At 37.6% G+C, this 64,122-nt stretch overlaps 3 protein-coding genes across 4 annotated transcripts; 1 reads left to right on the top strand and 2 right to left on the bottom strand.

Annotated features, from left to right (window-relative positions):
* Positions 1-906: 906 nt before the first annotated feature.
* On the top strand, positions 907-6,949 carry LOC104909277 (T-cell receptor-associated transmembrane adapter 1; the record flags this gene model as incomplete). The annotated part of the gene is made up of 3 exons (XM_019619743.2): positions 907-1,003; positions 1,983-2,041; positions 3,109-6,949. Coding segments are annotated over 3 exons (420 nt in total), but the record flags the coding sequence as incomplete, so codon positions are not given.
* An 82-nt stretch (positions 6,950-7,031) lies between these two features.
* HJURP (Holliday junction recognition protein) lies at positions 7,032-23,869 on the bottom strand. Of its 2 annotated transcripts, none has more exons than XM_010721126.3 (11): positions 23,703-23,869; positions 22,188-22,254; positions 20,902-20,954; positions 19,942-19,969; positions 15,227-15,300; positions 14,063-14,161; positions 13,289-13,337; positions 11,031-12,616; positions 10,449-10,512; positions 9,117-9,204; positions 7,032-7,680 (listed from the first exon to the last, which is right to left on the bottom strand). In XM_010721126.3, exons 1-11 carry the CDS (start codon positions 23,778-23,780, stop codon positions 7,554-7,556), a joined length of 2,313 nt encoding a protein of 770 aa, XP_010719428.2. In that variant the 5' UTR covers positions 23,781-23,869; the 3' UTR covers positions 7,032-7,553. The 2 variants fall into 2 exon arrangements, with proteins under 2 accessions (XP_010719428.2, XP_019475274.1); XM_019619729.2 differs by having other exon boundaries at positions 23,684-23,770.
* A 15,423-nt stretch (positions 23,870-39,292) lies between these two features.
* GUCA1C (guanylate cyclase activator 1C) lies at positions 39,293-61,030 on the bottom strand. Its single transcript, XM_010721364.1, has 4 exons — positions 60,836-61,030; positions 46,481-46,630; positions 43,752-43,839; positions 39,293-41,385 (listed from the first exon to the last, which is right to left on the bottom strand). Exons 1-4 carry the CDS (start codon positions 61,028-61,030, stop codon positions 41,255-41,257), a joined length of 564 nt encoding a protein of 187 aa, XP_010719666.1. The 3' UTR covers positions 39,293-41,254.
* Positions 61,031-64,122: the final 3,092 nt, after the last annotated feature.

Genomic DNA, 64,122 nt, shown 5'->3' on the forward strand with positions numbered 1-64,122 from the left:
AAAGAAAAAAAAAGAGAGAGAGAAGGTAGGGGAAAAATTTTCATGTAAGAGATGCCCTCCAGACATTTCATCAAGAATAAAAAACTGCATGCCAATATGGTAACCTTAAAGACTGAAGGAAGCATGATATACTGTGTTAAGGCAGTATTTACTGCTTGGAATCAATTAATCTATAGTAAAGAGAACACTGAGAAAACAACGAGGAATTATGATCTGTTATTTCATTCTTGTGGAACAATAATTTGTATTTATATTTCTTTTACACATTACATTCCAAAGCAATAAAGCAGTTTGTTTGCGTTGATTCCAGCTGCTGGACAGCTCCCCATCTGTCACCAATTTTGTTGAATTTACTCCATATTAAAGAGGAAAACAGAGACGGAAGGAATTTCATCTCAACTCAAATATATTAAGCCCTTGAATGTGCTGCTGCTGCCTCTCCTCCAAAAATCAATCCTCATTAACATACTCCCTGGAAACTGGGAAGTCCCTCTGCTTTATTTGTTATTGCCTGCTCAGCTGAGAAATACCATTGAAATAAAGTAGCATATTTCATTAGTTTATCCTCTACAAGGCACAGGACAGGGATGCAGCAGGATCAGACAGTGAAGCTCTCTAACAATCCTCATTTTTACAAACATGTTAGAAAACATCTTCAAACAACACCAGGTAGCAAAACACAGAATGCCATTAAATACTCAAAGTCAAACTTTGCTTTGATCTTGTCTAGGTGCATCGACATAAGAATTTTAGTTCAGTTTTAGTTCAGAATATGGGAAGTGTCCTTTCTTCTTTCTGTGAAGCTGGTGTTACCATCTCCTTGTTTTTTAGGTCACATACAGTGTTCTGCTATGTGTATGTGAAATGGTAAGAGTAGAATAGTGGGGTCCTAAATAAAGTTTATGAAACGATTTAAAATTATCTTTCTATCCCTATTCTAGCTATAATGACTGTTACACAGGAGATGACCCAGTTTATGGCAATCTCAGTCAAGATATTTTAGGTAAGTTTCATTTTAAGAACACTTGTCTATTCAGTGTCTATAAGAAATTCAGAATTAAAAGCAGACTGGCCAACATATTCTGTGTTTCTCAGCAGCCTTGAGAATCTTTCCCTTTTTAAAAATGCTTTACTCATACCTACTTAGGGCCCACATCGAATTACCATACTGCACTATTTGTAAGATGAGGTCATGTATAGAATTTGACTTTTTTTTAAACAACCCAAACAGTACTGTTCAGTCAAATACGTCAAAACCAACAGCTTTTCTATATGTAAAGCTGCACCCATTTAAAATAACACACTTAGCACACACACTTCCAAGCAATCTAAGACACAAACTGCCTTCTGCCCAAAGTCAGTGACCCCAGACAAGCTAGCAAAAAGTAGCACGTTCCTGCTCTCAGTGCTGTCCATTCACAAATGAAACATGTTAACAGAAATGCTGAAGCACAGCCCACTGTGGCTGGAGAGTGGGCAGAGTGCTTCACTGGGCCAAAGCGAAGAATCTTCTGCAGCAGCAATCCATACCATATTAGAGACAGTAAAATCATATAACAGCAGCTGGATATAGACAGGTCGATGGTACGTCACTCAAAGCCTACTAGTCTCTGCATAGCTCTGAAGCTGAAAAGTTGTTTGTACTGACAAATACATAGGTATGTCAAGTTACTCTTAATCGAAGATGTTCTAACAGCTCCAAATAACTTCCAGTTAGGGAATGAGAAACTTCCCATCCACCCACATGGACAGAACATTTTTTGCTTCAGTGTTGTGTCAGAATTTCTTAGCTAATTGCCTCTCTATAAGCAGAGGAAGACAGAAGAAGTACCTGTCACTACCAAACAAGTTAAACTTCTAATGTAGTAAACTGGTGCGGGTGAGGGGGTACTTCTGTAACAGGGGATTTGTTAATTGGATCTTTTAATTCTGAGTAGCGTGTCTTAGTAATGGAAATACTTTTCTGCTTTGGTAAATTACAGAGGAATGTTGTTACGAGCAGATGAAGTCCCAGCCTCAAAGGCCAGTTAACGAACTACAGGTATCTTTACTTTTAATTTTGGATTTCTGAATCAGTGTGATGTGGTCTGTCACAGAGTTCTTGCATTTATTCCATGACAGTAAGTATCAAAAATATTCCTGCTGCACATCACAAAAATTACCATACTTCAGTGTCTCAGATTATCAGGGAATTTAAGCATATTTGAATTTTTTTCAATCTGGGTCATTAGTAAGGGAGGAGAAAGATTACAAACAGATCATTTCCATCCATGTGGCATAATAATGCTCAGTCACAAGCATGCAAATCAGGCTCAATTAGACATGCATCACATGATAATCACAAATTTGAATGATTCTCTCCTGCCCAGTATAAAAATCTATATTCCTTAACTTGTTAAAGACAACCGATTTTCTATTGATTTGTATTTTGTTGTTACTTGAAAATCTAAAAGCATACAAGTTTCAACTGAAATCTGTCTATAATTGAAGCATTCCCAAAATCAATTTTGGAGTTGCTTTCTAGGTATTTCATAAGGAATTATTCCCAGTCTCTCCCTTTTTATTTAAAGATTTGTTTTCATAAACTTCACAGAAACAGAATCATCTATGAAAATTCCAGTGTCAACAGTGCTCAAAAGAGTCACCCGTTACTACTTCTTTCTGCACAAAGTCTGTGGAAAGTGTTGTTACTAATAATGGGATTCCAATAAATCAATTTGAGTGAAGAAAAACAGATCAAACAGTGCCCTGCACCTCAAAGACCTTGGAACGATTACATAAACTGCTCTTATTTCCCACAGAGAATCTTTGAAATGATACCTGGAAGAGGGCTTCCTCTCTACCACAATTATAAGGATATGAGCCTTACAATATATACAAATATATCTTTACAATTGTAAGGATATAACATAACTTAATTATCATTAAGTTACGTTAGTCTGTTTTCTGTGCTGCTGTAACTTAATCATTTGTGCTTTTAATAACGTAATTTACAGCTAGTTCAAGTAAACCTCAGCCCCTACTATGATTACCATGTAGACGTGTTAGATATAATTTTAAAGCAAACATAACTACTGAATGTTAATTATAAAGTAAACTTCCTTCCAGGTGGAATCAGTTGATCAGATGTGTTACGCCTCACTTGATCACAGCACCAAGGGAAAACGCAGAAAACCAAGGAGGAAGAAAGACCCTCCATTAGAGGATGAAGAAGAAAGATTATCTAAATCTACCATTACAGCTTCCAAAGCTTGCATTTACCTTAACAGTGAGCAACTGGCTGCTGAAAATACAGCAAACGTAGAAGCCATTCATGACGATCCCATAAGATTAATGGGTTTGATTCATAGGACAAATGGAGAGAACATCTGAAGTGGCTTCATGAACCAAGTACGAAATCAAAGCAAGATCTGCTTTATTCATTCTGGAGGAACAGTGAATGATTAGAGACAATACCCCACCAAACTTAAATTACAAACAATGGTGTGAAGCAGCTAAGTAAAATATTCCAAACCATCTTCAAAACACATCTATGGATTAAGCAAAAAATAGCTGTAGGCTCATACTGCCCTTTTAAAGAGACTTTCCTTCTGAATACATTTTGAAAGGGAGCTGTGAACAGAGATACCAGCTTCTACCTGGTAAAGTAAAAATTAATCCTTTGTTTAAAAATAACCATCAGCCTTCATACAGTCCTAGAAGATCCACTAAGTTGCCCAGAGAACTCTCACAGAGTATGACTACTCTTCTACATAGGTTTTAACAGTACTTTTGAAAAGAAATGGTGTTTCACACATGCACGCTTAAGGGTTCAGATGGTTTCCCAATTAAAAATAGGTCTGCATTCAAGATTGTGTATTTTCCTATGGTGAATAGTGTACAGCATGGGTGTCCAACCTTTCAGCTGGCCTGGGCTGCACTAAGTATAAGAAACTGTCTTGGGCCAATGTTTTCGTTGCTGCTGAATGATGGGGTGTGCTAAGGACCAGCTTGGACTGCTTGGTTGGGAAGAGCCACTGCCATGATGTGATGGGGTGGGGAGTGAGGCTAACTACTAGCTGTCTTGGGCTTCACGCAGCCTGTTAGATATCCTCACTTTCCTTTTGTGAGCAATATTGGCATACATCTCGAATCTTCACTCCTCTACTAACGTAACACTTTTTTGTATAACACGACTTTTTTTGTACTCAAGAATAAGTAACGATACTGGCAAATAATTTCTAACCATCAGCCTTTGCCAGAGAATTTTTCTAATATTCTATTTTATATTTAAATTCCTAGTGCCTTTGTCAATAAACTTCTTCACAAAAGTAGAAAGAACTACTTATTTCCCCATGTAATTTACATTCTATGTACACATTCATCTTTAGACTTTCAACTCATCAGACGGTAAGCTCTTATAGAGTAGGGATTTACTTTTATGTGGTACATTCTGGGAGTCAGTAAGTAGCAGAAGAAAAACAGTTACACATGTTGATGTGCTATGCCTACTCTCTAGGTTTTGGACAGTTCTGTCTTTAAAAAAAGAAAGCAAAACAAAAAAAACCCCAACAGCATGTAAATACACCCATGCACAGCATGGTGCCAAGGAGCTTGAAATGCTAGAGGGCATTCAGAGTGCCAGTGTCTAAGGTTCTAAGGAGACAGTAGCTCTAAATCAGTTACAAAAACCAAACCACCTATAGTACAAAGAGCCAGTCCCTAGATGTAACGTATCTATGAAGGGGAAAAAAAAAAAAAAGTTAAATAAGTCTGGTCCATGTTTATTTTAGTTAACAAACCTCTTTAAACAAGCTATGTCTTAACTCCTCTTCTAGATCAAAAGGAAAAGCAAATCGCTGCAGACCACACTGCTCAGTAGTACTATTAGCTGTCTTGAGCTGAAATCAAATCAATACGCATAGGTCAATCCAAAATAATGCCTCCTACTTATTTCCATGGAAATTACAACAGACACAAAGAGCACAATAATGCTGTTTGATAGAGCAAATTCTCAGCTACAAAAGTTTTCTGGTATAACAACCACCATCAGCCATATATTTTCACCAGCAACAAACAAGAGCCTGCATGTTGCCCTCATAAAAATCTGCACCAGTAGAGCTGATCAACTGCTGCTGTCATCGCTGCTGAAACACACCACTCACAGCCTCACTGTGTTCACATCCGCTGTTTGGTTCCAGGAGCATTCAGTAAGAGTTGATGAAAGTCAACAGGAGCAATGTCTTTCACATAGAGGAACTGAATTACACGCCTTTACTTCATATGGACTTCCATGTCACATGCCATTTTGTCAGATGGCCCCTCTGCCGCCACCTGTAGCATGACAACAAAATATAAGAGAATATTGGCAGGATACCTGTATTGCCCTACCACCACCATCTGCCTCTCACATGATAAAATAGGAAGTACTACTTTCAGAGCTACCCTCATAATTATAACAAAATAAGGAAAGGAGACATTAGGTGTAGTCTCAGTAACAAAACCTGCTTTTTATAGCATTATATATAATTTTGAAGCAGAGGGAAGCAGTTAAAACTTTCTAGCAGAAAGCTTAGCACTTAAAAGTATGTTGGAGAAGCATATTATACAGTAGCAGAAGCAGAAGACTTTGAACGGAAGAACAGAGATAATAGCAGAGTATTAAGTAGCACCATTGAATTTTCATAGGCCTATACCAGATATCCTCCAGCAATCATGACAGACTCTTGGTGATATCATACTTTCTAGAATACAGATAAATTGGATGTTGGTGGATCAAACTCCAAAAATAATTACATAACTCTCTCTTATTTACCACTACTGACACACACAAAAAATAATGGAACTGGGATAAGCTTATCTTCCAACACCTAAGGTTTTTCAAGAACTACATTATGATTCCAAATAATTTCCATAGATGAATGAACTATTTCTGTTTTTTAAATAAATTTGCTTTCATACCTGGATAAGCTTGTATTCTCTTGCTGTTCAAAAGACATATCCAGATACATCCAAAAAGCTAATTACAATTTACATTTAGAATAGATAACATGGAATTTCATACTAATTACTTTCTCAAGAAATAAAAGGAAATAATTACCTTAACAAATCCAAGAAGAGTGTAGTTCATAAAGTATGTTTCCTATTGTTCATCTATACCTGGAGCCAGAATAAAAGTGAGCTACTAAAGCATTTCTAAAAGACAATCTTAAATTGTTGAAGAAAACATAACACTGGAATGATGTAAGACACACTGTGTGTGCGTGCATATTGCGGAAATCACTCACTGAAGACTGTCATCTTATGCTAGTGTAGGCCTTACTGAAGCTGTTTCCTTATTCCATTCAACAGCACTCAAAGTCACCAAAATCTTAATTATAAGTGCTGCAACAGTGTAAAAGCAGAAACAAACCAAAAAACCAACATCAAAACCAAACCAAAGAGCATGTACCCCAACATTAAGTTCAGTCAAATAAATTATCTCCTTTTCTGAAGTTTAGAAAGTTGACATGGGGCAACGCAGTTAAAACACAGTATACTTGATTTGATACCACTAGAACTGTCTCCTTGCTAAGAAAGAACACAATAAGAAAAACCCTTGAGATCCTGCCAAATCTTTCTTATGTATTTGTTGTAGATAGATAAACCTTTCCTGAGAATTTATTCCAGAAATAAAATTTTTAAAGCAGTGTAATGCAATAGAAAGCAGAACAGCAAGGTCCCAGGCTGCAGCAAGGGAGGACTTGCACAAATGCAACAGCTGTGGGCACAGAAATAAACAACAACAACAACAACAAAACAAACAAAAAAAAACAAAAAAACTGCTTACCTTCAGAAGGCCTCAGGGACACAAGCATCTCTGGATAAGACAACCTTTCCTCCACTGCCAATCCCTAAAAGAGGTCTGGGAAGGGGTGGAGCCAGGAGCCACCCCTTCTGGCTACATGGGTACACTACATGCACCTGAGCTTCCCTGGCTTTGCCCTGCTTTCCTTCCAGGTGCTCCATCACTGTTTTAAGCCACGACTCAGCATTTCCAGTACAAGCAGGTATTTCTTCAGGACATGTATTTATTGAGAATATACAGTATGTCAGGTAAAATTTTGATAGGACATAGAGGAACATAACAACCTAGTTTATTTTGTATTGACATGTCTGCACAACAGAAATAGAGCAGAATTCAGCAGACGCTGAGTTTGTTAAGGTCTTAGTACTAGTAAATTAAGAATCAAGATTAAAATCAAAATTGAATCATAAAAGTTTATCAGCAGATAAAAAGATAATACAAATCACGTTCTAATATTAAAATACTGCTAAATATATAATTCAAATAAATTTGTAGAAAGGAAACCTGGTTCCTTGCAACACCTGACAAAGCCCAAGAATTATGAAGAGCACTGTAAGAAGGTGGCTGGAGTTAGTTCCTGAAGATTTATGTTACAGGGAAGAATAAATCAACATTAATTGTATATAACAGTAACGTTCCTATCTATTAAGGATTTCTTCCTTAAAATACTTAAGTGGTATTAATACATCTGTGATTTTTGAGAAAACAAACGAACCACAAATAAAAACTATAAAACAATGTTGTTTTCTCTGTATGCCATAAAGGCTCCTTGGTGACTTTTGATCAGGACGTTGTCTAAAGGATTGCCAGGATTTCGGTCCTTTCCATCGGTGTAGCTTAGTTTTCTGGATACCCTATATAAAATAATTGTTTAGAACAAAGAAAGTTACACAAAAATACTGTATTTGCTGACTACTTAATGAACAAAATGAAACAAACAAATCACTAAAGCGAGATATCTGAACACCTTGACTGTGAACAGCAGTGGGACTCCTTGCAGCCTTCATATGTGTGTTCAGCTGAAGGAGTAACTTTTTAATATCTATTTTAAATGAATTTGGTTTACACTGATGTGTAGCAATGTAGTTATAGGAAAACATTCACATTTTCTTTTCAGAAATGTCTTTTTCATAATCAGTTTCTAGATAAAGGCAGTCCTTTCCCTTCCACAACTGGCTACAAAGCCATTAAAGAGTTTCACTCCTGGGATGTTTGTTACCAGTACAGAAGGCTAAGAGTCTCACACCACAGGCCTAGGGAATCTTGCTACTTTACAGTTCGTTTAGCTACAAATCAGCAAATGTGCAGTTGCACAATTAATGAATGAAAAAATAGATTCTAATGCAGATGGCTCTGCAAGAAAGCACTCTGACATTCTCATTTCCTATGCTTTCTGAAACTTCTCTATTTGCGTGCAATAAGAAAAGAAAAACCTTTTCCTTCTGAACAATTACTAATTGCTAAATAATGAACTGTCTTTCTGATTATGTTTTCCATACAAAGAGCTTAATAGTACATTCAGGCTTCCTTTGAAATTTGAATTTGCATATTGTCAGAAAAATGTTATATCAGCGATTGGATCATCTCAAGCACAGTGAAAGTATTTACTGGCTTTGAGACCAGAAAGGTAGCAAATTTTGTGGTGCCAAATGGGACCTTCTGGCAAAAGATTTAAAAATTATTTTATAAAATGAAGCAAAACTATTAGAGAACTTCTAATGCTTTTTAATTCTGTGCCTATTAAATTGGCCTATAATTAAAAACCCAGGAGATCAGAAACTTGAGGAGCCTTCATATTTTCTATGAAAAATAGATGTCATAAGCCAGTAACCAGGGCTCTGAAAGAAGTTTTCTTGTTCCAGAGAAAACTGTTATCGCTAATAGTGACAGTCTATTTGAATGATAATACACTGAACTTTCCAGAAGTTAAGGATCTGAGAAGACTTGTCAGCTCAAGTACATAGCCTGAGTCAAAAATATTCTACAGTTAATCATGGCTGAAATAAGAAGTACCCCCTATAATGAACACAAAATGAGCTACTAGAGTAGCTGTTCAATCAGGCAATCTTGTTTTCATTAACTCTCTGTGTTGGCTTCTGGCTAGTTTTGTCCACAGACACTTGTCTCCTCATGTTCAAATCTACAGGTTCGATTAGTTTGAGCTCTCTCAAGAATCCATGGCCATTTTCATTTTAGAAGTACTAATTTAAGCAACAACAACCTCCATACCGTTAACATAAAAGTAGAACAGCAAGAATTTCTGACATTTCTTTTCTCCAAAGGAACTTACTTTTGGCGGCGTTTCAGTGCATTTCCAGGTCTACTGTAATTTGGCACTGTCCTAGGCCAACTTGAGTGGACATCTGCATTCTCCAATTCTGGTGATGAAAATAATATTATGAAAAGGATAAGAACTATGCAGAGTAACACAAACACTGTAGTATATGGTTAAAATACTGGTCTGGTAGTAATATATATATACTTCAATAAGCAAATTTCCATATGGAAATATTCTAATGAAAAAGGTTGTGGCAAATTCCAGTTGCAAAAACATGCTATACCTGATACTTGTAAGTCTCAAATACACTCAAGAATAAGCATTCTGAAAAACTAGCTTATCAAGACCATTAGAAATAAAAGCAGAAGAAAGAGATGATTCCGGCGGGGGGGAGGGGGGAAGGAGGAATGAATGGATAAAGAGTGAGTTAAAATTTGAGGAAAGTAAAATAAGACAGATGGGAATATTCAAAATCTTTGTAAAGCTTATGAATCAGTAATGAAAATGCAAACAAAACCAAACAAAACAATGCAAACAAAAACAAAAAACAACAACCCCAAAACTGATGCAAACAAATTCATTTCTTTTACCATTTTCTCTTTGTTTTGTAGTTGACAATATTTCATGAAATCTTCCACAACATTTTCCCTTACACTTTGATTAGTTATTTGATGACCAGAGATCAATAAAAACAAAGTACAGAAAATAAATACTGGTGATTTTTACTAAGCTAGGAAAAAAAGTTCAGGTTATGTTATAAACATGCTTTAACCAAAATCAGATTATTAGAAGAAAACTATAAAATTAGTATCTAGAATCTTAAACTAATACAGCTTTTCAGTCTAGAGTTTGAATAAAATTCTATTGTTCTGAATCACCAACAGTTGCCTTCTTCAGATCAGTAATTAAATTCAATTACACAAGTAACAACAGCCATGCAACAATGCAAGTGCAGATTTTTTGCACAGCTGAAGAATCCAATCAAAAGCATTTGGTTATTCAAGTGCTTATTAATAAACTATCAATTTTCTGCTGAACATTTACACATAGGAAGTAAAAACCACCACCAGTATAGAAAAAGAGAAAACCACTAAATAATAAGCAATACTTCAGTAGAAAAACCCCTACAAAAAAGCTTCTTAAACTGCTATTAACATGCAATTCAGAAAACCCTGATTTCTACTTAGATTCCTTACTTACTGAAGTAAAACTTAAGCATATCTAATTATTACTGAGGAAGAAGAGCTGTCACCTAGAAATATGTGTTTACAGAGGAAATCCATAGATATACTCTTTAAAGAAGCAATTGCTAAATCAGTAATTCATATAGCCTCTGAAACTAACCTTTCACTGAAGCATCAGGAATAACAAGAAAAGTTTTATCTGAAGAAGCGTGAAACCCAGAGTCCTGAAAAGAAAGCATCAACCTACTATGTCAGTGGAAAAAAACTGAAGTTATTTTTTCACTATTTGCCTTAGAGAGGCAACAAGGAGCTTGCCAATAAGGTCTTGATTTAAAACAAGTTTGGTAATTCCAGCAGAGCTCAAAAAAACTTAATTTCATTTTATCCATGTATGTAGTAAATAAAATACAATCATTTCAGAAGGACAATATGTTAATCAGCAAGGTCAGTCTGAAATGATCTTAACCAGTGACATGGTGTACTAAAAACATGAGAAAATCTTTTAGTGAGGATTTTAAAACAACTTTCAAAGTTACTAAGCAGTGAGGTTCCCCACAGGAGGCTTAACACAACTTACTAATATTTGTTTAGCAAACAAATCTCCTCAAGTTCACAAAATTACCAAACAAATAGTGCTGGAAGTATGCTGTCAATAGCCTGAAGTCCTTTCAACACTGGTCAATTTTTTAAGTGTTTCTTCAAGTATAGGCAAAACAATCATTTTCACAAGATCTTTAAATACCTGATGATGACAGCTGTGACTGTTAAAAAATCTGGTGTTACTGCCATTGTGTAGGCTAGCAGAATCCATGTCAACTGTCTGAAGATCACCATATCTCTTGTGAGAAGTCTGCTGACATTTTGTTGAAAAAAAATGTTCAGGTATATTTTTCAGTCGCTTTACTGGTGAAGAAAGAAGATCATTTTGAAAATTTCCTAGTCTCTTAACTCTGGGAATTGTATATAAAGATCGAACAGGTGAGTTAACAAGAGCATTTACAGTTTCTGACATCTGTATTCCTTCATATTTCCTTAAATTTGAAGCCCTTTGGAAACCAGGAATTTTAGGAACCACCTCACTAGACAACTGCTGATAAATCTTCTCAAATGCAATGTCATACTGTGTATTGGATCTCACAGAATCACCGAATGTATTCTTCATTATTCCTCCTTTCTCTTCAAGCTTCTGTGAGTTTGAAAGTGGTTTTGTCAATGTCAAAGGCTTTTGGCTTCCTCTGGAAAGCAGTTTGTAGTAGAGTTTCTCAAAGGCATCTTCGTATTTTTGGGGTGTCTCTGAAGGACTCTGCTTCATAGACAATGAGGAAAATGAGTGTCTGCGTTGGAAAGAATTCTGCCTCTCAGAAATTTTTAGTTCAGGATTTATAAGCGATGTACCTGATGCACGATAATAGTCTTTGATAGGTGTAAAAGTATTACTATTGTTAACAATACTACACGTAGATGAGCAAAAACCTGATGTATCGTCAGAAGGAAAGTCATTTTTTTGAGTTTTTTTGGCCAGATGAAGTGCCACCGATCCTGTACTGGTAGAAGATGTTCTAAAAGGTGGTTCCAAAGAATGTTTGTAAGTCAAGTTCCCACTTTTCTTATATTTTGAACTTTTCAATGAGCTAGTAGTCTGTAATTGATCTTCTGCTAGAAAAGTCTCTCCCATTCTAGCCAAAGCATTAGCATTCTGTTCAGAAAGTTTTTGGTCCTTTCTAAATACCAAATGATAATCTAAACTTGAATCAGAGCAGTCCATTTCCATTTCCATTTCATTTGTGTCACTGTATGAAAGTGGTACCAGACCAGATGAGTTATTAATAAAACACTGATCATCACAAGGTCCAGTATTCTCATTTATATTATTTCCAAAAGTTTGATTCTGGATGTCTGTACTACTGCTGCATATGCTGAGTAGTGCTTTCTTCAATTTGAGTGGTCTGAATTTTCTTATTTTTTCTACAGTGATACTGAGCTTTGGTCTTCTAGCATGCCCTCTTTTGTTCTTATAGTGTCCAAACATGTATTTAAATGCTTTTTTCTGAGTTTCCCTTGTAATACGCTTTGTCAGCACCTCTACCATTTTAGGATACAAGTCTGCAAGTGTTACATTACTCCAGGAACAACTTTCATCTGCAGACTGACATTCTTCCAATGTACTATTATAGCAAGTTTCATTCATTTCTTGAAAATATTGATGCCTGGGTACAGTTATTGTATCTGGTAACATAGGAACACCAGAAAATTGTAACTGGTAGGGGCTGGAAGAAGAACATTCGTTTGCCAACTCTACTTTCTTTCTGCAAACACTGCTTTGGTTGCCTATTCAAAATAGGAAAAAAAACAATTAAGACATTTCAGTAACATGACTTAAAATATTGCATGTGGTACAGATATTATCTTATATCATTGAGCTTCTTTGCCAAGTTAAATGAATTATTAACATACCATTGGTTAGGAGAAATTAAAAGATTTTGCTTAATGACATTGACTTAACAGATTATAGAAGACAGAAATGAAATGCATTGGGAAAAGAAAAAAAACTCACCAAACAACTTTAAAGTAGCTTAATATATAGATAGTAAATACATTTGTTGTAGAGGCAGACTGCTTCACTCTCTAATTTCTGACCAGGAGGCACAGCCTCATCCTACAGATTTTAACATGTTTCTGTATTTCTTGAAATCTTTGTGTTTAACCAGTACCAGTGCAGCTGCCCTTGAGGTAAAGCACGATAAGAATCGTGCTTTTTGTAGTCTTCAGGCTTGAAACATTTATATCAAAATTCTATGTAAAGTTTCCAGGATCAAGTCTGGACATGGTACTAGTGAAAAATACTGCTTTGACTTCCAGCACATCCAAAGCCAATCCTTGAATCAAATATATGCAGTAACAAAATAGTCACGCTTTCATTAAATTGAACATACTACTGTTGAAGTTCGTAATATTTAATAACCAACATATTTGACCCACACCTAGATGATATAGTTGTACCTTTCAGTTCTCTTAATGGTGAAGTGAAATGACTTGATGAAGGCTCTAGCTGAAAAATGAACAAAGTAAAAAAGACACATGAATCCTAAATTTATCCTGGATTTTTTGCATGTTAAAAGTAACACCAACATTTTATTTATGACTCCTTCTGCTCTCCCCTCAGTATTCTAGGTCCTATACACTGAAATTATAAAACGAGGAAAAAGTCTAGTTTAAGACTTCAGAAAGATTTCTTAAGAGTTCGGGAAGTTATTATAATCTTTGCAGCTTCTACATCACACAGTATATTTCAATCTTTTTTCCCAGATTCGAAAATTTATATGTGGATATATATATATCCATATGTTAACACACACACACGTCCCCATATAAATTCTGAAGTTATATACATTTATATGGATAATCTATGTATCTCTGGCATGTATCGTAAGAAATGGATGCTAGAGCATGTACTGTAAATAAATTAAATTCAAAATCTTAGTTCTTTTTCCCCTAAAAACCTCAAACTGAGGCGTTTCATAAGATCTACTGAAGTGAAAACCAATTCATACATCAGAGTAAAAAGAAGCAGGAATAGAATTCAAAGAAGTATTTGGATATTGTCTGCTAAGTTTCTTATAATCATTGCCATCAAAGATTTGAGATACTGTGGTTTACACAGGCAGCAAGCCGCAGAGAAGTTATATTAAGATTCACTGTGCTACAGATAGCTACGGAATCACTGTATTTTTCTAATAGCAAATAACTTTTAACAGAGCAGGAGAAATACGTTACCATAATCCATTTGGGAATTCTTCTTGCATCATCTTGTACTATCACATCTACTTGAACCAGTACTTTCTCTTGTGTTTTCACATCATCTACATTCAGATTCTTAGGGGAAAAAAAAGAATAATGATTTAAATACAAAGAAGTCACTGACACAGGAAAGCACAAATTTATTGCTTAGTTTTATTTCCAACTCCAATTCGGATGAGGATTTCTAATGATCATGAAAGTTATTTTTTTAATGTATGTTTTAATGTATGTTTTACTTATTAAAAAAAAGTTTCAAGAAGGAACTGTATGTCAAAACAGAGATAAGTAGCTAGTTTTTTGATCCAAGGAACCCACTGACTGAAAAAAAAACAACTCAACCCCCACCCAACAACAAAACAAAAAACAACAAAAACCAAACCAACCAACCAATTTCCTAAAAGCTCCATAAAAACCAGCAAAACAATTCCAGTGATAAGTTACAGAGCGATTTGGTGATAAATGACAGGTGTTTTTTAAATAGTGAAAATACAAGTCAATGTCTAGAACTTTTGCTAAACAAAATAGAAAAGTAAATAATTTTCTGGCAATTGTTTCTGAGCAAGCAGAACACAGGATTCGAATGGCTTCACACACAAGAAGTACTGCACTTTATTGTACTTTAGTACAATACTTTTTAGTATTGTACTTTACTTCATAACTAGTTTGGGTAGACCTGATACTCGTAGCATAGCTTTGGCAAAAAACAACCTTAGATTCTATTCTGCATTTGTTACATTAGTCATTATTTCAGGTTTACTTTTTTAAAATCCTGTTCCCACTTTATATTAGACTGTCTGAAAAGAACAATCATATTTAAAAGGCGTTTTTACTTTGTGATTCGTCTGGTTATTCCTTTTGCATACCTACAACAGCTTTTATCAGATTTGCCTGTTCTGTGCAGCATATTGTTTTCTCTGGTGTACTAATACTCAAACATCATAATTATTTCAATAAATAATGTCATGGAGAACAATACAAACTTCTAATTTGCTCTACTGACTATAAACAAGCATTAAGATGCACAATGCAGAGAGTCTTCTGTTGACAGTGCATTAACTCTTCAGGCAAATACAAGCTATAGAAGTAATTCAATTTCTACTAAACACAAAATTATTTTATTATGTTAGCAGAAATTTTTACCTGGAAGTGAATGTCTTCAAATCTTCTTCTCACTGACACTATCTCAGCATCACTTTCTTCACTTGCAGTTTTATCTTAAACAGTAAATGAAACTTAGTTTTGCTCAGAAACAAAAAACAAATTTCATGGAAATATTTTGTGTGTAATAACACTGACTAAAGATGTTTCATTGCAGAAAATTGTTTCCTACAATAAAGCTTTCCACGTGTATTACATTTCCATTTCAAGTCCAATTGAAAAACGTGATTTATAGGCTTATAAATAACTTTTGAGGAAAACAGAGAAGAGTGAATATAACTTGTCTGCCGCCAGTTCTTCAAGACATACGCTAAAAATTTCAGAAGGTAGAATATTTTCAAAGCATTGCTCTGATAGCATATTCATACACCATTCCCACTTCCTTCCTGCTACATTTCTAGTTATCCCAGCAAACACAGTAAGGAAACAAATATTGTCGCTTTCTTGTGGCACGCTTTTCTCTCTTCTTACTATTAAGACAAGTTTGAGAATTGCCAAGTGAGACTTGAGAATATTAAAAAACAAATGCAAATTTTCCAACTCAATTTTTGGATATTCTACAAGTAATTCTCCAAATGGTTTTGCTAGAGGTAGCCAGATAGTTCAAATCATCACTAGCTAAAGCCTCAGTCTTTCATGATAAATAAAACACTTGACTGCATTGTAAGCCCCAATTTATTGGCTTCTTTGACTGTTATATATTTGTTCCATTATCACCTTTAATCCTGGCAGAGGAGAAAATCCCTGAAAGGGAAAGTGAGTGAAAAAATTCTTGGTTATGAAACTGACCAAACCATAGTGCTTTAACAGAATCATAGAATCAAGTTCCAACCCCCCTGCAACAGGCAGGGCCACCAACCTCCAGATCTGATATTAGACCAGGCTGCCCAGGGCCTTCATCCAGCCTACTCTTAAACACCTCCAGGGATGGAACATCCACAGCCTCTTTGGGCAGCCTCCAGCGAGGTTCCAGCACCTCACTGCTCTCTCTGTGAAGAACTTCCCCCTGACATCTTTCATACTATTCTTAAATCACTAAATCGGAATGAAAACTTTTCCCAGATAACACCACATTCCTTTTTTGTTCCCTGTTATTGCAGTCGTCACCTAAAGCTCTGTGGGCTGCTGCTATCATAGAGTTAGGATAAAGAATAATATGACCAGAAGCACTTTTTTTTTTAGAGGAGACCACAAAATTTTGCATCCTCTTGTGATCAATCAGAGGGTTGGCTTCTGCAATCTATCCAACTTGAGTACAACTATTTTATTAGAATTGAAATGTATACCAGCCAGATTATCAAAGTTTCTTGAAACAAGACTGCAAATCCCTGGAAAATTAATTATTAGTATAGAAGTGTGGCACGGCACAGAATGGAAGAAAACAAAGCATCCATCTTCTTCAGAAGATGTTTTTAAGAGCCAACATGGAAATAAAATTAACACTTTTGTTCCTCGAATAGGTAAAGAACAATGAAAATTCATTTGCCATAAGAAACCAAAGAAAGTAGGTCCTAATTATTTTCCCTATTAACTATAGAACAATACTTGTAAGTGCAGGTGAGAATTGTTTTTCTATACCATCCTTCATATACTTTTAGAACAAAAATAGTGTCTAATAACTGGAAGAAACAACTGCCTTGACTGAGAAGGGTGAAGCATCCTGTATGAATACTACAGATGGACAAAAAGAAAAACCAACCAAAAAAAGGTTTAGCTAAAGCAACTAAAGATGCCCTTTTTCCTTAACAGTCATCCTGACCCATTGCTGATCTTCTATATATTAAAAAACAACCACACAAAAAACAACAAAACAAATTCAACTTTTAACCAAGGAATCCAAATCCCCCACTTCTAAGAAGCTGATTTCGACTCACTGAGGTTGCTATAAGCCTTTCCAGTCTTTTTCTAGTACACCCATAGGAGAAAGAGTAGATAATCACATTCTATGAAGATACCAGAGTCTTAACTACACTCATTTATCCCATGAGTGCAAAAGACAAAGGAAATTTCAGAGAATCAAGGCTACAAAATCCTCCGAAACTTCTTTCCTATATTTTATTGCATAAGTTGAGAAAAAAAAGAAATCACATTTTCCAAATTTGCAGACAAAGTCTGTTTTACCATTCAATATATAACTTATATTCTGCTCAAGTAATAGGAGGGCAAATTTCAGTGTTGTTTTTATATGAAAAAACTAATGTACACCAATGTATTTAAAAAAACATTAATGATATTGATGCAACTACTGTTTCAATCATTAAATGCTACGTATTAAACAGTCATAGTTTAATTCATGCAAAACTGTAAGTTTTATATCAAGAAGAATCAAAAAGATCTTGTGTAATGCAAAATTAAAGTAGTATGGCTTCTCCAAAAGTAATGCCTCCTTTGTTATTACATTAGCCCACAACTTCAGAGGCAGGTGGTGGTATGGCAGAAGATTGAGCCTTCTGCTACATGTTGTTGCCATGTGACAGATGGCAGCAGTGGGGCAGTCTGACACAATGGCATCTGACATGGGAATGCGTATGAAGCAAAGGTGTGGAACTGAATTCCATCATGCAGAACAAATGTCAGCTATTTGTGACATTCACTGATGTTTGCTGAAGACCAAACAGTGTATGTGAGCACACTGAGGTGCTGGGTGGTACATTTCTGTGATGGTGACAGTCGGTCACCTCTGCTTGTGCATATGTTTAATGCTTTAATAGTACTAGCAGTACCTCCCAAGCTGCCAGAGTTCAAGAACTGTACGGACAGTGCTCACAGACACTGGGCTTCAATTTTGGATGGTCCTGCGTGGAGCTGGGAGTTGGAGACAGTGATCCTTAAGGTTCCTTTTCAGCTGGGGATATTCTGCAATTCCATGAAAACTCTACAGCGTGTTCATAATGTTTCTTTTTTTGTTGTTTTGTTTTTCTTGCAAGGAAACCTTCCAGAACTGCCATGCCTGCCTTCATTTACAGATAGGTCCATTAGCAATCTTTTATTTTATTATTTTCCCCCATTTTTTTCATAAGTAGTAGAAAAAATATAGAGTATAAGATACTCCATATTTCAGTAAAACTCATGAAGCAGGATTTCCTCTTTTCACATTTCAATTTCTGTATTATTCTATATTAACTACTAGAACACTAGCATTGAACTGACCAATTTAAATAAAATCCACACTTAGGGGAGCAGTTATCTTCACACAAATCTTACTTCTCCATAAGCTTATTTCATAATTAGCCTCTAAGCCAGATACTGTCGTTAATAAAATTACTGAAAACTGCTTGACACAGCTGTAAAAAAAAAAAAACAACCCACACATTAAATCTCTTGTCATCTCATTAGATTTGAAAAAGTATCCACAAGCTACAATGAAGTTTGTATATCGTAAATATAAAAATTATTGCCTAATGTTCTTACTGCGCAAGTAACAGAAACGTGATCTTTCCTAAAAGAGAGGATCTTTATCTTCAAATAAAGACAATGCTGATACTAAGACTATAGCAGGACTTCTCACGACTGGGTGGATGAGACAGACTCACTCAGACTTAAAGACTGAAAATGACATATGCACTTAGCAAACATGCTTACCCTACTCAAGACGGAGATTAAAGAAGCTTCTGCTTGGTGCAGAATTTACTGCTCTTGCTTTTTCTGTATTTGTTTCCAGATAAACTGATGTCAAATATCATGAGGGATTTCTATTTTATTACATCTCACATCTAACTGAAGCACACAGACATTACTGACTCCTGTAAATACTCTGAAGTATTCAAATTATACCATAATTAACCTTGCTTCCCAGATCAACATTTTAATTTTGTAGAATGATTCAAGGTACATGAACCTGAACTTTGTACAGACACATTTTTCGTAGAATTATGAGGAGAGAAAGAGGGACATTGGGTTTTGTTTTCTCTTCACATATCCAGCATAGAAGTTTCTGTACTATATACACCATAACATCCCCCTGTCATTTACCCCTGTAAAAAAAAACTTTTACTTTATTGGAACATACAGCTCCTTTTAAGAACAAATGTGAAGGGAGAAGTAGAACACCAGAAGACTAAGTAGCAACAGAACATGTGCAATCTTGATTTAAATTCCTTTGTGGTACTTAATCGTTTTGATGTTGTGATGAGGTGAGACGTGGGTTAGTGAGAACTACTGGTGATGGGTGGATGGTTGGACTGGGTGATCTTGTGGATCTTTTCCAACCTTGGTGATTCTATGATTCTGTGATTGATCCATAAAGAAATATCTACATTTTCAGCAGGCAGCCTAATTCATTCAAAGAATAATCTGCTAAATTTTGGATTACTCATCATGCAACTTGGTGAGTTTCTTTTAACGTATTTTTGACTATGTCTACTTGTATCGTTCCTTTCAAAAAGTTAGCAAACTCCAAATTCCTCCACACGGACACCAAACTCAGGGTAGGATTTGTAGATTCAGTGAACATCTGACAAGGCTAAACAATACAACAAAAGCCTGTCTATATAACTGATAAGAGGACATTATTTTAATCAAGTTGTGATGATAGCAATGTCAATCAGAATTTATTTACTCATTTTAAATGTTTCATCTGGGTTTCAGAATCCTTATGAACATAAGCATTAGTATGGGTTTTTGGTCAACAGGCCAACTTATCCAAAAGAGTCTTGACTTTGTAGAATTTAACAGGGTTTGTATTTTAAGCACTTTACCTGCAGTCCTTTGACTTCTTACATGACGCTGCAATTAGAAACAGGAAAAAGAAATGTCAGAAGAATCTTAGAATACTGAAGTAGCTTCAACTGAAGTCCTCATTTTCTTTCAAGTAGGCACTTCCTAAATAACCATTCAGTTTCCTTCAGCTTCTGCAAGGCCTTTCCAGCAAAGCCACAAATACACAGTAAAAAATGTCTGATCTTTCATACTTTTACTGTTAAAATCACTGTAAGAACATATACCACAGTTACCTTGGCACACATGAGGAGCCAAAATAGAATTCTTCTTACAGCTCTTAATGGATTAAGTCTGAAAAGTTGTGCAGACACTGCCTTGTTGCAATGTTTAGTAGGTGATACACATAAAAGAGAAATACAGCCACATTTCTTTTTCCATTAAATCTACTCTTAAGCTCCAAGACTGAATTTCACCCTCATCTCCTTGCACTATGGGGCTCAGAACAGCTTCTGTGTCAGGTAGTAAGGCACACTACACAGCTTTGCTTTGCTTTTCTTTTTTTCTTTTTTAAAAACAGACAACATAGAAAGCATGGCAGCAAGGCAGCTCTTTATATTTAGTGAGAAACGCTGAGTTTTTGACAAAGCTCTTTTATGCTCTTATGGAGCAGTTCAGGAAACAGAATAAGAAGTGACTGTATGCATAACATCTCTACTTAGAATAAAAATAGAATTCTACTTAGAATAAAACAGAAAACATGCCCACAACACTATAAATAGAAAACACTTTTCCAGCTTTACTAATATATATAGTCACCTACTTCCATCCATCTCGTGTGATATTCTTAACCAATCCATCCTAAAAATCTATTTTAAAGTAGTTATTGATGTCACTGATTGTTGCCTCTTGTATGTATTAAGTGGCACAACAAAATTAGAATCTATTCCTATAGATACATAGGAAAGAGAGACAGAAATATTGACTATATTATTAGGTACCTTAAATAGTTTTCTAAGCTCCTTGCTTGATAGATCTCCCCATTGTTTTGGTCCTAGAAATCACAAAAAACATTAATACAAACACAGCATTTCTTATAAAACTATTTATCTGTATTGAGTGGTAGTAACAAAATGATCAAATCTGAACAATCTTCAACACAATGGTTGAAACAAAATTTTATAGGAAAACAAAACAAGTGAACAACGTAATTTCAAGTTAAAATTGAGAAGTTGGTTTTAAAAAAAAACCAAAAAGCCCCATCCCACTAGTCTAACAACACTAAGCTAAAAGCAACGAGCATTAACAAACCATCTACTATGAAGCATGCAATGAAAAAGCACATTAGTTTGTTTCAGTAAATAAGTTTTATTTAGTTCATGCAGACTACATGGTATTTGAGGATTTTTAGAGCCATACTAAAGGCTTTATGTACTGAAATCCATAATCACAGACCATGTGCATAGAAGCTACTGAATTAAAACTATAACCAAATTGAAGACTGAATATTACAGTGCTGTATGTATACGCAGTCTTCACTCTGCCCCCAGCTTTGGTGAGCACTCAGTGCATCCATTACAGTGAGCTTGAAGCCGTGGTAGCACTTCATGCCTACGTTGTTCTCTACAAGAACTGACATGTCAATTACACATTATAATCCACAATTTAGTACGGATAAAATCCTGCAGTGCTTCACCCCTCAGTAACCATGCTACTAAATTACAGGTCTTTCCCCTCTCTGTAAGTATTAGCCATTCTATAACAGATTAACAGTTATAATGAAACAATGCAACATATGACATGGCATAACATGATATAGATTTATGCTAAGTACACAAACATTCAGTGAAAATGACACTACTTATCTGTTCTACCCTGACAACTGACACGCTAGAAATGTGTAACTTAGAGCAGCCTTAAGAATACTAAGCAAAGCTGAAACTACAGAACCCAATCATGCTTATCAACTTCCTGCTACTGCCTCTACTACTTTGTTTTAGCCTTCAGCATTTTGATTCTGGCATTACAAGTCATTCAAATATTAATTGCTGTTTTCCTGTTGTCCAAAACAGAGTATGCAAGGAACTGAAAAAGTGCATGTAAGCCACTCCTCCCGATACTACTACACTCATAGCAAAGTTCACAGGCGAAATGAAGTTCCTGAATAGACAAAAACCAGAATTTGTTGAAATCTCTTCCATTATGTAACTGCCAACAGCTGCATACTTCATTATGTGTAAATGCACAGCATGTAAATAAAAATATTGAAGCTGAAAGAAATTCTTACCATCAGGTGTGTCGTAAGTGAGGGTTTCCATGGAAATAACGAAGTCATCCTCAAAAGGATAATTATACTAAATAAAAACATAATTAAATATTAGAATAAAACACAGAATCATAAAGTGACTTGGGTTGGAAGGGACATCAAAGATCATCTAACTCCAATCCCACTGCCACAGGCAGGGACCATTAGATCAATCACCAGACCAGGCTGCCCAGGGCCCCATCCAAATTGACCTCAAACACCTAAAGGGATAGGGCATCCTCAGCCTCTCTGAGGAATCTGTTCCAGCACCTCACCACTCTGAGAGTGGAACATTTCCCCCTAACATCTAACCTAAATCTCCCTTCCTTTAGGTTAAAACCATTTTCCTTTGTCCTATCATAATCTACTCATGTAAAAAAGTTGACTTCCCTCCTGTTTATAATCTCCCTCTAAATACTGGAAGGCCTTGATGATATTTCCCCAGAGCCTTCTCTTCTTTAAGCTAAACAACTCCAGTTGTCTCAGCATTTCTTCATAGGAGAGGTGCTTCAGCCCTCTGATCAGCTTAGTGCTCTGGACTGTCTCCATCACCTCCAAATCTTTTTTGTGCTGGGGGCCCCAGGCCTGGACACAGTACTCCAGATGCGGCCTCACAAGGGCAAAGCGGGGGACGACGACAATCCCCTCCCTCTCCTTGCTGGCCACCGCTCTTCTGATGCAGCCCAGGATACTGTTGGCCTTCTGGACTACAAGAGCACAGTGCTGGCTCATGTCCAGCTTTTCACCTATCGAGACCCCCAAGTCATTCTCTGCAGGGCTGCTCTCAATGATTTCTTCTCCCCTAAATATAGATAAATGATTAAAAACAAATTTAGTTGGAATTTTATACATAGTTTACATAATTTTACATTATTTACGTAATTTTGCTTCGACTGAAACTCTCAGCGTGTTGTTTTACTGGTGGAAGTTAGAAGCCAGCATCTGGAAACACTATTCCAAGGAAAAAAAACACATATATTTTAAGCATGTACATGAGCCATTTAATTTCAAAATATAAACCTGAAACGGGAAAAGCAGGGATTCAAAGAGTTCTTAAAGCGGTAAACGCTACAAGGAGTCGCCTGGAATTAGCCAGCAAGCACAGATGTGCAGCTCACGACGAATGACAACACCCAGCCTGAGGCCAGATGAAGACAGCGGGGCACAAGCCGCCTCAACTTTAAGGCCAGCACCCAGCACTGTCCCCAGAACGTGACCCACAGCAGCTGCGTGACTGCTGGCCGCTCGGCGTAAACACACGCATGCCTGCACCCAAGCGCGCAGTCCCCGCATCTTTATCACAAAATGGCTGTGAGGTGAAGCCCCCTGAGGGAAGCTGCCAGAGCTCGTGACAGCGCAGCGACGTCCACGAGAAACCAGCCGCTGCCACCCGCCAGCAGCGCGGCCTGTGGGGCCTCACCACTGCCACTGGAACGCGGCCTGGCAGGCAGGCCGGTCGCCAGTCGGGACGCACATACCGCTCAGCGCGGTTCTCACCCGTTCCAAGATGCTGAGGATGGACGTCTGGAAGCGGGTTTTGCTCCGTCGCAAACATTCGTCCAGATCAAATGCCATGACGCGGAGCAGCGCAGCCCCTCACGCCCCGCTGCCGCTGCCACCGCCGCCGGCCTCCGCCCCTCCCACACCGATTCAAACTGCGCGCGTCCCTCCCCGCTTCCAACCTTCCATTGCATGCCGCTCACGTCAGTCCAGACGTCGCAGCCATTCACAGTGCGCTGTGCACGGCTCTTTTCTCTCTGATTGGTTACTCAGGCAGTCAGTCCGTCTCAAAACCCTCCCATTGGACACGGGGCTGGCGCCGGGCCGGCGGCTGAGAGCTGCGAGAAAACAGCGTTTTTCATAGCGGCTATCCCATAGCGCGAGCTCCCGTTGGCCACGGGGGCAGCAGTTTCCGTGTCGTTCCGTACGCCGCTTGTTTGTGGACGGATTGAATTCGCTATCTTCTTGTGTCCATAGTCAAATCTTGTACCCCTAACGGTGGAGATGCAATTATGGTGTTCAGGTGAACAGGAGCAAGAGTGACCTCCATAAGCTTGTTGATATGTATTCCTATCACAGAATCACACAGAATCATAGAATGGCTTGGGTTGGAAGGGACCTCAAGGATCATGAATCTCCAACCCCCCCCCCCGCTACCAGGCAGGGCCACAAACCTCCGCATTTAATACTAGACAAGGTTGCCCAGGGCCCCATCCAACCTGGCCTCAAACACCTAAAGGGATAGGGCATCCACAACCTCTCTGGGCAGCCTGTTCCAGCACCCTCACAACTCTCATAGTAAAAAACTGCCCTCTAATATCCAACCTAAGTCTTCCCTCTTTTAGTTAAAAACCATCCCCCTTTGCTCTATCATTATCAGATAATGTAAAAAGTCAGTTTCCACCTTGCTTATAAGCTCCCTTGAAGTGCTGGAAGGCTACAAAGAGGTCTCTCCTGAATCTTCTATTTTCCAGGCTGAACAAGCCCAGCCCCCTCCGCCTGTTTTCACAGGAGAGGTGCTCCAGCCCTCTGATCATCTTTGTGGCCCTCCTCTGGATCCACTTAAATAGCTCTACATCTTTCTTGTCCTGTGGGTACCAGATCTGGACGCAGTACTCCAGATGGGGCCTCACAAGGGCTGAGCAGAGGGGGACAATCTCCTCCCTCACTCTGCTGGCCACCCCTCTTTCGATGCAGTTGGACCTCTGGGCCACAAGCACATGCTGCTGGCCCATGTCCAGCTTTTTTGTTAACCAGAACCAAGTCTTTCTCCGAGGGGCTGCTCTCCATGAGTTCCTCTCCAATTCTCTTCTACACTGCCCTAAGGGAGGTGCAGCACCCTGCATACTTTGATCTGTTGAACCTCCTTAGGTTCAAATGGGCCCACATTGGTAGCTTGTCCAATTCCCTTTGGATGACATTCCCCTTCCTTTAACAACCACTTAGTTTGGTGAATGCCCGTTACCATTGCCCTGGGAGCCTGTTCCAGGGCCGGACCATCCTCTGATGCAGAACCTGTCCCTAACTCCCAGCTGCCCCTCCCCTGACGCAGCTCCATGCCATTCCCTTGGGCCCTGTTGCTGTCACACTGAGCAGAGCTCAGCGCTGCCCCTCCACTCCCCTCCTGAGGGGCTACAAGCCACCATGAGATGTCCCCTCAGCTCCTCTGCTCTGGTCTGAACTAACCCAGGGACCTCAGGTGTTCCTCATATTTAAACATGTTAAGTGCCATTTCTTGTAAAAGAAGATTTTTTTGTTCAGCCAGCTTTTTTCAGGGCTCCCCAGGGCAGCAGTGCCTCTAAGGGAACAGGGCAGGAAGGGGTTGTAGAGAAAGCCACACAGAATATTCACCTTTCTGCTTGATTCAGCAGCAACAGCCACAGAACTGAATTCTGGAGAACTGGTTGCTAAAAGCCCACTGCAAATCCTGTTGTTGCCAGCCTTTCTCCAGCCAGTCCATAGGGTCGTGGCCCTTAGGTCACAGAGGAGGGGTTGTCACTGGCATCACTGAAAGTGTAAACTTCCTACCATTATGGAGTTGTTGGATGCCATCCCACTCCTGTCCAGTACTCTTCAAGCAGCCATTTATTTTCTATAAATAAAGATTAAAAATAAAAATGTACTCTCAGCACATCAAGTGCCCTGGAACTGTCCTTTAAAAAATGTTTGCCATTTTGCCAACGCCAAGACATAGATGCATCTTTCATAATGGCTTATAATCTACAGTTGATTTATATTTATCTACTTACTATTTGTGAGCTCCGTTGCAATAAATTTATTTTTGAAATGCCAGAACGACAGAAACATCAATTTTCTGCATTATTACTGTTTCATGGTGGAGAAGTTTCCACAGCTCACAAGTTCTGCAGTAAAGCTTTGCCCTTTTTCTGGAGTCAGCAAGATGCAATTTTTCTGTCATCACTGCACGAACCTCTGTGCTCAGTGGTTAAACCATCTGTGTGGTGAGTAATCCAGTCAGAAGAGTGGTGAAACACTGACTGGGGGCAGCAAGAAGAGAAAGGACAAGTATGGTGATTTGAAGCTAACAAGCAAGATTGCTCCCCAACACTTATCACTACTACTCAGAATCATTCTGGAGATCACCTAACTATATTTATTTGCCAGATACCCCCCTAGGGGTGGATTTGTTGCTATTTCCTTTGACTGAAAGTACGATTTGACTGTGTAAAAGCTTATATAAACTTTGTTAGATTTTTTTTTTAAAGCATCTACTAGGAATAAACCCAAATCTATGCATCTCAAATTAAGTTGCCAAAACCACAGGACACTCAATAATTTGTCTCAAGTCATTCTAATCTTTCCTTCCCCCTGGGTAAAAGAGGAGTAATATTATTACTTTTACTGACCTGGATACTGGAAAAGTAAATTCTATAATATTTCCAGCATAGTCATATATTTGGTTAAGTCAGAATATTACTAGGAAGTTTATAAATAGAAAGATAAGTCTCCCTCTCTCCATATATATGTGTGTACTCAGGACAAGCTTTATATGACTTGTCATATAGTAAATAAGACCTCAAGTCTCCCTTAGCCACTTGAGCTTATGTTCAGCCAATAATCCCAAGTCCCTTTCCTTTGCAAAGTCTTCCCATGCTGCCCCCAAAGTGCAGGACTTGGCACTTGTTCTTACTGAAATTCATCCCATTTGTCTCAGTCCAGTGATCCAGCCTGTCCAAATTCCACTGTAGGGCCTTCCTACTCTCAGACAGATTGACAGTTCCTCCCAGTTTGATTGAGTTCATTATTATCCATGTGGAAAAATAAAGCATATCTTAAAGTCATTGGTTCTTCACTTTAGAGTCTAGGGTTGTCATGGCATTCATTGTGAGGTTTTGTGCTGCCATTGCCATGCTTTGATAATTAAAGGTTGAAATACAGTACATACAAAGGATGAGATTAATTAGTTTCTTCTGAAATTTTCTTGGGAGCCACTGATTTTAGAGTTCTCATGTCTTGTAATTCATTAATACATAATTTTATACTAAAAAATAATAAAAATAGCCCCAATTTATCGAGGTAACCTAAGAAAATAAGAGAAAGTTTTTTTATTTCAGTTGCTGATAGAAGATTAGTCATTCAGCCAGTTCTATCCAGAGGTTGATTTCTTTGAATCCGTGTGACACTGCAAGAAAGACAAAAATACTCAATGGCAAAGAACTTTTTTTTACCATTCAGGTCAGAAAATGTGAGCGGGCATTCAGCAGTTGAATGCAAAATGTTGTAACTGATCTATTTGATAAGATGGTAGCAAAAAAATGACCTTAAGAATCGAAGCTGACAAATATTAGGTAATGCTTTTGCCCGAAGGAGGTGTTTAAACAGACTGCAAAGCAAGATAGTGTATTAAACCGCAAACAAGCAAAAGAAAAGCAATAATGCTAAAACTTTGTGTGTTAAGACTTCTATAAGAGATAGAGCAGCTGTCCAGGAAATGGAAAATGTTTTCTTAATGCTCCTCTGTATTTTCTTATGTCTTCTGCTTGTTATGCCTTGCTTAATTACTGAGATTATCAATTAATAGGGACTACCTATTTGTCTTTCATTTACACAGCACTTAGCATAACAACATCCTTGTCTTAAGTTCTATTCCAGTAAGGATGCTGAACACATCGTTATAAAATCATGAATATTGGGAAATGGCTTGCAGTATACATTTGAGTGGGGGAGTCTGGACCGTAAAGTTTTAATTGTGCTATGTGCCATGAGGAGGCATGGATCTTGAACAGTACTGGCACAGACGTGAAAATGTCCTGTCCTGCAGTCGCAGTATGCACCCAGACTTCTGAGGCTTTGCTGTTATAAATAGGTTCTCACTCTTTCTCTGCTACAGGTAAAAGGCATGCTGGTATCAGCAGGAAATTTCCTACAGTATAAAGACTGCCAGCATCCATTTAATCTTGTGATTAAATAAACATTGCTGTCCTTTTTATTTTTCTTGCTATAAAAGAGAATATTGCTGTTTAATATGTTGCAGAAAGCCAAGCATTTCATGAAAAAATATATTTGGTTTCTGTGAAGTGCTAGAAGCTCATCCTGTTTTGTGTCCAAACTCAACCTCTTCTGCAATTCTATTGAGTAGGTCTGCACAGAAATGGTTGACAGATGATTTAACCTCAACTCCCCTTTAATTTGTTTGAATTATAGAAGAATAATTTGTAGGACTGTTTCAAATGTGTCATTGCTTACCCTGTGGTGCGCTGCCATATGTAATTGTTTTATTCATGGTGTTTACATCAGTGATATATATTTCTGAAGGGCTGTGTTCTCACTAGCTCATCAGTTAGCTCAGCTTCAAGCTGTATTTTATCCTTTTAATCTTTTTCTCTCTCTTTTATTTTAATAAATCAAAACATTTGTGCTAAGTGATCATTTTTACTGTTCTGCTCTGAACTCTCTCCAGTCAGTCAATATCTTTTACTATTTAGGCATCTGGAGTAGTATATCATTTTCTGAAAGCAACCTCTGAAGAACTATAGTAAAAGCTATTTACACATCTATTCTCTGTAAGCATTGATCTTTAGATACAGCCAAAACAGCACATTGACTATTTAAAGGGTAAACTCTTCTCTCTCTACTATATTTCTTTAGGATAATGTGCTGCTCTCTTTGTACAGAGAAATATGAAGACATAAAATAACTGTTCTTTTCCAAAAAGCCTTGCAGAGCTCAGCTTGTGTGAAGTCAGCGAATATAATCAGGCATTCAGAGGCTGTGGAAAACCACAGAGTGGTGGAGCCAGGAATAGCTGTAGGCATGGAAAAGAGCTGTTTGCCAGCACGAGAGGCACCATGAGCATCCTAGGAAATCACAGCGTACCTCTGTCTGCAGAGGGCAGGTGCAGTGCCCTGTGAGGAGCCATGCTCTCTCAGAGGTAAGACAAACACAGTATTTTAATCCCCCTTACTCACAACTCTATCCAAAATAAACCATGGCAATTGACTGTCAGAAAGCCATCAAAAATTTTGTCCATTGAAACAAAAACCACTTTGCTTCCCACAGTACTGGGTGGAGGCTCCTCCAAAATGCACACAGGCCTGCTGGATGAGAATTGAGGATCTATGCCTGCCCTCGCTGTTTTGCTCATTCTCTGAAGGCTGTGTACTGCCTTCTGTCGTTTGAGAATATGTTTATTTCTGTGGGGGAGTAATTTATTTTGCTTCAGCCTAATCACTCTGGCTGTTCTGGCTCTAGCAGCTTCTGACTATTTTCATCTCTTTCCTGATGTGCTGGGTCTGTCTGGGATAGAGTTCACCTTCCTCATAGAAGCCTCCACAGTGCTAGATTCTGGATTTGTGACTAAAACAGTGTTGGCAAGACATTAATAGTTTGGCTATGGTTTGACAGTACTTGCATCGTGTCAAGGCTTTCTCTTTTTTCTCCACTCTGCCCCTCTAAAAAATGAGAGTAGACTGGGGGCAGGCAAGAATCTGGGAGGGAACACAGAGGGACAGGTGATCCAAATTGTCCGAATGGATATTCTATGTCATATAACATGATGTTGAGCAGTAAAAACTGGGGTAGAGGAAGAAGGTGAGGGCTTATCCAGAGTAGCCATTGTTTTGAGATTAGTGGGGTATCTCTTTGCTTGTGGGAGGAAGAGAGTTATTGTCTTTGCATCACTTTGAATCTCTTGTTTTGCTGGTGCCCACCCCCAACCCCAACCCTTTCCTTCACCTGCTCAACTGTCTTTATCTTGACTCCATGTTTCTTGCATTTTCCTTTCCTATATTCTCCCGTTTCTCCGAAATGAACAAGTGGCCCTGAAGGTGCTTGGCTGCTGGCAGGACTCAACTCACACTACCTGCTTACTTCTAAAGCCTTCTGATGGCTGAAATACTTGTGTCCGTAAACTCATTTATAAAGATAGGTCTGAAGTTCAACCACTGTCTAAGAGTAGAGCAACAAGCACTTACGAGGATAACGATTACCTTGAAATGGTCAGTCTTCTTTTCATCAAATGTGGAAATGGAGAAATGAGAACAAAAGTCACTTTTTATCACTGAAAAATCAGGGCACAAAGCTCAGGAATCAGACCTAATAAGATAGTACAATAAAATCCAAAAATGGGAATGTCCTTTAAGAGAGATGAGTGCTTCTTGCCCCTTTCACTACTTTACTCAATTTCTCCAAACTCTTCACTATCCAGCATCTTATAGAAGTAGCTCCTGCCTGAGTTGGCAAAGATCTGAGTGTCACCAATGTTCTGAATTAATGCCACCATTCAACAGTCACATTACACATCTACTGCATAGATTTCAAGTTATTTCACAACATATAGTAAGAATTATTATCCTTGCTTAATAGACAAAAAACCTGAGTCAAAGAGCTAAGTTATTTGCCCATGGTTATGCATGTGGCGCTGGCAGATCAGTCAGTAGGCTGCAGGCACACTCTGTTCTAGTCTAGCATCTAAATACTTGTGTAGGTAGTTCTCTTGAGTTCTTTCACACCTAACAGCATAGAAGTCTTTGGGTTTGTCTCCACTATGCCAGCCCTCCTGAAGAATGCATGACTATCTGTTGCATCCCTTTGAATCTTCCTTTGAAGGAAAGGAAATGACAATTTTGCATGACCCAATTGGAACTGGCTTTCAGAGATGAATGATCACACTCAGATGCATTGAAGGTGATATCAGAACATACTCATCTGTGGGAAAGATCAGTAAAATACAACCAGCTTGGCTACCTACTCTCTGTCCTGCATGAGCAGATTGAATTGTTTGAAAATGTTTGAACACAGTACTCATTGTCATCAATGTCACTGTGTTGATCACATCAGCAGGAATGAAAAATAAAGCCACATTTGCTGAAAACCAAATATTGGCAGTGCTTCAGAAACAGGCCAAGGGCTTATTGAAAAGAATATTGATTGAGCCAAGAAAACACCAAGCAGTTATAAAAGTTTAATCATATTCTCATTCAAGCCTGTCTTCAGTGCCAGGAATTAAAATTCTCACATCTCTCGAGGATGGAAGATGTATTTCTATAATGTTCTGTAAGTTTCATTGCTCTGCATTTGTACCAAACAGTAGAATTATTCACTGCAAATGATTTAGCTGAGATACATAGCGTTTTCTACTGTGAGCTTACAAATTATGCATAAACAAGCTGTGATGTTTTTTGAATTTGTTTCTCATTTGCAATCATTCAACAAAGAGCTAGGCAACCCAATGTGAGCCAGCAAGGTATTTTTGGACTGGTCAAAAATAAATATTTGGTCTGCATGATTCAACAATATATGCCTAATCACTTATCAGATGAAATTATTGCTATTCCTCAGCTAGAAAAGATTAGTTTCACTAGAAGGAAGTGTCTGTGTCCTTCTTAAAAAATTGTTCATGAACATTTGCAGCTACCTGAGAGAATTACAGTATGCAGAGAGTGTAAGGTTGTTTTCAGAATGGCAAGTGCCATTGCAGTGCCTGGATATAGAGGCATTATGTGGTTTAAGAGCACAATGGGAGATATGAGCATAACAGAGGCAGCAGTAGTTCAGCAGCTTCAACAGCTGAAGCGGTAACACTAGCAAGGAAGGTAGTGATGGACAGGGCATTGAAACTCCCTCTACAGATCTTGGAGCCCTTGAGCATACTGCTGTGTTGTTAAGGGTTTTGATGCAGTGGCTAAGCTAGGTACCTTCTGTCACCTGGCTGGCAGTGCTGGATCTGATGCACCCACTTGTTTGTTGGCCCCTTTGGCTGCCAGGGCACACTGCTGACTCACTCAGCTTGCTATCAGCTGGAACCCCCAAATCCCTTTCCGTGGGGCTGCTCCCTTCCCAGATTAATTATATCCATAAACTTACTTAATACACCTTTAAGTCCTGCATCCAAGCCATTGATGCAAACATTAAAGAGAATTGGCCCTAAAATGGAGCCCTGGGGAACCCCATTAGTCACAGGCTACCATCTTGATGGCCACCCACTTACTTTTTGTCTGATCTGTCAGCCAGCCCCTAACAGAGAAGGTCAGTCTGACCCTCTCTATTTACAAGTACCAAATCTAGGAAGATGTCTTTACTGGTTGGCTCCATTACTACCTGCACCAGGAAGTTATCATCAAGGTCTTTTAGGAATTTCCTGGATCCATTTTTATTAGCTTTGTAGTATTCCCAGTTAACATCTGACAAGTGGACAAAAATGGATGTTCTAGAGGTATCTCTTAGTTCCTTAAAGGATCATTAACCTGTGTTGACTCACAAAACAACATGCAAGATCTGTACAGCCCAGCCCCTTCCTCACACGCAGCCGAGAATGAACCAGGCATACACCATCAAGGCACTTACCAAGCTACGTCTGCCTATGGGACACCTCAAGTCATCGAGAGAGACAAAGGTACTCATTCTACTGATGTGACGGTGTGTTGGACCCCTGTATTAGGGAAGGCTCACCCTCTAGTTGGCTTGATCTTTGGTTCACACGGTGAAGTAGTGAAGTGCATGGGAACTATTAAACTACAGCCTGAACCACTGTCTAATCACTTGGGAAAAGGACAGTCAGCCCTGGGAGTACATGTGAAGGCAATTCAGCTGTGTGATTGGAAGGGGTGGAGCCTGGCTGCTCCTCTCAGACCCCATTTAATGGCTGACTGCCACTGGAGAAGGCTCTCTGTTTGGAGGTTCCTCCCTTGGGGAGTTTTTCCCCACAAGCCTAGATCCTCAGAGATGGGCGTGCATTCCTTTCCTGTTTGTCCTTTTGCTATTCCATTCCTGTATTGCCTTTCCACTGCACTAATTTTTCTGACTGTAACAGGGTTCTTTAAGAAATGTTCATGTTCACTCAATCTTCTCTAACTTTGTGCTCTTTTCAGTATCACAGAAACATGTGGAGATAAATCTGTAGCCAAATACTAATCTCATAAACTCTGCAAATACTGACTAACACCATCTGTGGGAATTTTTACTGCAGATTATTCCAACATGTGAAGCACTGCTTTCAATCGGATAAGCAGAGCCCTGCTGCAGAAATACTGTCACAAGGTTTCCTTGCATTGCGGCTCACACTTTCAGACGTGTCTGTTTTAGATATGTATGAAAAGATACTTTATTATCTCTCGGCAGTAAACAGGCAAGTTCATTTTCTTAGGGTGCCTTGAACGTCAATGCAAAACAGAAATCAAAATAAGTAGCAGGAGTAGCAGATCTATGAGGAAATAGTTTCTTCTAGCACAGTGCTAATCCCCAGATGCTGGAAAGTCATTTTTATCTGTTCCCCTCCTCCTGTCTCTTTGGGTCTGGCACTTTTTGGGACAGGAGGCAGAGCAGATGAATGGACACAAACCTGTTTTCTAGAACAGTGAAAAAGCACCAGAAAATACCAAGTTAAGGTTTGCAATTGTGTTTTCCAGAGGCATTTACTAACTCTGGCAGATTAGTAAATAACTTTTTAGCTTTTTTTCTTTTTCTTTTTTTTTTTGGTGGAGCATTACACCCTTATTTTGTCCATTTATTCCTATCGACTTCATTTGACAGTAATTCTGATACACTTCTTTCCACTGGATGTCTTGGGAAGGTCAGTTTAAAACTTGGGACTCTCACCAGATTAGATACTTTGACAAAAAATGACTGATCATTGAAAATGTTGTTTTTTTTACGGGATTTGTTTTCCCTGTTCACTTTGTAGTCCTAGAGAAAAGCCTAAACTTCCTTGGTAAACCGAAGAAAAACTCTACTTAGAGTAATAGGTAGGTGGTTCTGGCTGTAAACTATGATTTGTGTTTTGTGAGCTGTTTGATATGTACTGTCAGAAGTTACTTCATTAATTAGAAGATCACTGAATTATTATGATTGTTACCAGAATCTAATTACTGTCTGGCATTGCTATTAGAGGCTGAGCTGGTGAACAGGACAGAGGGAACGTGGGCCTAATTAAAACTGGGTCAAGACCCTCTTTTGGTATAAGCACCTTTATTATAGTAAAGAAGCAAAGCAAAAACAAATATATATATATTAAAAAAAAAAAAAACACAAAAAACCTACTTACTTAATTACAAATGTTTGATTTCTTTTCCACTAAACATTAGTAGCTCTTTAAAGTGAATGTGCTTTAAATTTGAGGGGTTTTGAAATCCTGCAGAATAGAAACAGACTGTCAGAAATTTGTAATTTAAATAAAGAGGAAATTCACCAATCCTTCCCATATAGTCTGCAACCATTACAGCTGTGTGCCAGAGATACACTGTCAATGCACACACATGCACACAAAGAAGCCCCCAGACATAATTTTTATTGATTTGACTTGGAGACAGAGATGGAAGGAACAAGTAGACAAATGCTAAGACCAAAAAGTCATGCCTGAAGCTGAATGGCAGTTTAGTTTCTTTTGATGCACTCAAAACTATATCAGTCCTTTTCATGAATATTTCATTGTTTTTATTTTAAACGGGAAGATGATCATGGTGCTAATACGTTCCTTTTTTCAAATTCTTCTCAGAATATTTATTTCCTTGCAGGAAATACTGTGTAGCATAAAAGGCCAATAAGATTCTGAATAAATCAAGAGTTTAGTATATTCTTTAGATGTTAGTGTGAAGAAATTCTGTTCAGATTTGCAGTCAATGGGATTGTCAACTTGCATGGGACTGCAAAGAGTCCATAAGTTCACATTCATTTATCATTCAAGTGTGCTTAGTGTTTTCCAAGAAAGGTAAAGTTTAAGAGATCTGTAATTACTACATATATTCAAAAAGCTAGAAAACTAGAGCACATGGGATAGAAGAATGGAATACCAAACATTTTCTCCTTAGATGTGTTGCACAGTCACAGCTGTGAAAAGTAATGTTTACATATCGTTGCCATTCAGAGGGTGTTCAGTGACCTGAGAAAAGGAATTAATGTTTCCTAAATAAACAGTTTCTCAAAAAATGCAGAATTCTGTTCTGTCCTAAACTAATACACCTGCTGGCACACTGATAACTTGGACAACTAATTAAAATGATTTGGAGAGGAGTAAAAAAAGGTAAATTTGTTTTGCTGGACTTGTGGACCTCCTCTTTGAAGAAGCAGAAGACATCTTGAGTGGTTAATTGCCCTGGTATTTGAGAAATTAAGTGTAAATAATACTTAATTAATATAGCTTGGGTAGAAAAAACCGTGCATATCATAACTGTTTCAGTTCCATATTTGTGACATTACCATTTTGATTCTTTCTGAATAGTAGGCTATCTCAGAAGGCAATTTTGGTTTGCACTTTCGGCAGGAGATTGGTATGTATGGGGCAGCATATATAGCCTATTTTAGGCTCTTCTTTCAATGGTGCATTGATGGAAAAATTCTATTAGAGCAGCAAGGAATGCCAAATCTCAGACGAAATGCTATGTACCTTCTGTTTAAAGTTGCACTGAGCATAGTTTTACAGCCTTTTTCTCTTATCCTTTTTCATACTTTGACATTTGGCTTTTTCTCTGTAGCATGGGTGTCCAACCTTTTGCCTTGCCTGGGCCGTATGAGTGAAGAGGAATTGTCTTGGCTTGCATATAAAATATATAAAGTAGTTTATATATGTAAGTAACAAAACTTCTTTTTAAAAATAAATTTCTTATTAAAACACCAAAAAAAGAGGGCAACAAAAACATAAAAGTGGTGGGATATTTGGCCTTGTTTTGTGAAGCCAGTGCACAGATAAGTTGAAACACAGCACAGACGAGTTGATTTTTCACCTTGAAGATGCCTGTTTAACTCATTTAAATGAATGGTCAAATCCATCAAAAGTGCTAAATCTGTGAGCTATTTTTCATCTTCAAGTTCTGGCACAAATTTTCCTTTTGATTCGAAAAATGAAATGTTATCACTGGCAATCACTGCATTTGAAATGTGTCTCACTCATGGGTTACAATGAGATTGAATAGGGCAGGCCTCAGAGCTGGAGTTAATATTTTGCTGTCTTCTCCTCCACAGCATTCTGTCTCTCTGTAGTTTGCACCAGGACTGTGTATCATTGACTCATGAAAAATATTACTAAAAATCACATAATGGTAAAAGTTTATGAACTAGTGATGCTGCATGTTGTCCATGGGCCACAGATTGGACATGCCTACTCTAGGGCATGTTCCTTATGGGACAGAGGTTATGACAGCTGACATCTCTTTCATGTCCTCCACCTTCTCTCCCTCTTCAGCTTTCCTCCTCTGCTTGTTTTTCACCCTGGTCTTTTTGGATGTTCTGTGCCTCCCTCCCTTCTGCTCTCTCTGCCTCTCCACTGGTCTGTGTGGGATGCAGTGGTGGCTCCATGTACAGTTTTTGTGAGTAGTACTGCTTTAAATTAGAGAAGGATTTCTGGCCTTATGAAAAGCAGTAGAATTTCATGATTTAACAACTCAAAAGCTAGAATTTCATTACAGTGCAGCAACTCTGTACATAGCAGCCTTAAGTTCTTTGTTTCCCTCCCTGTGGCAGGGGGGTTGAAACTAGATGATATTTCAGGTCCTTATCAACCCAGGCCATTCAATGACTGTCCCAGTCAGACTGTAGGAGTACAGGGGCTCTTGCTTGCTGCATGTACCAGCTGAATAGCATCTCTTTTCCTAATCCTTAAGACAGAAGTTGTCAGCACTGGAGAACAAAGCAAGTGTTCACCAAAGCCTCATTATTATTGTAGGAATGCCAGTGATGGAAACAGCATGGGCAGGGATTGGAGAAAAGTTTGTCTTCCGGTCAAACTCAAGTCAGCTACATTTTGCCATGTTTAAAATCATGCACTTGAAGTGTTTTCTCCCATAGCTTTCTTACAAAGGCATGTAAAAAAGTAAAGTGTAAGGCTACATCTTTTTTCATGTTTCACTGTTTTAGCTGAAGCTTTAAAAATCGTATTTAAAAATTTCTCCTTAATTTCTTCAATGGTTTCTGTCACACTGTGAGACTTTTAGAAATCGTTCCACAGATTCATAGATTGATAGAATCACCAAAGTTGGAAAAGACCTACAAGCCATGCTGTAGGTCTTGAGCCAGTTTCATCAAGTAAGTGGATGTATGTCCTAAGACAAAGGAACCCGAGGTTTGAGCATTTTGCTGAATATTTAGCTGTTATGCTCTGTATGTTATGGCTAATCTTATATAAGGTCAAAAAAGTAAATGCAGCTATGACATCTTTCCCACAGCACAGCAAGCTTTCCTTTCACTTTGTCAGGGATGCTCAGCTATGGCCTAAGGTTTTATCATGCCTGTTAATGCTTAAGCAATTTCATATCTATGAGGCAATGTACTCGTGGCTTTGAATTCCCAGATTCTCAGAAGAAAAAGTGCTTATTTTCTTTCCTAGCATATTGAGCTACCAGAAGAGAAAAGGAGATAATGTTAAGACAATTATGAGTTGTTTGAAAGAGGGGACTGTCACACTAATTGCCTTTCACTGTTTGGATGCAACTAAAAGAGCATAAAGTCAAAAGGATTTCTTAACAGTAAAAGAGATCATAATAGAAGAGAAACTACCAATTACTCTGTTGATTGGCTAATCTCACCCAGCTGCACAGAGTGAATTTGAAACCTGTAATTCTTTTGAACATGAGTATGGTGACAAAAAGTCATTCTCAGTGCACATCTATCCTAACTAACACCTAACCCCCTGTGATGATGATAGAGGCAGCCCAGCTTCTCCAGACTCTCACAGCTGGCATCTGCTCAGTCTTGTTGACAAAGACACTTCCTGGAGAGCATATGCTATGGTTTTTTTTGTTTGTTTCTTTGTTTCTGTAGCTAGCAGTGTTCCCTGGGGGTGGGTTCTGGGTCTGGCAATGTTCAATATCTTCATCAACCACTTGGATGAAGGGATAGAGACCATCTTCTGCAAGCTTCCTGATGATACAAAGCTGGGAGGAGTGGCTGACACACCAGAAAACTGCAATTCAGTGAGACCTGGACAGGATGCACAATTAGGCAGAGAAGAACTTGATGAGGCTCAACAAAAGCAAGTGTACAGTCCTACATCTGGGGAGGTTTAATGCATGCATCAGTACTGCTTAGGGGCTGCCCTGCTGGAAAGGAGCTCTGTGGAGAATGGCCTGGGTGTCTTGGTGGATAACAGATTGACCAAGAGTTTTATGTCCTTGTGGCCAAGAAGGCCAACAGTATTCTGGGATGCATTAAAAAGAGCATGGCCAGCAGGTTGAGAGAGATGATCCTACCCCTCTATACTCTGCCCTTGTGAGGCCAAATCTGTGTCCAGTTCTGGGCTCATCAATTCAAAAAAGTCAGGGAACTACTGTAGAGAGTCCAGCGGAAGGCAACAAAGCTTATGAGGGGCCTGGAACATCTCTCTGATGAGTAAATGCTGAGAGACCTGGGACTGTTCAGCTTGGAGAAAAGAAGACTGAGAGGTATCTTATCAATGCTTGGAAATATCTAAAAGATGACAGTCAAGAATATGGGACCGATATCTTTTCACTACTGCCCAGTGACAGAACCAGGGTCTGGAACAGAAGTTGAGAAGTTCCATATGTATGTGAAGAAAAAAATTATTTACTGTTAGGGTGACAGAGCACAGGCACAGGGTGTCCAGGGAGGCTGTGGAACATGCTTCTCTGGAGATATTCAAAACCAACCTGGATGCTTTCCTGTGTGACCTGCTAAAGGAACTGCTTTAACATGGATTGTTGAACTAGATGGTCTCTAGAGGTTCCTTCCACCCCCAGTGATTGTGTGATTTATCTTCAGCACCCGTGTATCAAATAATACTAAAGCAGCTAGTTGAACTTCATGTTAATTAAGTAATAAAAGTTTAGATGGAATCCTACAAGGACCCTCAAATACATGTGGAGTTGCTGAATGTGAATATTTTTTGAAATATGATATGCTATACTAAACAAAATACGTTTTTCCTTAATTACACAGATTTCTTCTAAATTATTTTATATTGAAGTATGGAAGGTGAGAATGTCACATGCCCCTTTAAAATTTAGGTTAACAACAACAACAAAAGAATAAGAATTTCCTTACAAATGATAATTTTAATACAAAACAACACTCTTCTTGAATTGGTAATTCACTTCATGTAGTTACATTTACACAGAAAAAAAAGGGTAAATTCAAATATTCTTTTAAAAATCCATTTATTAAAAAAAAAAAAAGATCCAACATACATAGACAGTAGTAATTAGTTTAAGTAAATCAGTAGTCATTAGTTTAAAAGGAAGAATCCAAAACAGAGCTGTTAACCACACACCCAAATTGCTTAAGCTGGACAACGGTATTTAAAATATTTTAAAGCCTGTTTTGAAGAACACCACCCTCACAGAATCTAAATGTAACAGAAGGATATTAAGAAAAGTGATTTTTTGAAGCCTAGGTGTGAGAAAACTGATAATGACAGTGAGATATTAACATGTCAACAATGAATAAATACAAGAACTTAAAGTTCACCCCCACCAGAAATCTCATAGATCATTTTTTTTTTGAAAAAGATATACAAGATTCAAATGTCAGAATTATAATGTCAGAACTGTTTATAATGTCAAGTGATGCTTGTTGCATACTTTTAGTATATTTTATTGATCAAACTAGAACCTGAGATAATTGCAGATGATGGAGCATATTTCTTGTGCAAAGGGACATGGATTTGTAGTGAATTTAGATGAAAAGCTTTTTCATATGGAAGTTTTAGTAACTGTTTTATTTCAGCCTGCATCAATCCATGCACTAATTATTTTTGTCTTAAGTTGATGATTCTGAGAGCACGTAGTATTAGTGTTGTGGCACTGCCAGCCAAGGAGTACTTATGATATAACTGTAGTGATTTGATACATCTTGTTGCAAACTTGAGAAAGAATCTATCCCACCAGAATCAGACAGAACTAGAAATTTTCACTTTTTAAACAACCCATACAATTACATTTCAGAACACAGAATTACTCTTGTCTATTAAAAAGAAAGGTTGAGTTGTTTTTAACCCAGTTTACTAAGAAAATGAGGCATCTGTGATCATGCCATCTACACATCTCTTCTCTACACTTCTAAGAACTACCACATTCAGAGATGATTGCAACCCAGTTTGAAAGAAGGTAGAAGTCTCAAAGAGACTAAATTGCTAAAAGCTTTCGCCCAAGTATCTGGGCAGGACAGACGTACCATAATTTGTACTCCCTGTCAAGGAAAGGCAGGAAGAATGCAGCTATTAAACAGTCTGTTTGGCAGAAGCCAGCAGTCCCACCAGTATGAACTAGTCATGATACTTCTTACCTTTTGTCTCATGCAGCCATGGCAAAGAGCCCAGTGAAAATGAATTGTTTCGCAAAGAAGGATATAGAAGTGAATGGACACAAATCTCTGGAAACCAGATGATGTTTGTTCCAGTGCCTACAAAATCATTTGTTTTAACCATTCTTTGAAATTCTAATTTTACTCTACAAAGTAAACAAAATTTAATTCCAGTGCTTCTCTAAAGGTTAATTTGAAGGAACAGTAGCTGAACCCTGCCAAAAGCATTAAAGCATCACATTATTCTAATTTACAGATGTAATAAAATCAAGAGTGGTAGATGGCTTGTTAAAGAGGATGCACATCTCTGGAATACTGAGCTGACTAAGGTATTTCCCCAAGAATCTGCTCTTATTTTGAGTGCTGATCAGAGCAAATGTTAAGCTAATGCATACTAGCTTTATTTTTAATGGACCTAGATAGAAGCCAATCCTATCTCTCACCATACTAAAATAGTAGGTTAATGAACCTACACCTTGAAATAGTAAATATATTAATTCCATGTCTTTTAGAAGGGCTGCATTTTACAATATCATCACTGTTTTATTGATTACCCTGAGGTGTTCACAGAAACCAAACAAATTATTTGTACTGCATCAAATATCTTTTCTATTACACATGGGCAAAAGTTTGTGTTCTGTAGCTGCCAAGGTCATTAGTGAGAGACAGAATAAAGAAATGGAAAGATGTGGAATCAAGAGTGAAAATTCCAAGGGAGAATTTTTCTTAGAGCTGGTGGGTCAGTACTGTCTGGGCTGGTTTTGACAACATCAAGCTCTCTGAATGTAGGAAATGTTATCTTCCCTGAGTCAACGACACAGATGCAACATCCATCACTGAATCCTTCAGATGCTGTGCCGCCTGCCGTTCTGTATGACTTTGATTACATTGGAAAGGTCAAAACTTTTCGTAATCAATTCCATTAGATCTTCGTCTCTTTCCACACCAGTGATAAACTCTTCTAAAGTCAGTTCCCCTAAAAGAAAATCAGATGCTCTTTAGGAACCAAGGACTGTAACAATCATTCTCAATGCAACACAAGGCCATTCAAGCTGAGTTGCATCCCTCAAAAATATTCTCTATTCTTCACTGCTGATATGAAAATACAGGAAGAATATTTTCTAATACATTCCTGTTTTGCACCAAATTCCAGAATTCAGACTCACTTTTCTCTGCTAAAACAGATCAAAGACTGCTATTGCAAAAGTCTAAGCCAACCATAGTGCTTAGACTGAATTTAGCTGCACAGACCTATTCTTACCAAGGTAACTGGAGTTTATCTTATAGGTGGCTTTACCAGAGACTAGGGCATGATTTGCTGAGGATTACAAGGCATGGCCTCCGTGTTAACTATTAGGATTATCTGGAGCCAGGATAAGATGTAGTAAAAAATCTATTAAGTCGTTTGCTTAGAGAAATTATCCTAAGCAACTAAAATGGTCTTGTTTTTTTTATTTTTCTTTTAGAAAGTGATTTTTTGGGGTTCATGCTAGAATCAGGTAATACTTTGGAAGTTTCAAGACAAACAAAACCACAAAGGTCAGTCCAAGACACGTGTCTGCTGGCAAGGTACACTTGAGTGTACACAGTTCTCCGTTTAGAAGTTATTCCAGTGATGCTGTTTTTCTTTGAGAGGGGAAACCGAGCTTGGTTTAAAAGGAACAGTGATTTTTTCCTCTGGGAATGTATAAAGTTTTTATTAAAATCATAAAAATGAATCATTTCTTACTGAAATAATAAATTACAAGAGGCCAGAAGAAGAGAAAACAGCTGGATGACTTAGTGCCTGTTCAGTTATGTGGCGCTGTCTGCACTGTAAGCAGGTTCATATGCACACTATTACAGTGAAAGGACCTCTTCTGATGCAAGTCCTGGCACCTAGGCTGCAGCAAGAGGAGTGTCTGGTATTTCAAAATAACAATACCAGAATGCAATTGTATAAAGAACACTGCAGTTACGCGTGAGAAGTTACGCTGGCATGCCCAGGCTCACTGGGACTGTCATAAGGCTCAGATTTCCTTCACATAATGAAAATAAATTGGAAAGCCATCAGGAGATTTGTTTTAGGAATTGCTCCCCGCAGCCATGAGATTATTTCTTGTATTTTAATGTGATGAAGGCGATCACAACTTATTTGTCAATTTACATTTTTATTTTTATTTTATATAGATGTATATTTAATAAGCAGCTAAAAGATGATAACATAGTTTAAGATAAACTTGGAAAATTTTGTCTTATTCCTCAGGTTGGTTTAATCCTGCTGCTTTGCAGCCATTTAAAAATAACTAGCTATGGAAAGCAGCTTGAAATAGGGGCATTATGAAGAGGATTCTGAATAATTCATGTTCTCACATCTCACTGCTAAAATGTAAGACATACAAATTACTTTTTTCAGCTAATTGTCTAGCTCAGATACAACTATTACTTGCAGTGAACAAATATTAACACAGAGGCCAAAGTGAAAATAATCATAGTATTGAGGTTAGATTCTAGAATTTGACTATGTTGTTTGAAGTCTATTATTTGCCTTCACCCAAACAATGGTTCCAGTAGATAGGCAAAAATGCTCTACCAATCATTCATATGCATCACAAGAGCATTATTCATGTTCTAATTATATATTGCAAACAGCTTTCTTAAAAAGAAACTTTAATACACAAAGTAAGACCCCCAAACAATGAACAATAATATAAAAGCCTAAAATCCTGCCTGCATCTGATCTTGCTCAGCAATGCTTTCCTAGTGTTCCTAATTTGTTAATGATTTTAGTAGATCCAGTTGAAGGATGATTTTCCTGGTTAGAAATAGGAGGGAACATATTCACATGACACATCTTATGTTAAAAACAACTCCAAAGCAGTGAGTTAAATCTTTAGTTTCAAACTACAAGTCCAATTGGCTTAATGTAGCTCTCTTGAGAAGAAACAATAGCATGTGTCTTAGCATATGTTAACATTCAGATTCTGAAGAGACACTGAGTATTCTGTCCAATCTTTTCGAACATGGCATGTGCAGCCTTGCATCTTGGTTTTCTTACTCAGTTTAGGCAAGTTAAGACACATAGTTAGGCAGATTTTTGATCACGTTGGTTTTGCTGAGCACCCAGAGGACTGGCATTTTGGATGAACAGTGCAAGACCTTCACTTTAGCTACTTTTTAGCTACTACTAGACACAATTCCTGTGCTAAGTTAATAGAGGCAGTTGATTTACATTTCACTGTAAATTTGAGAGAATATAGATACAGGTTTTCAGTCCTTCAGTTGTATGCTCAGCTCCCTTTCTGATCCCGCACTCCCTCATGACGTGGTAAATGCCAATACCAAGAAAACCTAGACTCTTACCATCATTGTTCACATCTATCTTCTGAAATATCATGTTAGTGAATTCTTCGGCAGTCATGTTAGTCTGTCCATTAATAGCCTGGATAGCCTGGAGACAGAAATGCAGAAAGTTCTTAAAGACTTTTTTCCTTCAAGTCATGAAAACAATACACTGGCAACTGCAGTAATTGGAATGCAGCTCTTTAGTTCAACAGCCGTTCAAAAACACTAAATAAATTGCTATTTCAAGTAAATCTTCAGTAATGAGGATTGGAAATTTAATTAACATCACACAGCCTGAAGATTAGAGACTGCATTTACATATCTCTGAAGGTCTTCTGAAAGCATGTGATGCTTCTGTTGTTCAATGCACTTGTTCAATCCACACCAGCACTTTTTTTTTCACCCTAGAGAGATCGCTGTGTTCAGGGAGTGCCCTATGATCTGTGTGATTTAAATATAGTATTATTTTTCACAGCTGAAAGCACTTGATGAGAAAGCCAAAGTTTATCTTTTATTAAAACATGTTTAACTTACTAATCACTAATAAAGTTTGAGTGGCAATCCTAGAAGTTGGCAGAATTCAGTTGTCCTCCAAAGAAATTTAAAAGAGAAATCTCCCCTCTACTTTTTCTATGGCAAAGGTATCCAAGAATAAAGATACAAATGAATACTGCAAAATTCTGTCCCATTCACTGAGTCAACCACTTTTGCGTAATGTTGATTATTCTGGTCAATAAAATAGAAGCCTATATGTTAATAAACGGCAGTCCAGATGCAACAAGCACATACTGACAGAGCTGAACTCAAAATCAATATAATAATTATTTATTAAATAACTGGGAAAATAGATAAAAATATATATGTAAACAGACATATATGTTCTATAACAGACATACTATAGACATTTTTTAAAATTGAATCATTTCGAGATGAACTGTACTGTATAGAACAAATACACCAGTCATTTCTTTTGGTATTCCTGATATTATTCTAGAAATCATCATGTTTAATTAAAATGTTAAATGAGTTCAGCACTGATATGGAATTCCTGACCATCACTGTCTACCATACTTTGTTCAGAGTCCCCAGAAATGGCAAGAATTTTACAAAAAATAGGAACATTATCTTGTTTGTATTACTCATTCGTACTTCAGATATACACCATGGTATAAGTCTGACCCCAGTGCAGTCTTCATAAGGCTGTACCTCTGTCATAGTTAATTTTGTGGTAGCACTGAGAGCAAAGCAGTCATTCCTGATGTAGTTGAATCACTGACTACCATAGAACCCCTCTAAATAATAAAATAAATTAACGGGGCAGTTAAAAGAGTGCTGACAGGGTGCAAGGTGGTCTGGGCAGAATTTTGATGGCTAATAACAATCTGCTGGTCCAAAGTTCGTATAGCTGTAGGGACCAATGAAGTTTTCACTAGACTTCTTTGGTCTAAATTAGAGTCTCAAATCTGATGTATCTTTTTGTATAAGCCTTTGTTTACTCATACTCAGTATAAGCAGAGCTCTTAGCGGCTGTGAGCCTGCATTTTATTTTGTTTAGTGCCCACCTATTTTAATCTAGCCTAAGTAAAATGACTCGTGCAGGTTTCAGTTCTTTTACTCCAAAAGAGAAGCAAACTCCTGGAAACTTGAATGGTTTTAAAACAAGTTAAGCAAAAAAAGAATCTTTACATGAAAATGATTTTAATACCCTTTTCAGATAAAGCACAAGACAAAGGCAGTTGCATCAATGCCTTTAAGTGAAAAATGATTGAGAATATCTACAATAGAAAGATAACATTAGTCTTAAAAGAGAAGAAATCTGGGCTGTGCAGACTCTCCTTCTGCCTTTAGAACACTGTTCTTCATAAAGGGATGCATCAATTTCATTTGTTTGATCACATGGCTAATCTGGCTCTGGCTCCTTTTATTTGGGTCAGTAGCTCTTGAAAGTGCCTAGCCAGGCACCAGCAGTAAGACAAAATTTGGCAAAAGTGAGTTTGTTTATTATCACTTTAAATAACTATTTAGATTTTATGTTCCCTGCAGCAGAACCTTGATCTTCATATTTGCAAGGAACACTATAATACTTTTGAGATGAAAGCAGCTACTGAAGCGCAAAAGAGTCATTCACTAGAGCAAGTTGAAAAATATGGAAAACATTTTACAGAAAAAAATTACCCTGCTTTGTTTTCATAGGTTTGAAATTGACCCATTTTTTTGCAAAAATTTCTACAATATTTGTATCGAAATCGTTCACGATTTAATGACAAAATTATTTTTTTCCAATTTAATTAAAAAAAAGAGTAATGGCAGTTACAGTAAACAAATCCAAAAGCCTTTCAAAAAAATTAAAACATTGGAATGTTTTGATGACTCCTATATTGTTTCCTGCACGAAGTTCAGTTGGAGAAGCCATTTTTCCACAACAAAGGGCACAAACCCTTGTAAACATCTGTTTTATTCATTATGCTACTTCAATTCTACCCTGTCTTATGATACAGTTTATCAGAACAATGTTCTTACTGTTTCTACAGTTTTTCACTTTCACTAAAGCAGCATACAGCTGTAGAACTCTGGTTTAAAGTAAAACACTACTGTTTACTTCAGTAAGGAAGAAGCTGGTAACCAGAGTGTCACTAGCTAGAAGAACTTTGGCTTTACAGCTAGTAAAATACAACACATGTGGAACCACTATTTCAGAGACAACATGCTATGCCAGATGCAATTGCTATAGGTCATAATTTGCTTACCGCGAATATGCTCAATAGTTCTTTTTTGTCAATACATCCGTTTCCATCAGCATCATATAGCTTAAAATACCATTTCAATTTTTGGTCAATTTTTCCTCTTATAACCAAATTTATTGCCGCTATGAACTCCAAGAAGTCTATAAATCCATCCTAGGAGAGAGAGAGACGAAAAAAACCAAACCTGTTTAACAACATTGGCTTTTTGCTCATTCTGGCATTCACAGAAACAGGTCATCGAATTCACTATAATGCAAGCTGATTTATAAAGCACCTTAGCATAGAAATTTCCCCTGGCATTTAGAAAGGATGAGCTCAACTGGAAGCACTATAGGAAGGAGCATTAGCACAGGCAGTTTTGTTCTCCCTGGAAAGCTGTGGGGAAAGCAAATCACAGCAGTTGTTTTTGACATTGTTTGAGAAGATGAAAAAACAGGTTTGTGAAAGACTTTCACATAAGAAAAAGGGGAGTCTTGGATATCCAACTTCATACTGTTGAGATGTATACTGTGGAGCTGCTTATATTCATGTGGGTACTGCAGAAATGTGGACGTTTTCCAGAGCAACAGAGCTTCTCCAGGTGTTATTAATCTGAGAAATCATGCAATAAATATTGTATATGGCAAACAATAACCCAGCATGAGTGATAGATACTGTAGTTTATTCAAATAAGCATCAGGTCTCTCTGACCAATAAATTTCACATGGGATATAAAGCCTTCAAGTCATAAACAAGTTTCTGAATAGTGAGCATGGGGGGTAATCAAAGGGAAGAAGCATTTCAGATTGATTTAATTCCATATGTTTCGCTTCCTTCTCTGATGGTACTGAAGGAAACTTGTCAAGGACAGGACTTCATGGTCAAGTGGTCTACGCTACCGTGACGATTCCTCTGTTTCTGTAAAAATCTGGTGAAAGTGGAAGAAACAGTTGCTGAATTTGGAGACTACTAGCTCCAACTGTTTCCCATGTGGATATAAAAAGAATTAGCAGCTGGTAAATTTAATCTTGTGATCTTTATATTGGTCAGAATCCAACCACTTGGAAAACCTTGGAAAGACTGTCATCAGCTTTAGATGGCTTGTGGCTGAGAAGATTGGATGAATATGCAGTAGGTTTAACATGTTACTTATTTTTATTGCCTTACATCAACACACATCTTGCATACTGAGGTTTTGCAATCAGCAGGCATTAGTCTGTCCTCCAAACTGCACTAAAGTAAAAGAAAAGAAGCTTTGGAAAGGTGTGTTGCAACCCATTGCCATGTATTGCTTGTTTTGATTTCTGTGCAAGGTGGTTTGGCACTGTAGTACCCAAGTTTCAAATACACCCGAGTCAATGTATATGTAGACAGATATTGCACATGCATAACTTTTGCAGGCTGAACATTGCTTCACAGACTCTCTGTGCAGGTTCTGCCATTATTGCTGTATTTACTTTAATTTTAATTGCAGCAAATTCACTAAAGACAAAGGCATTTCTCAACCACAGTATGGGTTGAAATGAAATTTAACAATAACTGCATATAGTTTTCAAGCAAGATTAGGCCCATCTTTTTGGTAAAGAGATGCTTTACCAAAAAAATGACACAGTATGTACCACAAACTTTCTGGTTCTTTCTGGAACACCAAATTGGATTCCAGTTTTGGAAATACTATTTCAAAGAAATACTGTATCAGATACTTTACTGAGGTCTCCTTTTACTTTACTGATTATATTTCCAACCCTGGATTTTATAGCTCTTCTAAGAATGTGATTAGGTGTATTTCACATTGCTGTCCCTTTATAGAATTTCATACTATTTAGTTAAATTACAGATTAATTTTAGGCTTGATAGATATTCATGGCCAGGCTCATTTACTTTCTTTCTCCCTTACATTTCATTTTGGGTTTTGGAAAACAGTATTTTGTTGTTTTCTTTTATGTCTTTCAATTCTGTGGGTCTGACCAGCCACAGAATACCAGAAGTGTGGGAAATGTAACAGTAAGCTTAATATGGTGGGCGATAAACTTTTGCCTAGTGGGTCACTTATCCTGACCCAAGCTGGAAGGGACTAAAGACAAAGGTTAGAAACAAACAAACAAAAAACAAAAACAACCCAAACCTAACAAATAAACCAAAATACTTCTGAAATATCTGAGACAATGTGGTTTTTAGAGAGGCCCCAGTCACATGGAGTTGTGGACATACAAAGACTAGCAACAACACCATGCTAACCTCAAAAACACCAGGAATAGAAACACTAAGAAGCCCAACGTTTATCTGCACAGTATGGAACTAGAAGCACTGCACAGTGGCACTGATAAGAAATGTGCTGTTTCTCTTTTATCCACAATAAACGTACATTGTTGGTAGAAAAGAAAATACTTGTGTGATCTGAAAGCTGGAGAAATCTTGTTAGACATGCAGAGTTTTCTCAGATAAAAAGAAATATTATGCTTTTTATAGTAGCATACAGGAGCCTCAGAATAGTGCATTAAATAATGGAAAAATCATAACAGTAACCTATGAAGATCATCCTATAGCTCTATGAGTACAATAAATAGTACAATAAATGTATTATGATGTTATTAAAAGAACACTGCAGTGCTGATTTACCCATCTGCTGCTCTGTAACGAATCACAATATACGAGGTATGTCCTCACGTGTCTTTGGGTTCTCTAAAGCCTCATGCTGTCCACAGTAGACATGCTAATTATCTGTTGCTTATTAGGAAGTCACTCAATCTGTAGAAAAGGGCTATCATAAAAATAATAAAATAAATAATAATAAAAAGTTTAAAATAACAGAATAAACAGAGCTGTTTACTAGTGGAAGATAGAAATACTTCTTATCTTTTACTGTGCTATTCCAAAGGGCTAATTCATAGTATTTTTTATTTAAAAGAGTTAGTGTTGGTGAAGCCATTTTAGGACACCAGAGGACTGATGGAGGTGTGTGGGAGAGTTGATTGCTCTTCATGACCTCCTCTGGACCCTCTCCAAAAGCTATGCACCTATAAAACCCCTTCCTGTTGTTTTTAACATCCCTCAACAAGTCTACTTCTATGTCTCCTTTGGCTTTCCTAATCCTATCTCTGCAAATCTGGTCAGCATTCTTGTATTCTTCCCAGGTGACATGCCTTTGCTTCTATTGCCTGTACTTGCCCTTCTTTTCCCTCAGTTTGACCAGCAGATCCTTGCCTATCCACGCCAGTTTCCTGCCTCACCTGCGTGCTTTCTTATTCTGAGGGACGGAGAGCTCTTGTACTCTCAGAAAGGCATCCTTAAAATGTAGTCAGCTTTGTTCCACTCCTTTGTCTATAAGAACAACTTCCCGGGAGATTGCATCCAACAATTCCTTAAACAACTGGAAGTTTGCTCTTTGCCAGGCCCAGGTTCCTCAAGATCATGAACTCAACAAGGGCATGGTCGCTGCAACCCAGGCTGCCTCCAATCTTAATATCTTTAACAATCTTCTCTGCATTGGTGAGCAAGTCCAGCAACAGTACATGTCTGGTCAGGCTTTCCAATACTTGAACTAGAAAGTTATCAATGAACTCCTTGAGTCTCCTGGATTGCTTACAGCTTGCCACGTTGTCTTGCCAGTGGATTTATGGGTGGTTGAAATCCCTCATCAGGATAAGAGTCTGTGAGCATGAAATTTTTTGTAACTGATGCAGAAAGGCCTCATCAACAGGTTCATCTTGATCAGGTGGCCTGCAGTAGAGCCCAAACACCAGATGTGCTTTATTGGTCTCATCCCTAATTTTAACCCACATACTCTCTACCTGCTCCTGACTGTTTCTCAGTGGGAACTCCTCACAGTCTATCCACACTTCAGCATAAAGGGCAACTCCCCCAGCTCTCCAATCTCACCATCCCTTCTAAAAGCTTATAGCCCTCAATGATGCTGTGCCAGTTATGTGAATCATCCCACCATATTTCAGTGATTATACACAGCAGAATTTGTCCCTTTCATTTTAGAACACCTGCAGGCATGTAGGCATCAGGCTAAGTTCAGAACAAGTATCCATGCAGGCAAAAATGACAGTCTGAGTGCCTTGATTCTGCTAGCAGAAGCTTCTGGCGTTGCCAAACTCCTGGATCAACCAAAAGCTGTTCAGAGATGTTAGGATCAGAGAAAGAAGACAAAAAGAAACCAAGTAAAGGCTTAAGAGTCTAAGCTCAGTTCCCCAATATTGGTGAGGTTAGAAGCGATGTGAGCTGGAGCTGGGAAAGTCTAGAGAAAAATATTCAGGTGAAGAACTTACAACTAAATTGGTTTTAAGCAGAAATTAGTTCGCTTTAGTCAAGATCAGTCTAATCACAATGATACAGCCCACATATTCAAAGGAATGGTAGCAAGGTCTGAGGATTTACCATCAAAAAACTTGGTTTTTTTTTTGTTTATTATGTATTCTCTACATGCTTGAGAATAACTGTTTTGAAAACCTAGCCAGAAAGTAGCAAATGACAGGTGACATCTTCCTTTGTGCCAAACACACTAAGATTTACCTACAGCTAGACAAAGGCAAAATGGTGTAGAAAAATGGGGTTGTTCATTAGTTACAGGGTCTCCTGAGAACACAGTAATTTAATACTAACTTTTTATGAGATGTTTTTTGTTCAGAATGTTGGCTTACGTACAATTGACGCTGCTGACTTTTATTCAGTCAGGACAGCCTGTAAAGGAAAAGCAGGACAGTAAAAGAATGGCAGCCTTATGCAACAAGAATTAGTACTCAAATCCTGGAAGTCTGAAAAGGCCATTATGCTTTGATTCCTAGAATAGTGTAGCTAATCTTCACAGATCCTTAAAAAAAGCTCTCACAGCTTCAAATTATTTGAATGCAGATTAAAAAGAATTGACTTGGAAGCTGTGAATACACAGCCAACGCAAAACAGTGCAGTCACTCAAGGGTGGGCTAGAATAGCCAGATCTGGGCATTTTGGCTGTGTAGCTCTTGAACATCGATTTCTGGTAGTGTTGATGCAGCCCTACTGAGATTGCTGCTGGGTTAGCCAGCCATCTCCTGTGGCACACAATAGTTACACATACAGAAAAGGGTGGTTTCTATTCCTGTAAAACTCTACTAATTGTAAATTCATCATCTTAAGAGTACTGAGGACTTATATAATAACATAAAAAACAAATTGAGGTCTTTCTTCAATTTTGCCACTGAAAAATCTCTAAACTGCACAGAACTCAACCTGACAGCAGGAAAATAGCTCAACAGACTTCATCTGGATTAGCAAGAATGCAAATATAGACTGTTCAGGTATTTCAAGCCCAGGGCTTAGAATGTTAAGCCACCTACCCTCCCCACCCCTTAGACTATTACCTTCCCTCCCCTCTTAGACTATTACTTAAGCCTGATAATGCAGAGAGAAGCACTTATGTATATATTGGCACAGGTCAAAGAACAGATTACAACAGCTCAGAATAACTTGTGTGAAATTTATAGCTAATCCTGTGCGCTCCTCCATTTCATAGTACTGATTTCTCCATTCTCAGAAAAGTAAAGTTGGATTCATTTTGCTCCATTTAATTTTCCCCAATTTGAACATGTCCCTGAGTCTGATGTTGGAGTTTGGGGCTTGGAGAGGACTCTAGACCTCTGCCAGGCTGTGGCTGGAATCACCAGATTCCTAAGTAAACAAAGCTGACATATGTCACAGTGACAGAGGGGAAACGACATGCAAAGGCTGTTAGATAAGGATGAAGGAAGAAGCAGGAAATTAGGAGTGGCAAATCATTACACAATTTTGTGATAGGTGCATACTCTCTGTTACTTAAAGAGGCCAGGCTATATTGACCAAACTGTTATGCAAAGTTCTGCCTTGTTCAGATGAAGAAGGCCTTCTTTGCTTGCTGGCTTAGAAAATACCAGGCTTTCAGGTTTGCTGGCAAAACTTGTGGAAATCCAAAACACTAAGGTGACCAACAATTATATATTTTTTAAATCTCTCCTTCCTCTCCATCTGCCCAACCCCTTGCCATCACTTACTATTTTCTTTCAAGGTTATTGAACAAGGAGGGAGACAGGGATGTCACCAAGGCATGGGGCTGAGGCTTACAGTGTGGCAGGACAGTGTCCAGGAGAGCTGTGCAGAAGAAAATCTTGTGCTCAAGTGACGTAGCCCTCTGCCATCACCTCTTAGATGATTCAGCTTTCTCCATCCCTAATGTTGAGCCTTCGCTCATGCTTTTAGGAGCATCTTCCTCAATATATAACAAAGCTGTAGTTAAGACAGAGTAAACTAAAAAACACAACCATAACCACAAAGCCTTCTATTTTTCAGCAAATTTCTTGCTGACAGTTCAAGAAAACTTTTGATTTTTGACAAACCCTAGCAAGACAGATCTATAGAAAAAGAACTCTGAGGACATGATGCCTTCTAGGGGCAAGGATACTTTTTTTTTTAGTGGCAAAGATGCACTCTTTGGCAAATAATCATAGGTGTTCCTGCATCACATTTTAGGAATTAAAGTCTCAAAGGTTGTATGCAAGAGGGTTCCCAATAGTTAAACACATTTCCTATTATTCTCTAAACTGCTCTGTATTATCACATAAAGGACCTCAAAGAAGGAAAAAGTTAATGCTCTACTTTCTTTACCTCGTAGGCTTTTCTTATTTCTATAAAAAATGAGAAATTATATATAATGTTTTATCACAAGAAAGATGTACATTTAGTGTCACTAATTGAGTTTGTAACCAGGTTGGTTAAAACAGATCATCTGATTTCTGTTGCACTTTTTCTGCAATTCTTATTCCCAAAGCTCAGATCACTGACATTGTTTTCACCAACGAATATGTTAATCACAACTGCACATACTTTTGGGCTTAAGCAGTGCTTAAATGATAAAGGGGAAAAAGAACAAAATGTAAACTAGGAGTAGCCTTCATATTCTCTACTCATAAATAATAAGGCAATAAATAGAAATAAATGACGGCTGCCCTTTTGAAAAAAACTTAATTTTTTTTTAAAACATACAGATTAATGAACTCTTTCCCATTAAAATTACTGTTCTCTTTATCTATATAATAATTTAACAAACAGTGTTTAAAAGTAATTATGATTAACCGTGCAAAGTTAATCTTCATTGCCTGCTCATATAATGTGACAAAATTACGGTGTTAGCTGGTGGTAATGGTAGTAATATACCCAGTAATGACTGTAGAGTACATTCTAATTTGTTTATACTTAAATGAAAATTTCAGAGAAGCCCTACATACATTGTTACAGAAGCGTAATTGCTTCAGTTTTGTGCATAATATTGGTCGCTGAGTAGCTGCAGAGAAGACAGCTCTAAATCTTTCCCTATAATTTCCTTTTGTAAAGGACCTACTGGCTGGGCTGACTTAACCCATGAATCCCAGGTGCTCCAATAGGAACTGGATACAGACCTCACTTTAAGATTCCACTTAAAGAACCAGCTTTTCCATGGTTGATGGTGCAGTGCCATTGCTGGGGAATTACTCTGACCTAAAACTTCTTGACCAGAACTCATACCAACAAATCTTCATTTAAGAATTCAAAAATAACGACATTAAGCAAGGGATGGTTCTACTAATAGTGATAAAATAGTCTTTAAGCTGGTAATGTCACGCTATCACAGCATAAGTTAGTACTATTACAGCAATAAGTCCTGTGACAAACCACTAGAAAATAAAATTAGGGTTGCGAAATTGTACCAATGATTGTCTGAAAGTTCTTAGAAAGTAAAAGAATACTACTGCTTTTTCAGAACCAATATAAAACTAGATTTAAAAAAAATTCTAGAGGTAGTTAAGAAGTAGAACAAAGACATTCTTTAAGACAGACTATAAATGAGTAGTGTTTAGTGGAACCAGACTAAATAGTTATAGAACATTGTTTCTATTCTATGAATTTTTTAAATAAGGGTACAGTATCTTTAAATGACACTTAAGCACAGTGATAAAAATAATATAACTGCACTACTTTGAACACAGTGAACTATAATCTCATACTTATTTACAGTAATCAGACTAGTTACTTTATGTTTGAAATAAACTTATGCAACATTACTCCAAGATTAAGGCGTAGCAAGCTGTCTGGCTTTATTGGTTTTGTTGCTTTCATTGCATTGTGTCCAAAACTAATGTGAAATGGATTTCTACATGTACATGTCAACTACAAAAAGCTAAAATATTTCAAGAAGTAAGAGCTGCAGACTTTGAAGTAAGTGCTGTAGACGTGTTACTTCTGACAGAAAGACTATTTCTGGCTAAGATACATCTCTGTTCTTATTTTAATCTAGCCCTTTGTTTAGAAGCTAATTAACTGATTGACACACAGGTTTTATTGGAGACTCTACAATGTGACAGCTATGATTGTCATGAAAAGTGTTTTTTAAAATATTTCCTGTTGTGCAGACTTAATTAGAGGCAATTGTGAGAATGAAGAAGGATTCAAAATCAGAAAAAGCAAGAATCATTTCTCTGAGCAAAGTGATAGCACTGTCCATGTGTGCAAGGGCAACACAAGAATCTTAAGTAGAAAAAATAAATAGCATGAAATGTACTGCGTCTTGCCAAGAACAGTACCAGTCTATATGGCTCTTGATCACTTACTGTAGTGTGTAATACATTTGTTGCTGCTGCAGCCTTACATCTTTGGTTAAGCTGCTTGGTTAGAGTAAAATAGGAAAAATTTACTTGCCCTGAGAATTTTTTCAGCCTGAAGAGATCCCTAAAATTATGCATGCAGCTGAACTTAAATTTGTGTAAATATTTGAAGACTTAGAATTAAAAAATGTCTGAGAAAATATTCCTATGATTATGATCCACTGCCAACTATTAGCTATCATATCTAACGTGAATCAACTTTGGTAATATCTCCAGAGATGAGGATGCAACAGTGTAGGCAAATCCTTACTTACCCTAGGGACACTTAGACGAAGGCAGTGCAGGAAATGAAGTTCAACTGGAAAACAAAGTTTCAAGCAAAGGAGAGTTGGCAAAAATACCCTGAGTAATTCTAATTGAATTCATAGGAGATGGGAACAGTTAATATGTAGGTTTCAGGTAATGTTTGAAGTATTGCTCACCAGCAATTCCTCAAGAGATTTTTATGCTTTCACATGAACGTGGAAGGCAGCTGTTGTGTAATGATATGTAACTCTTGCATAGTTGGTTGGGTCATGTAAAAACAAACAAACAGACAACATTTTCATATCAGTGAAAATATTTTTCTGTTTCTTATAGTTATTAGAATTTGGGAAAAGTGGAGAAACAAAATAACTCAAAGTCAATTAGTTACATTAATCACCAAAACATGTATGAAAAATATTAAATATTTCTTTGTGTGCTTTTTTAAAAATATGAGCTGCACCTCTTCTTTCACACAGAATTTCATGTTCAAATTATGTGCATTTCCTTCTGCTATGATATCCAAGAATAGATACTTGCCTAATCCAATTCATGCCAACACAGCCCGAGAAGATAAATTAGACCACAAAATCAGATGATGAAAAGTCTACCTGAAAATCACTGAAAATCAAAATAATAAAGGCACAGAAGTACAGTAGGGAAGGAGCTGGATGAGAAAATGAGAAATAGCAATCTGCCTCCCAACATGTGGAAAGTAGGAGGGGTGAAAAGAAACTCTTGTTCTTTGGGGGAAAGAAAAAAAGGTTTTATATTTAGTTTTCATTGCTACATACATTATTTGACACATAACTAAATTCTACTGAAGTAACACATTTTTGCATTTCTTATTATCTGTTCTACATCAAATAATCTGCTTTAATCTTCTTTAGAATTTAAAATTGATTCCTTTTATTTTTTTCTTGGTTCTAATCTGCATAATGATGTCAGATAAGGTCTAGTTTATCACAGGACTACTTTAAATCTCAAATGAAAAAGCACAAACCAGATTGATATCATTTGTTGATATCTGAAACAAAAAATCTTGCTAAAGATTTTGTAAACTCTTTCATGTGGAGTGTCCATCTTTCTGCATCTACCAACTTTATGTCTGCATGAGAAGTTTAGGAAAAATACAGCTACAATTCCCAGTTGAGAACCATTCAACGCTTTAAAAAATGTTAACAGAAAATTGGTGAACTTGCATACTTTTTCTCTGGTGCTACAAATCAAAACCGTATTAATCTTTACTTTTTATACTGTATTTTGGCACCACGACTGCTGGGATTCAGAAAGTGGTTGGACAATGCTCTCAGATAGAAGGTTTGAATTTTGGGCGGTCCTGTGTGGAGCCAGGAGCTGGACTCCATGATCCTTATGGGTCCCTTTTTACCCAGGATATTCAATGATTCTATGATTTTTTTTTTGCAAAGAAACAGGACAATTTATGCCAAATAAGCAACAAGAGAACTAACATAGCAGCATCCCATTTTCTGTATACTGTTTTATATAATAAATGGCTATATAAATGTCCTTCACCGGTCACAAGAACCCAATCAATCAATTCTTGCAATATTTGATCATTAAATTTAGTAGTTCCACATCTTTCTTCAAATTATTAGAAGTGGATGACAATGCTCTGGGTTTTTTTAATTTAAAGTGAGAAGGCTTTTTAGAATAAGTGCTAAGTAGTACCAGTGATGACTACTGATTTTACTCCATAATTCTGGTTAAGAGAAAATAGCACTTTCACTGAAATATCAGTATAGCAGACAATTCTTTTCTAGGCATATTTTCTTCTTTAACACTGGTGTAACATCATCTTGAATTATACAGAAATCTCTGAAATCTGTTATATATTCTCACAGAAAACCAAGCATACGTCAATATATTTGCCAACTACTTAAGTACTTTAAATAAGCATAACTGTTTCCTCTCTAAAATTCATCACTAGGCTACATAAACCAGGGCTGCATGACAGTTATGCCTGAACTGAGATGCAGAGAGAGTAAAATGAGCATTTTAGCTTATTTTTATTTGCTACTTGTCTTTGGTTGTAGATTTTTCAATTTTTATTACAAATAGCTTAAGAATGAAGACTGTGATCATTTTTCCCATAAATGGCATAATTAACTATGTGATTTAAAAATGAACTTTTTTTGCACTTACATTTTAACGAAAACATTATTTTCGAAGACTTCCATTGATTAGCTGTGACAAAAGATAAACTCACCATTTATTATACTGCCAATGCTGTGATATAAATAATGCTTACAAGTATTAACATATGAGTTGTGAAAAAACAAAACTACTGTGGTACCGCAATATATTTTTCCTTATTTACTGGCAACTCTTTGTTTAAATGAAAATCCTAAAAAGGAGAAAGATATCTGTAATGGACCAAAACTTGAAGGACTAAAGCTAGCAAGGAGGTGAAATGCAATGCAAAAATACAAACTTTATTTATTTCCACACAAATCTCACTGGCTTCCTATGAGACTAATATTTCACACTTTGCTTGCTAGAAGTTTTAAGCTGGGCATATAGGAAATAGATGAGAATGCCTATGGACTTTTTAAGAGTGTTTGACCATCATATTCACAATGGAATACACCTAAGCATGGATGACCCCAACTTATCTCAAGAAGCATTAGGCTGCTATAATTGGAATTGTAGATTAACCTCAGGCCTAACACTTTAACACAGCTTTCTGAGGAGATTCCTATTTGTATGAAAACAGAAGCCTGAAATAGAAGTGAGAAATAAATATTTTGTTCTGACAATGTAGGACTCGATTAAATGACTTAAGTTTTCCAAAATGAGTTTCTTTAAAGCAGGCCACAGATGATATAATAACTTCAGCAATAGAAGTCATGACTGTTTTAAATCATAAAAGCTCCACTTGCAAACCATGATATTGTCTGGCCACAAAAAGTTAGACAAGGGAAAAAAACAGGTCATGTATCTATAAATGTCAGTTAGGCGAAATATGAGAGAACATTCAAGTTTGCTAGCTGTCTAGCTAAACAGCTCTGCTATATAAAAGGAAAGAAAAGGGAAAACATTTATATCAAGAAACTTTATATACTCCAGTGCTCACTGTGATAACAACCCCTTTATTAGAAAGTAACAACCAGACAAGAGTGAAAAGCACAGGAAATCAAATTTTGACCTACAAACTTGAGAAATTTCTGTAGTTCTGAGTGAAACTGAATGTGGGCAAAAGCCCAAATGATCAAATTATTTCTGAATCCATGTGTGTTGTTCATGCAACTGCTCACATGCATTAACTTTGGTGGTTTGCAGATGAAAAATTGTCATCTGTTTAATACTGTGCAGTGTCTAAATGTTCTGCATAATGTTGTAGAAAGATAATGACCCCTTATTTGTAGAACTGTAGTTGCTATTCAAGAGACCCCAGTGCGATACTGCCAGTAAGCTTTCCATTGACCACTCACTTTTCACATATCTGTTCTTAACTAAAAGCACTTTTCAGGATGAAAGCTTATTTTTCCACCAGAATACTCTGTGGATGAAAAAAGCTGTATAACAGGTGAAGGACAAAAAGTGAATATGTGGAATGAGGAGATCCACTTATTTTACTTTATCAATAACAGCACTCCTTTCTCCTGCTCTGAGAGGCTGCTTTATTTCCAGCCTCACCACATAAAAACCATCGTAGACCCATACTTGAAAAATATTTGATTGATATTTGCTATGTCTAAAACTATGCCTTAAAAATAGTGGTTATCAGTCTTGAAAAAAACAGAGTACTGTTATAATATTAGAAAAAAAATCAGAAATTCAGGCTGTAACAGAAAGGCAATCATTATACTGCACAGAGATAAAAATACAACAAATCTGTTGGCATGGGCTCAGGTTATAATTCTTACAACTCTAACTCCTAGCATTACAGAACAGAGACACAAGGGGAAAAAAAAAAAAAAGTAGCAGAAAATACTCTCTTGTATTGGCCATACTCTGCTGTCTCACAAGGATATAGTCCTGAAAAGTGCAAAGGTTAGTAATACGATGGGTAGCAAAGTAATTTTTCTAAGATATTGAATTCCTGGCCAATATCCTATTTTTCCATCCTTTCCCCATGACTGATCTTGTTTCAGTGGATAAAGATGAGGATAAAGACAATGATAGGTAAAGTTCAGAAAGAAGTAACAAGAATGTTCCCAGTAAAAGAGGCAAGTTCAGTCACACAGATGAAGCAGTTGATATCTTTCAGGACAGAGATCCAGAAAGGTACGTTAAAAAGACAGCATGTCCTGCAGCTAACAGTCCCAGCACGGCTCCTCCTGTCTCCTTCTGCCAGGTGATATGTACTGTCCCTTTATGTTTAAAACACATTCATTAAGTGCCTGGTTGCATCTGCTCATTAATTCTTATGGGAAAAGTTACTTCACTGTCTGGTAGCCTTACTGCTTCATGTATGAGTGATGAATGTCTGCAGAGCAGGGTGACAAAACTCTGAAACACCATACAGAGAAGTGACCATTAGCAGGGTGTTGCCATTTTGTGTCCAGCCATTGCCCTGGTAACTAAATGTGAGCAAATTCTCCCTCTGAAATGCATATTTATTTCACTGTTTGCACTTCTACATCAATCCAGAATCTTAAGGTCTCAAAATTATCTGCAGATCATGTGTGGGTAGATACATTGCAGCATTGTGGTGAGAACTTACCAGCATAAAGCAGTTCTCAAGACAGACCAAAAAATACCCCACACTTGCCTGCCAGTTGGGCAGTTTAAGGTATCTTTTAACTTCTTCCTTCACAATAACATAGTCTAAGGTCACCTACACCTCATGAAAGGTGCTACACACAAATATCAGATGTACAGAGTTTTGACATTGCCTGTTCCCTAACAAGCATCTACATTAGGGAGAGCAAACTGCAATCACAAGCACTTATTGCAGTAGCTGGAAGAGTAAATTGGAATTATAGAGAATTTGCTTTACCTCTTCATTCAGTCTATCAAGTCTTGTAATTTGCACACTGTGTATTATCTCCTTATCTTAATTACATTTTCCTCTTTGCCATACACTCAATACAGTACTTCGGGCAAATTTGTTTTTCTGTGATGCGCTTCACTGGTTAAGTAGAGATCATATTTTCCCCTTTGTCTAATATTGTTGTGAAAAAGGAGTTCATTAACTTTGTATTTGATCGTATGAATATTTTTATATACTCACATACAAGCATTGGATAAGCAGAGGATAGAAGAATAACCAGTGAACTGCAAATTACATCTCATTTGTAGAATTGCTTCTTGACATTTTTAAAGTATTCCTGGAAAAGTACTAGCAAGAATTCTACTCAAAGTCCTCAAAGGACAGCCCCACCTCTTGGCTTCTGGTGCACCACAGCAGCAACCCTGTCCACAAAAGCAGTTTTTTGAACAGAGCACAAAGAAAAGCCTGAAGGCTACAACTTACAAGCAATAGTGTACGATTAAAGAAGAAAAGAAGATTTACCTGGTTCAGATCAAAGATATCAAACACTCGTTTAATGTATAGATCTCCCTGTGGATCCAGCCCTTGCAGATCAAGGAGTTTCTTGAATTCATGCAGGCTAAGTTGCCCAGATGGGCACTCTCTCATAAATTTGCTGTAATAATGGTGCATCTCTGGGATAGGGCCATCACCTGGTAAAGATTCATTGGCACCCATATTATTATGCAGATGTCTCTTTCACTCTATTCACAATTGTGTCTCCCAGGTTCAGAGTCCTGCACATGACCAGAACTCAGGCAAGTACCGCATTTAAAGGGCCACAGTAAACCTCTTACAGCTAAGCTTCTCTTTTTATTTAGTGACTCTTTGAACCCATGTGAGATTACCTTTAATGCCTGGTCCTAAACAAGATGGGATTTCATAATGTGGTTAAAGTAGAAGTTTAGATGCCCAGATTCAAATAATGGTTTGTGAAAATCCAAACTCCCACTAACTACAAATATACATATTAGAAAAACTGGGAGATTCTCAAAGCAGTTGACTAAGAACAATTAGCAACACATAAAAGTCTAATCCTGGACTGGCTGTAAGAAATAGTTATAATTTATGTCATAAATAAGGATGAAAAAGTTGAGACTGCAAGTGGGCAGCTCACTGTTACATCTCCACTGTAGGAGTATTAAGCCTTTCTAAACACAGTCTTTTGGACTCTTCCTTGAAGCACTTCTTACCATGGATATACTAGTGATCTCTTGCACCTGTGTGCAATTGCACCATATTTGCTCCATCAAAGCATGATTCCCAAGTAAAATACAACTTTCAGTTCATCAGCATAGTGACAGATTTTGAACAAAAGAGGAATATTTTACATGAATTTCTTCTACAAGAATTAGCTCAATCTGCTGATTAAATAAAAGGTCCCTTGTTGTAGTCCTGCTTTTTGTTTTACAGTTTTCAGGAACTGAATTATTTCTTCCTCTGTAAGATCAGGGAAGGGGTTGGGTATCAATAATACTTCTCTGCTGATTAGCTTCTATACAGGGAGATGAGCAGCTCAGGGGCATTACTAGAGCTATAAATAGTAGTGTAAAACTATAGGATGTTAGAGACGTAGGAACAAGGCACTCCCACTCATCCTTTTCATTTGCAATCACATGGTGAAGTTAAAGAGTCCTGTGAGGTGCTGAAAAACAGAAACCCCTCTCCAACTGAAAGAGACCAGAGAGCAATCAATATTAATCAAAAATATGGGACTGGGCCTATTTTTAAAGAGATTCCATTTGATCTTAGTGGGTTTTACTAAAGCTCTCTCCACATGAACACTGTGAAGTTCAATATCATATACTATATAGCGAGGTGTATGGGTAAGAAAGCTGCACAATCCTCGAAAGTCCTCATGAACTTATGAAGATTGAGCAGGAAGACAAACATTGTCCTGACTTCAGCCAAAGTTGGTTCAGTAGCAGTGCGTATACACCAAACTAGGTGGTGGTAATGCAGTCCTTTCACCAGAGACCACCTCTGATTCCTAGAGCTTCTTCACAATGCCAATGACAGAGGGAGAGTGGGGACACATCCAGGTAAGCATGTCCTGTGTCTGCTGAGTTTGTGGGGTCAGGGGGTGCAGGGAAGGGCCCCAGGCTGAATGCACAGTTCTAAGGGAGAGCAGGAGAGTCCATACAGGATTTAGACCATTTATTGGAGCTGGACTCCCTGAGTTGAGGCAAAAAAGGAGGGGGACATAATACCATCCCATCCATACCATGGTCTTCTCTGCAGAAGGAAGAGCATCCTAGCTTACATCATAGATTATATCCACTGCTTTTCTGCAGATGAGTGTAAGGTGGGGCAGTGGTGGGGAAGAAGAAGGAAGCAAGGACAAGAGAGGTGACGGGAAATAAGCAGACAAACCTTTTGGTTATGCACAGTGACAAAAATCTCATTTTTTCTTCCTCAGTCATCATAACCTGTACTTAAAACAGTGGACAACCACTGTGTCAAACACCACAGAAAGATAGAACCAGGGATCTGATTTAGGCTGCTAACTTCATGAAATGAGGTTAAGGATTGTCCTTCCCCTTACATCTCTTCTCTCATTCAATGGCAGCTTTCTTGCATCTCTTCACTTCACCTTCTCCAAAACCTGGATCCCACTTAGGCAAAGAGAACTTGGGAGCTGCCCACACCAGTTGATCCCTCTCCACTCCCTCCCATATTTCTTACCCTTTCACACCAAAACAAATCTAAGGAAAGCATATCCATGATGTCTGAGGCACGTGAGAAAGACTTCTGCATTGACTTAAAGATGGGGCCTTAGAAGTCAGACTTTTGTCAGATTTTGTACTTTCTCATAAAAAGCGTGTAAGGAAATGTTACTTTAAAATCATTCCAAGTTTACTTTAACACTTGTTTTCGGGATTACCTGTTTTCATTTAATAACAATAACTAAAATATTTGTAAAAGACAGCAAAAATGCCTGAAGAAAAAGAGATCTGATTTATAGTTCACTCTCACAGCATCTTTCACCCTGAGTGAGGGACTCGAGCAATATATAATAGCTAATATTACACCTGACAAAAAAAAAAAAGGAAGTGAGTTTTATGGAGCACAAAAAGGCAAAAATTTATAGCCTGCTGCATAGTTTGATAGCATTTAATAAACTCACAAAGCGTGAGCTGAGATAGTAGAAATTCTATGGAAATTGCCTATTCCTGAAGCCAATGGCAATAGAACATTTCTACTTTTATAAACAAAAAAAGAAAAAGAAAAAAGAAAAAGAAAAATGTCATAACAATGAGGAATTGAACTGAAGAAACTAATTTGGCAAAGCCATCTCAAAAGCACTGAAACAATGGGTACAGAGACCATTATATATATATATAGGAAGTCCAGTGAAGCAATTTCAAATAACCAATCTGTGTCAAAATGAACTGATGCTAAACGACAAAAATAAAATTTCAATATCTATTAAAATCTACACTGAAGATGGCAAGAAGCTTTCTGGAGCTTGTACAATGTTTTGCTATTTAAGAAAGATGTACATACCAGTAAGAGGGAGACCATGTATTTGCACTGAAAATGACAGTCCTATAATAAAGATTACTGGCTCCAGAACAGACTGCTGCAAAGCTGAAAGAACACAAGGCACACAGAAAATACACTCTGTAGGTAAAGAGCAAAATTGCCTCTGTAGGCAAACATGATAGAACAAAACAAAAACAGATTCATGAATCCTGCTCTGAAAATGGTATTAAATCTCATCAGTTTTGAAAGAGATGATGCTATTTGAATTTCTTTACAAATTATTA

The sequence above is a fragment of the Meleagris gallopavo genome, chromosome 1, assembly GCF_000146605.3.
Source record: "Meleagris gallopavo isolate NT-WF06-2002-E0010 breed Aviagen turkey brand Nicholas breeding stock chromosome 1, Turkey_5.1, whole genome shotgun sequence".
NCBI classification, from domain to species: Eukaryota; Metazoa; Chordata; class Aves; order Galliformes; family Phasianidae; genus Meleagris; species Meleagris gallopavo.

What these genes read in the sequence shown, in the direction of transcription:
- GUCA1C (XM_010721364.1), bottom strand. Translation starts at nt 61,030, where the DNA reads ATGGGTGCCAATGAATCTTTACCAGGTGATGGCCCTATCCCAGAGATG. An exon ending in AACTATTGAGCATATTCGCG is followed by an intron (nt 43,840 to 46,480) that starts GTAAGCAAATTA and finishes TTCTGTCTCCAG; the next exon opens with GCTATCCAGGCTATTAATGG. An exon ending in GATAGATGTGAACAATGATG is followed by an intron (nt 41,386 to 43,751) that starts GTAAGAGTCTAG and finishes ATTTTCTTTTAG; the next exon opens with GGGAACTGACTTTAGAAGAG.
- HJURP (XM_010721126.3), bottom strand. Translation starts at nt 23,780, where the DNA reads ATGGCATTTGATCTGGACGAATGTTTGCGACGGAGCAAAACCCGCTTC. An exon ending in CACTTACGACACACCTGATG is followed by an intron (nt 20,955 to 22,187) that starts GTAAGAATTTCT and finishes TGTGATTTCTAG; the next exon opens with GACCAAAACAATGGGGAGAT. An exon ending in TTGAAGACATTCACTTCCAG is followed by an intron (nt 14,162 to 15,226) that starts GTAAAAATTTCT and finishes TTTTCCCCTAAG; the next exon opens with AATCTGAATGTAGATGATGT.